The following is a 71,307-nucleotide window of genomic DNA, read 5'->3' on the forward strand; positions in this document are numbered from 1 at the left end:
CTTGTCTCCACCCTGGTGGACTCTGATTTTGTGCATCTGTGATGCAACTTAGCTTCTTAACGGTTTAAACATCCTTCAGGTGACTCTAACGTGCAGTCAGGCGTAAGACACACATGCCGTGCCTGCTAACTGGTAGGGTCTGGCTTTCACCTACTGGCCAGTCCCACTCAGCATCTGGTGTAGCTTGGAAACTTAGGAGAAAGCGCTAGAATCATCAGCATGTGAACCATCAGTGCCTGAGAGTGAAAGAACCAGCATATTGGTTAGAGATTGTCCAGAAAGAAGGATGGCAGGATTTAGGGTGATATGAAAGGGAATGAATTAGCGTAGAGCTATAGACTTAGAGAAAACGGGGAAACCTAGGACCTGGAGGTCAGGAGGAAGTTTCATAGCAGGTGCAACAGAGGAGGAGGAGCAAGGCACAGGGAGAATGGAGAACCACGGCGGGGTGGGGGTGGGGGGTTCTTGGCGCAGTGGTTCAGACACCACTCGAGACTCTCAAATCCCATATCAGAGGGCCTGGGTTCAAGTCCCAGCTCTGCTTCCAATTCCAGCTTCCTGCTAATGTGCACCCTGGGAGGCAGCAGGCGATGGCTCAAGCACTCGGGTCCCTGCTACCCACATGGGGAACCTGGCCCAACCCCAGTTGTCTGTCTCCCTGTCTGTGTCTCTCTGCCTTTTAAACAGATACAAATAAGTAAATAAAAGTTTTAAAGAAAGCCTTGGTGAGAGGGTGATTCATCCTCTCAGCGGCCCCACCTTGAACACTGCCCGGAGCAGGGCGAAGCAGGACCATCACTAATTGCCTTGCCGTCGGACTACCTGGTTCTCAAGGTGAAATTCCTGGCATTGAGGTAACTGCCTGCGGTTTTGCACTGTTCTTCCTGGGTCAGCACAACCCCTGATCCCTACCTAACTGCCTCCTTCACTGGTCAAGGCTCCTGAGTGTGAACGCCAGAGCTGCCACCAGCCCGGTGGTCGTGCCTGGTACACGGCTTGCTTTATAGGACTCTGGGTGAAAAACCGGAGGGTTTTGGTTAGATAAAAATCGTCTCCACCTTGTTCTGTGGCCATCCCTGGGGTTCACCTGTTAGCAGGGCAGACTGAGGAGGCGGGACAAGGGATTGTCGCCCCACTACTCTGGATTTAGCTGGAACGATGGACTTTTCTGCTTTACACACGGGATTCTGGAGCTAAAAAAAAGCTGGAAAACCGTGTATTTGATTATTGCTAAATTTCCTCCCAGTGCCAGGAGTCTGAACTTCCTCTATCGCCCCAGTTGGGCCACAGGTGAATTTAAGACCCCTGGTGCCGCTGGGAGCACTGCTGGCCCCAGGTTCTTCTTCCCCCTCTTCCACCCTCTCCCCCCGCTTCTGCAGGAAATGTGTTTGCAGGTGCTGGGGGCGCTGCCTGAGTCAGGAGTTCCCAGGGCCCGGGAGGTCTGGTCAGCACAACGCCCTGTGCTCCGCTCCCCAGCAGGGGCCTGCCTACTGCCACGTGACACAGACCAAAAGGAAGAGAAGATGGGGCCCCTATGAAGACCTGCAGCCCGAGGAGCAGGGCTGTGGCCTCCACTAAAAACTGCGCTTTGTAAGGGAAGCAGCCCCAGGACTTAAAGTGTCCTCATCCAGAGAAGGTAGGAAGCTTTGTGAGCAGTCTTTCATAAAAGGTGTTGTTATTTCAACTTCCATAGGCAACGGGAAGCTGTGGCGGGCTATGGAATGAAGTCACCTGCTCACACACTGATGCATGGAAAACTGTAAATCCCATTGTCCCGCGCTGTGGATTTGAGAATACAGAAACAGGTGCACAGAGAGGAGAGACTTGCCCCAGGTCCCAGAGCTGGTTAGAGACGGAACATGTGGGTAGCGAGTACCCTGCCTCAGGGCTCACACAAGCCTAGGTCAGGCCCAGATTCTGCTGCATGACCTCGGACCGAGTCATTAATGGCTCAGTTGTTCATCTGAAAATGGGGGTGAGAACAGCTGCCCAGCGTGGTTACCATGAGAACTAAATGAGAAGATGGATGTTGGGGCTGGAGCTCCGGCACAGTAGGCAAGGCCTCCGCATACAGTGCCGGCGTCCCATATAGATGCCAGTTTGAGTCCCAGCTGCTCTACTTCTGATCCAGCTGCCTGCTGATGCACCTGGGAAAGCAATGGAAGATAGCCCAAGGCCTTGGGCCCCTGAACCCACAGAGGAGACCCAGATGAAGCTCCTGGATCTTGGCTTTGGCCTGCCCAACCCCAGCCATTTGGGGAGTGAACCAGCAGAGGAAAAATCTCTCTCTCTCTCTCTCCCTCTTTCTCCCTTTCCTTCTCTCTCTGTATCTCTGCCTTTCAAATAAATAAATATTTTTTTAAGAGAAGAGAGATGTGAAGAGAGATGTAAAACGTCTGACACAGAACAGTGCTCTCTAGCTGGTAGGAATTGTTAGGTTACCGTGTAGATGATCATAGTGTCCGTGTGGTCCCTCTCAGGGGGAGGTGGAAATTCACAAAGGCCGGGCTGTGTGGAGCACTGTGTGGGGGTCACGGGGCTTGATGGGCATCCCCTGGAGGCCGGAGGTCCTCTGGAGCCATCTCAATAGCTCAAGAGAGTTCTTGTCCTTCATGGCGTTTGCCATGATACCTTCTGTCCCAGTTGGGAAGGAACTTCTTGGTATCTTTGGACAAAGAGCAACTGACGAACTTCTGTGGGGCCCCAGTCAGCCACTGAAAGACGGGGACCAGCGACCGTATCACTAATTTCCCATTCCCATTTTTGAGCACCTACCCCATGCCAGTCCCTAGTCCAGGTGTGGCAGGTGTAGCAATGAGAAAATAAAATCCCTGCCTTCGTAGAGCCCACATGCTGGTGGATTCTAACAGTTCTAAGACAAATGGTGAGGGGCAGCTGCTGGCCGGGGCCCCATCTTCAGAAAGCTCCTCCCTGGCCGGCGCCGCGGCTCACTAGGCTAATCCTCCGCCTTGCGGCGCCGGCACACCGGGTTCTAGTCCCGGTCGGGGCGCCGGATTCTGTCCTGGTTGCCCCTCTTCCAGGCCAGCTCTCTGCTGTGGCCAGGGAGTGCAGTGGAGGATGGCCCAGGTGCTTGGGCCCTGCACCCCATGGGAGACCAAGAAAAGCACCTGGCTCCTGGCTCCTGCCATCGGATCAGCGCGGTGCGCCGGCCGCAGCACGCTGGCCGCGGCGGCCATTGGAGGGTGAACCAACGGCAAAGGAAGACCTTTCTCTCTGTCTCTCTCTCTCACTGTCCACTCCGCCTGTCAAAAAAAAAATAAAAAAAAAAGAAAATCTTTAAAAAAAAAAAAAAAGAAAGCTCCTCCCTGAAGCACCCATGGCCCATCTCGCTCCTCTCTCGCTATAGCCACTGTCACTGCTCCTGCCTCCGCTCTCGGGGCTCTCCTTACCTCCACCATCCGTCTTTCACTGGGGTGGCTAAAGGGAAACAGCCACTGTATCTACATGCAGGAGATACGGTCTTAGGAAGAAATGCATCATTTCTCTGATTTGCGCCCCCGCGCTGATCAGTTAGGTGGCTTTTGCCTCGTGTGTGTTGTACGTTGTAGCTGCTGGGTGTCTCTCTGAGCCTGCCCGGGCTGCCGTGGAAGGGCCCCCTGCCTTGGCAAGCCGTGGGTTTTGGGGTGTGTCTTTTACAGCAAACATCGCACCTCTGACCCCACCTCCTTTATCGCTGGACTCTGGCTGTGGAAAGAAAGAGAAGGAAAGGAGGTTTGTTTAGTGGGAGCTCTCGTCTGCAGCCAGCAGGGAGAACCGGCTTTGAAACAAGAGCAGGTTGCAGTGCAGTTCAATGGTTAACCAGCCTGATTAATAAATGCTAGAAGGAGGAAACAGCCAGGAGAAAAGGAGGCGAGAAAAAAAATGTATCCGTGCTGTTCAAAAGCCAACTACAGTTTACCGGGACCGGTGACCTGTTGTGACAATGCCCGCAGAGGCCAGCCCCCTACTCCAACTTGAAGGGCCCTGCCCTCCTGGAGGGCCACCTGGCTCCTCTCTCAGGCCCAGGCACCCGGACACCCTGGGCCCCTACAGATTCACAGAGAACTCAGCAGGACTGCCCTGGCCACGCAAGTCTCAGCCCTCCGACTTCACGGCCCTCTGTAGTGGAGCCGACGTCTGTGCCCTTGTGAATGTCCACCCCCAATACGGCATCTACCCAGAGTCTGGAACCAGAAAGCTTTAGACCGGGGAAGGACCATGGGCACTGACAGCAGGACCCCTGAACTGCCCCAACCTCTGCTTTGACTCACTCTGAGTTTTGGCAAATTCTTTATCTGGTCTGTGCCTCAGTTTCCCTGCTGTTAAAATTATGTAGGAGCCAGTGTTGTGGCATGGAGGGTTAAGCCACCACCTGCAGTGCTGGCATCCCATGTGAGCACCAATTCAAGTCCCGGCTACTCCACTTCTGATCCACTTCCCTGCCAGTGTACCTGGGAAAGCAGTAGAAAATGGCCCAAGTTCAAGAAGCTCCTGGCTCCTGGCTTCGGATAGACCCAGCTCCAGCCGTTGTGGCCATGTGGGGAGAGAACCAGTGGATGGAAGACCTCTCTCTCTCTGCTTCTGCCTCTCTGTTACTCTGCCTTTCAAATAAATAAATATTTTTTAAAAAAAGCCATGGTGATATAAGTCTTGTGCAGTTATTCACAAACTTGCTGCTTGCTGTAAAGGGACAAGTGTCAAATATTTTTGGCTTATGGGCCACATGGTTGGTGTCCCTCTCAACTACTGCAATGTGGAAGCACCCCCACCAGTATGTAAATGGAGGATGTGGTGTGCCCAGTGAACTGTATGTGCAAGCATGGGCAGCCAACAGGGTGGCCACTGGACTGCAGGTTGCCAACTCCTGGACTAAAGCTCTGCAGATGCTTGCAAGTCTCAAATAGCATGCGATCCAGGACTATTTTGCAGAGACTGAAAACTGGGGCCCAGCAATGGTAACTGACAGTCATCAATAACCGATTATATTAGTGACAGGGCTGCACAGGGCGCCGGGTCCCCTGGGTCCAGTCCAGTGTGGCTCTCCGTTCCTCCAGAGGCAGAGCACAGCTGTTTTTGGCGTGCTGGGATAACTAACGCTGGGATCTGCTTTCCTGATGTGGCCTGACAGGAGCCAGGAGGCACTGGGTTGCGGGGTGGCTTTCTGGCTGGTGAGGGTTCCAGACTGAATTAGGTAGGATAAGGGACACTAAAAGAAATGAACAGGAAAGAGAAGAGTGTGCTGTTGTGGTGCAGTGGGTAAAGTTGCCACCTGCAACACAGGAATCCCATGTCAGTGCGCTGGTTCAAGTCCCAGCTGCCCCACTTCCAATCCAGCTCCCTGCCAATGCACTTGGGAAAGCAGTGGAAGAGGATTCAGGTCCTTGGGCCCCTGCCACATGCCTATTGCAAGTATTTGGGGAGTGAACCAGAGGATAGACCCTCTCCCCCTCTGTTGCTCTGCCTTTCACATAAATAAACAAACATAAAGTAAGTAAACAGACCCTTTAAAAAGAGAGACGGAAAGGAAGGAAGGGACATGCATCTCGCAGAACTGGTTCGGGAGAGGACACCCCTGTGTTCCGTGTGGTGACCTCAGGCTTGCAAACCTGCATGTGCTGACCTGCTGTTCCCCCAGTGGCCCAGTGGCCGGTGCAGGCAGGAAGGCCCTGCCACTCCGTGTTCTTCCTGTGTCTCTAAATGTCCCACCCGAGGGGCTCCTCCCAGGAGACAGCCAAAAGTGGCGCGGCCAGCCCAGTGCGGCTCTGTCAATTGTCACCCTTCCGTGACACACTTCCCTTCCAACAACCTCCCGTAAATCTGTGCAGGACTAGCTGTTCCCTGGCTGGAGACCCAGGGAGTTTTATGACATGACTCTGCTTCCCTCTTTGTCCCCAGCCTTTGCTCTCTAGGTGGGAGAGGCCTGGAGAAGGCCCAGTGGGGTGAGCTGACGCCTCCTCTGCTGGGAAGTCCAGAGGTCCTGCCTCTTCTCCCACAGCCCCCTCCGCTCCCTGGCCGTGGCACTCTGGAGCCTTGGCTGCCCCGAGAATGAGACCAGGCACCCATGTGCACTCACGGAGCTCCCCAGGAGCAGTCCCCTCTATGAATGGTGATAGGAGATTGTGGCAAAAACTGCAAGGAAGAAATGCGACTTGGGAACTGGTTTGCTGCAGAGGGATTTTCTTGCTGAGGGAAGAGATGAGATGTTCACACTGGGCTTGCACATGCGCCTGGACTGGGAAGCTAGCTTTGCTCAGGGGAGTTGTCCAGAGACGCCTCCCCCGTGCAGGTACCCGGATTTCACCATCAGCCGGGATCTTCCAGCTACAGGATCCCTCCCTGGACTTAGAGAGCAGCGGGCCAGTGTGCAGGCTTGGTGAAGGTGTGAGCCTGGAGTCCTGCCTACAGCCAGAACATTCTCGCTTCCCGCCCCCCCCCCCACATACCCCAAAATAAACAACAGTGCTTGGAGCCCGACTGAGTTATCTCGCAATCTCTTCCCACCCACACGCCGCGCAGTCCTGCCAATCCAGTCTCAGCAGTGCGCGGGCTGCCCCTGCTTTCTGGCCCCTGTTTTGCTGGAAGCATCAGCCCCTGCCTGGACAGCCTTTGCCTCGTCTGTGCTGCTTCCCTTAGGCCTTTAGCTTCCAAATCTTGTGGCTCTTTCCACCCCTGGCCTCGTATTTCTGTCATTCATGTCGCGGTGCTTTCCAATATTCCCCAGGGCGGGGACCTCATCTAATTTATTACCACGGCCTCAGTTCCTCCTATGATCTTTGTGGTGACGGTTGAAGGGGTGAGTAAGCAACCTCATTAGGACGGGTGGTCCCTGGGATAAGTGAACAGCAGCTGCCCCCGCCTCCTGCCCCTGTGTGTCCAAGGTTAAGACGTCTGTGTCTCGTACTGGAGAACCTGAGTTCAATACCCAGCTGCAGCTCCTGACTCCAGCTTCCTGCTAACGTAGCCCCTGCAGGCAGTGTGAGGGCTCATGTGTGTGGGTTCCTGCCTCTCACGTGGGAGACCAAGGCTGAGTTCATGGCTCCTGAAGGTCTCTCCCATCCCAAATGGTGCTATCTGGGCAGTAAATCAGCAGATCAGAGTCCTCTCTCTCTCTCTCCTCTCTCTCTCTCTTTCACTGTCTGCCTGTCAAATAATAATATTTTGCATATATATTTTTTTTGACAGGCAGAGTTAGACAGTGAGAGAGAGAGACAGAGAGAAAGGTCTTCTTTCTGTTGGTTCACCCCCAAAATGGCAGCTAAGCCAGCATGCTGCACCGATCTGAAGCCAGGAACCAGGTGTCTCCTCCTGGTCTCCCTTGTGGGTGCAGGGCCCAAGCACTTGGGCCATCCTCCACCGCCTTCCTGGGCCACAGCAGAGAGCTGGACTGGAAGAGGAGCAACCAGGACAGTACTGGCGCCCCAACCGGGACTAGAACCCGGTGTGCTGGCACCACAGGCGGAGGATTAGCCTAGTGAGTTGCGGCGCCGGCCATATATATATATTTTTTTTTTTTAAATTAATTAATTTATTTGAAAAGCAGAGTTACAGAAAAGCACAGACAGAGGGGCAGGAGGAGAGAGAGAGACAGAGAGAGAAGGAGAGGGCTTCCATCCTCTGGTTCACTCCAAAGTGGCAGCAACAGTAGGAGTTGAGCCGATCTGCAGCCAGGAGCCAGGAGCTTCTTCCGGGTCTCTCACATGGGTGCAGGGGCCCAAGGGCTTGAGCCATCCTCTGCTGCTTCCCCAGGTGCATTAGCAGGGACTTGGATCTGAAGTGGAGCAACCAGGTCTCGAACCTGCACCCATATGGGATACCAGTGCTGCAGGCCAGGGCTTTAACCCCCTGCGCCACAGCGCCGGCCCCCAAGACTTATTTATTTATTTATTTGAAAGGCAGAGTTATAGATAGCGAGGGAGACAGACAGACGCACATACACACTCATACACACACACATACGCACACACACAGAGAGAGAAAGCGAGCTCACGCTTTACCCACTGGTTCACTCCCCAAATGGCCTCAGTGGCTGGGGCTGGGCTAGGTCAAAGCCAAGAGCTTGGAACTCCATCTGGGTCTACCACGAGGGTGGCAGTGGTCTAAGCACTCAGGCCATCTTCCACTGCTTTCTCAGACGCATTAGCAGGGAGCTAGATTGGAAGGGGGGCAGCTGGGACTCGCACTATAGCTCATATAGGATGTTGAAGTCACAAGCAGGGGCTTAACCTGCTGTGCCACGATGCTGCTCTCTTTGATCCATTTCGAGTTAATTTTTTATGTATGATGTAAGGAATGAGAACACTCATTTCATGCCTCTCTCCTAGCTTTCAGCCATTCTTGACTCTCAAATAAATCATCCCAATGTCTGCTTCTGTCTTCACACGGCTTTCCCTTGTGTGTGTCTCTGTGTCTTCTCTTCTTCTGTCTCTGATAAGCGTTTGGAGCCCACCAAGATAATCTCAAGATGCTTAACTTCATTACATCTGCAAAGACCTTGTTTCTAAGTCCCAACCACAGATACAAGGAGTTAGTACTTGAACATATATTTGTTGGGGCTGGTACTGTGGCGTAGCAGGTAAAGTTGCCACCTGCAGGGCCGGCATCCTATATGGGTGCCGGTTCAAGTCCGGCTGCTCCACTTCCAACCCAGCTCTCTGCCATGGCCTGGAAAAGCAGTAGAAGATGACCCAAACCATCTATGTAACTCTGTCTTTGGAATAAATAAAAATAAATCTTTTTTAAAATCTTAAAAAATCTCTTGTGCTTCAAATGATACTATCAAGAAGGTAAAAAGAAAAACAAAGGAATGGGAGGAATTTTTTACAAATCATATATCCAATCCATGATTTATAAGTGGAAAATGGAAAGAACTCTTGCAATTCAATAATAGAAAGTCAATTAGCACAATTCAAAAATGGACAAATGATTTGGATAGATATTTCTCCAAAGACTAGATACAACAGGCAATAAGCATATAAAAAGATTAATAATTAATGACTGGAGGGCCGGCGCCACGGCTCACTAAGCTAATCCTCTGCCTTGCAGCACCGGCACGCCGGGTTCTAGTCCTGGTCGGGGTGCCGGATTCTGTCCCAGTTGCCCCTCTTCCAGGCCAGCTCTCTGCTGTGGCCAGGGAGTGCAGTGGAGGATGGCCCAAGTGCTTGGGCCCTGCACCCCATGGGAGACCAGGAGAAGCACCTGGCTCCTGCCTTCGGATCAGTGTGGCGTGCCGGCTGCAGTGCGGCGGCCATTGGAGGGTGAACCAACGGCAAAGGAAGACCTTCCTTTCTCTCTGTCTCTCTCTCTCACTGTCCACTCTGCCTGAAAAAAAACAAAAAACAAAAACAAAAACAAAAACAAAAAAAAACACCAGAGTAAAGGGGTTGGTGCTGTGGTATAGCAGGTAAAGTTGCTGCCTGCAGTGCCAACAACCCATATGGGTGTTGGTTCGAATCTCGGCTGCTCCTCTTCTGATCCAGCTCTCTGCTATGGCCTGAGAACTCAAGCAGTGGAAGGTGGCCCAAGTCATTGGGCCCCTGCACCCACATGGGAGACCCAGGGGAAGCTCCTGGCTCCTGGCTTCGGATCAGCACAGCTCCGTCCATTGCAGCCTACTGGGGAGTGAACCAATAGAGGAAAGACCTCTCTGTGCTTCTCCTTCTCTCTCTGTGTAACTCTGACTTTCAAACAAATAAATAAATCTTTAAAAAAATAAAAATAATTATAAAAATAAAAAACACATTGAAATGCCACTTCATACCCACTAGGATGGCAACAATAAGAAAGCTGATAACAAGTGTTGGAGAAGATGAGGAGCAATCGTAATTCCATATCCTGCAGTTGAAACTGTAAAATGGTATAGTTACTTTGCCAAACAGGAAATTCCTCTAAAAGTTAAACATAGAACGATCATAGCCTTAAAATTTTGGGTATGGACCCAAGAGAAATGAAAATACATGGCCACACATAAATCTGTATACAGATGCTCACAGCAGAATTATTTGTAATAACCAAAAGCAGACATAACCCAGAGGTCTATCTACCAGCAAGTGGGTTTTAAGAAAAGGGTGGTGCACTCACACATTGGAACATTACTCAGCAATAAGAATGAAGCATTGGCTCATGTTACAGCATGAATTAACCTTAGAAATAGCATGCTAATTGACAGAAGCTGACAGAGGCAGAAATGGGATGAGTGGTTGCCGCAGGCAGGCTGGGGGCAGAGGACAGGGGAAGCTAGGGCCAGCCGGGGAAGGCTCTGGAGTTCCTCTTGGGCAAGATAGACGTGGTCGAAATTTCATTATGATGACAATTGCACAGTTCTGTGAGTGTACTTTTAAAAACCATTGAGTAGTACAATTTTAACGGGTGGGTTGTATGGTATATTAATTATATTTCAATAAAGCTGTTACCCCCAAATTATATATATATATATATATATATATATATATATATATATAGCTATAGAAAGATGGGAAATCACTCCAATATGTGGCGAGCCGTGGTGTCCTTACACTCTACTTCACACTTTTCCAGAGTAAGCTGATTTTCTTCGCTGCATATGGTTTCATTTTTCTCCTTTATGATCGTAAGAATTAAGATGACATACATTAATAAGCAGGAGACTAGATGGTCCCTTCCTTTCTTTCTCTTTCCTCTTGTTGAGAATCAGCGCCTAATACGGCACCTGACGTGTACTGACAGTCAGTTACGAACGGATCCAACACAAAAGCAGAGGCGCCCGATCCAGAGAAGGCACCCTCTCTGCACAGCTCCAGGGACAAGGACTGCAGTCTCCCTGTGCCCCAGCGGTGACAGGAGGAAGCCCCTTCGTCCCCAGGCCTCCTGTTCCCAAAGACCGGCCCTGCAGGTTCCACCTGGGTTGAGTTGAAAGCGTCCTCCCCAGCGCTGTCCTCACTGGTCTGGGAGTGTCCCCTGAGCCCCACAGGGCTCTGGCACCCCCCACAGCAGCCCTCTGGACATCTGTATGTAAGGAGCAATTCCCTGAGACGTCCTTGCTCCAGAACAAACACTTGCAACTTTTCCATGGGTCCCTTACAGGACACCCGTACCAGTCAAGGTTCTGAGTAGGAAGCAGGAGAAATCCAGACCAGCTGAGTGAAACGTAGAAAAGACATTGTCATCAAGAGAACTGGCAGAGAGGCTGGAAATGCAGCTGGAGAAATGAGGTGAGCAAGGGGATCTCAGAGCGCCAGAAACACACTGAGTCTCGTCCAGAACCGTCCTGGGAGGCTTAGGGACCTAGAGACGCACACTGGACCTCACTTGGAACTGCACCCACAATCTCCCTGTCATGAGAATGGAGGGAGTGGCAGCTACTAGGGGACTTCAAGAAGTTTGTGGAAAAGTGGACTTCAAAAATAAGGGGTCTGGCTCTGTGACATAGTGGTTAGAACTGCTGCCTGCAGCGCCAGCATCCTATATGGGCGCTGGTTTGAGTTCCGGTTGTTCCTCTTCTGATCTCTGCTGTGGCCTGGGAAAGCAGTAGAAGATGGCCTAAGGCCCTTGGGCCCCTGCACCCATTTAGGAGACCTGGAAGAAGCTCTTGGCTCCTGGCTTCTGATTGGCACAGCTCCAGCCATTGTGGCCATCTGGGGGAATGAACCAGCAGATAGAAGACTTCTCTCTCTCTCTCTGCCTCTGGCTCTCTGTAACTCTGCCTCTCAAATAAATAAATAAATCTTTTTTAAAAAAAGGGTATTTTGGTGAAAGAGATTTTGAAATTCACGCGTAGTTTACTACATCATGGTCATTTTCTGTGAACTTTTTGAAGTGCCCTCCTATTTCTCAAGAACTTGCTGGGGAAAACAGGTCATATAATTGATCTAGATGCTGGCACTGTGGTACAGTGGGTGAAGCCACTGTCTGTAGTGCTGGCATCCCATATGGATGTAGGTTCGAGTCCCTGCTGCTCCTCTTCCAGTCCAGCTCCCTGCTTAATGGGACTAGGAAAGCAGTAGAGGATGGCAAAAGTCCTTGGGCCCCTGCACCTATGTGAAGCTCCTGGCTACTAGCTTCTGCCTGGTCCAGCCCTGGCCATTGCAGCCAGGTGGAAGATCTCTCTATATATAACTCTTGACTTTCAAATAAATGAATAAGTAAATAGTTGCTCTGGCTACCTACTGGCCTTGCTACAGCAGCTTGGCCCTCTCTAAAGTGGCACAGCTGGGGCCTCCGAATGATGATGTGTAGCCCCCAAAGTTCTTGTGTGGAAGCCCTCACCCCAAGTGCGACTGGTGGAGGCGGCAGAGCCTGGGAGGAGGTGATAAGGGTAGAATGACTCACAGGGTGGGCCCTCCTCCCACAGGGCCGGAGCTCCTGCAGAAGGAACGAGGGACACCGGGGTTGCCTCTCTCCCCACCATGGGAGGACGTGGTGAGAAAGCTGCCGACCGCAGCCGGGAAGGGAGCCTCCCCAGGTGCCAAACCTTCCAGCAGCTTGGACTAGCTGCGGAACGGTGAGAAATACATGTGTGTTGTTTGAATCACCCAGTCTGTGGGATTTTGTTAGCTCAGCCCAAGCTGACTCATACAGATGGGTTGGTGGTGGTTATGGGAGACCAACCACCCGAAATTTCCACACAACACTGCACCTCTTGAGCGGGTAAAACCACAGTCATGACCCCGGGTTTTCACTGTCAAACACCAGCCTTGTACTCATGGCGGTGTGCTTGTTGTAGTTTGTTCCAGGGAGTGTGAAATGCAGTGTGTGTGGGGGGGTGTCCCTGAAGGAACCCCAGGGTTGTAGGATTTTTGGGACACCCTAGGCAGTGTTGCGAGCCTACTCCTGGGACAAGCACCAGGCAGGCCATGTGCAAGAGGCCTGTGAAGCTGTTTACAAACATAAATTCTAGGCTAGCCTCTGAGGGTTGACTCCCGCTGCCTAGTGCAAGATGCAGCAGTCAGCATTTTGAGCGAGTGCCTGGGAGACAGGGATAAGCAGAGTCAGGATTGGGAACTCTACTCTGGACAAGCCCCTGCACATGGGGAAACTGAGGCCGAGCAGGATGACACGGGCTCAGTGTTGCCTTCTATTTGCAGGTTCCACTTCCACCAGGACCTGTGTTTCTTCACCCTTGGAGGATTGATCTCTCTTCCCAGCACTGGCAAGTCCTGTGGACGGGGAAGAGCCCTGGCCAGCTACGCAAGGTGAGGGGCGGAGACGTCTGTGATGACAGCAAGGAGGTGAGGGGCAGAGATTCCCACGGGGCCCCGATGGTTTTCTGGTTACTTAGAACTAGAGCTTAAGAAAAAGCAGGTAGGAATCCTCAGGCAATGTAGGATGAGAAAGAAAACTCCAGGTGAAGGAAACAGCTTGAGCAAAACCCTGGCTAGGGATGGGAGTTTATAGGCAAACGAGGAAGAAACAGCACCCCCAGGGCTGCGGCTGGCTTGTCCCAGAGCATCGCGGGACTGCACGTGCGCACAGGGGCCACGAACAGCCCTGGGCACATGGAAATAGCCAAAAAATGCCTCAGATAGTCATTTGCTAACTTGCCCCACTTTCAGGCAGCAAAGAAGGAGGTGAGGTTTCTGTAAATCAGCAGAGAGCACTGATCTCGTGCGGCTCACGGGCACCCAGTCTGCACAGAGGGGATGGTGCTCCCCGGGGCGAACAGGTGGGCACTGCCCAACCCTGCAGAGAAAGAGGCTGCCCCTTCCCAGCGTCCCTGCTCGCTCGGCCAGGCTCCCTGGCAGCTATGTTGTTGGGCTCCTGCTGCTTTTAATGCACGTGAGGGAGAGGCCAGGAAAGGAAACCACAGAAGGCAAAGTGGTGCCTCCCTGATGACTCAGCGCCCCGGCTGCAGGTCTGCGGGTGCTGGCAGTCGGGGGAACAGAGCACACCCTGTCTTATCAGCGCTCAGCCATGGAGTCACGGGCCTGCAGTCAGATAAACGCAGCTCCAGGTGAGGCCCCACCCCGGACCTCAGCCGCCTCCTGCACACAGGTCCCCCGTCTTACAAGGGGTCAGGCTTCTTTTCAAAAGCCCTGTTGCACGCAGCATACCCGAGCTGTACACTCGTGAGGATCTCGGAGAGCATCAGAGGTGCTGCTGAGAGATGCCTTAAGGCTCTTTTCATTCGGAAAGGCACGACAGGTTCTGGCATAGGCCAATAGTGTGTGCACTGGGGTTGTTCAGGGTGCAAGCGAGGCAAGGCACCTTGCTAAGAAAGCTCTCAAGTCCCCAAGTGGAAGGGACGCTTTTTAGTGGGGTTCCTGGGGAGGGGTAAGGGCAGGGGAGCTTTGCGCTGGGACTTGAGGTGAGGTTTGGACATATGGGTGGGGAGAACCATGGACAGAGGGAATTGTCTGAACAAAGGCAGGGAGGAGGGCAGCCGAGGCCCGGCCCCCACTTCTTGGCCCAAATCCTTCCTCCCCACAGAGACAAGCAGCAGAGCCTATGAGGGTCTCTGGGCACCCCCTGAGCAGCCTGTTCCAGCCACGGCTCCAGGTGCTGTGATAGGTGACGAGCAGCTAGATGCTGCCTCCCGGGGCTCAGAAACTTCAGTGTCCAGGAAAGCTCTGCCTGGAACACGAAGCGTGAAGGGGTTGTTTCCTAACAACCCTTCTGTCTCCAGCCCCGAACAACCTCTGTCTCCAGCCCCGTCAGGCTCCTCTCTCAAGCTCCTACACAAAGCTCTGCTCACTGCACCCCCCCGCCCCACCCCCGCTGCTTCCCACTGTTGCTCATCCTCACCTGCATCTTCCTCCCAGGGATAAGTGACAGCCCAGACCTGCCCTGAGGCCGGACCCCATGAGTCCTCCAGGCTGCCAAGGTAGTGCTCCTCCTCAGCCAGCCACACCCTAGGCAGGAACCTCACTCCCCTCCCTGAGGTCCCCCATCTGGGGGCCGTAGTTACGTGCCTGCTCTCGGCACTAGACTGTGAGCACCTTGCCAGCTGGGCTGTGTGACCTTGTCACACCCTTGACTTGGTAGATGTTCAGGAAGTGTCTGTCAGCACAGGCTGGCTGGATGTAGGAAAGACAGAAAGGGGTGGAAGCACCTCACTAGGCTGTCAGGGAGAGGAACCGAAGGGCCACCCAGAAGAGGAGCCCAGGCACGTACCATGCATTTGAAACGAAAGGGCCAGCCAGGGATGGCGCTTAGGCAGGTGGGCTCTGGACTGGGAGGATCTAGCAGACTTCCTGGCCCTCCTACCCACCAGGGAGGCCCCTCCCTGACCCCCAACCCAGACACACACCCCAGCTGGATTCTGGACAGACTCAGGGACAGGAAAACACTGCTGGCTCTTGAAAGGATTTCTGGCAGGTGGAAGCTGCATTCTTACAAGAGAACTTGGATCATGTCACTCCTCGGCTTAACATCCTTTTAAACTTACTCATTCCTCCTTGCATACAGAAAGAACTCCTTTATGTGCTCTTCAAAGCCCAGAGGGGCTGAGTCCCCCTGCCTTAGGTAGCTCAACATGCCTGGAGGCAGTCCTTGTGTTCTCCCCCCTCTTCGTCCTCCCTCCACACTCTCTCCCGCCACAGGACACTTGCACAGGCAGTTCCTTCTAACCAGACCACCACTCAGTGTGAAAGTGAAAAGATGCTGCTGGTAGATGTCACTTTGGGACACCAAGCTATAAGAGTGTGCAAAGCTAAAAGGGAAGGAAAGGAAAGGAAAAGGGAACTCATCCTTCCTGGCTTCCTCTTGGACAGAGAGCACTAAGATCTGATGGCTGGGTTCAAGTCTTACACAGCCTTGGGCTGTGTTCTGTGGAGGTCCTGCTACTCACAAGATAGATCCGTTTGCACCAAGCACTTAGAGCAGAGCCGGGCTCCTAGCAAGGAAGCGACAAACGCCAGCCATTATGCATTGCTGTGGTGTAGGTGTGGCTCCACGACCAATGGGCATCTCCCAGCCCTGCTCTGCAGGTGAGGAGCCTGCCCGGTGCCCGCCCGCAGCCACACAAAGCAGCCAGACAGGACACGGACACGCACGCCAATTTCCCACTGCACAGAGCGTCCATGCTAGCCCTGTGTTCTCAGGACTGAGACCGAGGAGCCGAGGCGCCCAGAGAGAAAGCGACAGACCAGCCGCATGCTCCCACGCGTGAATGTGCGGCATTATGCCGCTCGGGGTGCTCCACAGACAGCTGAGGCCGCAGGACCGGGGACGCGGCCAGGGTAGGTGTCGGCTCCTCGGATTTGGTGGCACTCGCAGCTGGATCTGAAGGCCCAGAGCCGTCTGCTCTGGCAGATTCAGTACCCCGGGCTGGTAGTGTGCCCCGGCTGCCGGCTGCCTTGGAGTCCAGGCTGGCGGATCCGCAAGGGGCGTGTCCGGGGCCTTGCTCTCACTGTTTCCCACAACCTCATGTAAGCACCACACAAAGGGGCCGGGCTTGCGTCCAAGAGTGCGGTGGAGACAGAATTAGTAACGCACGCATTTCCCGGCCGGGTTTCGCTACAGGCGGTGACTAACACCACCCCCAGCCCAGCACTCTGAGGGCCCCAAGCCAAAAAGCGAACCTGGGCCGGGGGTCCGCACGGGCTGCCCTGGCCACTGCGAGGGTCCCTCGGTTGAAAATACACGCGCCGGGCTCCTTCCGCGGGATGGTCTGGTAAGCGCATCTGTAAGAACTTGAAGGTGGGTCCCAGTGGCGCAGGCAGTGACCGCAGGGAGGCAGACAGGTGTCAGAAACCCGAGGTGACTGTGGGGAGATTGACGCCCTGTCTTCATAATGGCCCCTTTCATCCGTGCAGCCCGGATTCCAAAACTCCAGTCTAGACAGGAATCGGTGCTACCAGCTGCCCGCTTCCCGCACTCCGCCTGTCTCACCACCCAGCGCTCCTGCGCGCGGAGGGGAGCAGCCCCCAGCCAGGGCTGCTGCTGGGCCTCTACAGGCCACAGGCGCGCCCCTCGTGCGGCCCCAGGGCCCGCTCCCTCCTTCTGGGGGTGGCGCTGGCTTCGGCTCCCTCTCCCCGGCGAAGACAAGCCCCAGCACGCCCACCCGCGTTTAGCCGCACACCTCCTCTTCCGCCTTCCCGCGTGTGTGTGCCTGGCCCTGGTTTCGGCTCTCACCGCAGCCTGAAACCACCACCACCCCCGCCCCTCACCCCCGGCGGCGCAGGCAGCCCCAGCAGTCTGGGCCACAGCCAGCCCCGGCTCTGCCTGACCAGGCCCCTCCCTCCTGGGGCAGGGGAGGGGGAGGAGCAAAGCCTGCACCCGGAGCCCCCCGCTGCAGGAACCCAGTCCGAGTGACTTGGCTTCTGGGAGCGCCCTTTTCCCAGCGGGGGCTTGCAGTGGGCCCAGCGAAGGCAGCCTGCAAAGAGAGAGCAGGAAGGGGCTGGGAGCGTCTGTGGTGCGGAGTGCGAGGCTGGGGAGTGGCTGAGCCGTGTGCCACAGCTAGAGAAGATGAAAGATGAAGAGATCTGGGGAACACAGACAAAATGTACACGTGGTCAAAACCAAACAAAAGGCACAGGGCTCCGAAACCTGCTTGTGTTTCTTTGTGAACGTCTGGGGAGCCCTGACTCAGGCGCTGGCCCCCTGTTCTTTCTGCTGCAGGAGCCAGGGAGAGGTCAGATTCCCTAGGACCAGCAGAGGGCTAATCCAAGGCCACCCTTTCCCGGCTGTGTGACCCTGGGCAAGTTAGCGGGTGTCTCCGAGCCACAGCTTCCTGCTTTGCAAATGGAGTCATACCTACCTGTGGGATTGTTGTACAGGTTTAATGATGACTCAGTTTATCTTCTGCCTGGTGCCCGGTAGGTATTCAATGGTTGCAATTATGATCTCTGATAAAACATGGCTTAGGCAAAGCCTACCCTCAGAAACCGACTTTTCGTGTCGACTTGCTCCATCTCACCACAGCCTCAGATTGAGTGTGTGTGTGTGTGTGTGTGTGTGTGTGTATAGCACCAGCACAGCCAAAGAAAAGTGAAAGCCATCTTCCCTATCCTACAGCATACGTGTAGGTGCATGCTTGCGTCCATGCACACAGACACACGCACACACACACACACACAGCCTTGCATGTGGGGCAGGCAGAGTGGGGCTCGGTTTCTCCTCCTTGTAAAGGGGCCAAGGCTGAGCCCCCAGGAAGGTTGAGTGACCTGAGCAAAGTCACGCAGCCAGTGGCCATCTCCAAAAGAAAGGGGCAGGAGTTGGCGTTTCCTTAAAGCGTTTCTCTACAAAAGCAGACAACAAACCCTGCATGCTGGAATCATTCCACAGGGGTGCTTAGGAGAGTCCTCTTCTGGGATGTTTTTGAGGGGCAGATATTGTGGCACAGTAAGCTTAACTGCTTGGAGGGGGCACCCGCACCCCGCACCCCGCATCCTGCATCCACGTGCTGGTTCAAGTCCCGGCTACTCTGTGCTTCTGGTTTGGCTTCCTGTGAAGGCACCTGGGAGGCAGCAGAGGATGGCTCAAGTCCTTGGGTTCCTGACCCCTTCATGGGAGACCTGGATGGAGTTCCTGGTCCTTGGCTTTGGCCTGGCCTGGCCCTGGCTGCTATATGTGTATAATGTATGTATAGGAGGCTTCTGGGTCTTCCCCATGAAGGAGTTGTGCTTCCATCCACCTGGTGAGGACCTGGTGCTCCCACAGCCAAATGCTCTGGATTCTCCTAGGGCAGTCGGGTCACAGGAAAGAACAGCTGGCCGCTCTGGGGAGAAAAGTCGTGTTCTGAAGACACCAGTGGGGTTCCTCCTGCGCCATGTCACCCCACCGCACGTGTGACCTGAGTCACTCACCACGGTGGCCAAGCCAGTGGCAGCAGCCTGCACTTACTCACGGCATCTTCCTTTCCATTATCCGATTCATCAGCTCAGTCCGAGGGCCCTGAGAAGTAGGCAGAGCCAGGAGCTCCGGTTACACGGCAGCGTCAAGGCTCAGAGGCACGCAGCTTCTTGTCCAGGTGTGTCACGGTCACTGCCTGCTGCTCCTCTCATGGCCCTGGGAGGAGAAATGTGGCTTTCCTTTAGCTGATGCTGGCTTGTATGACCGAACTGTTCGTTCCTAAACAGATTTAGGAATTTTGAATTTTCCTTTCTGTCCCTTGGAGAAAAGGGACATGCTTTGAAGAAAGAATTGGAACACGAACAGTCAGGTTTTGTAGGCATGGGTGTTTATTTCCCGGTGATATTGCAGCTTCCTCTGGAAAAATCCAACCAACACATCCGCTTCAAGCCCTAAGAAACTCCCCAGTGTTGACCATGTGTCTGATTCTTGTGTGGTCAAAAGAGTGATGTTTCTCAGTGTCCACAGTTTATTTCCGTGTTAACATAATTCCACGCTTGGTTAAACCCCACTTACACACAAACGTGCACCTGTTAAAATAGGTCATTTTTCACTGTTCATCTTCCAGATTCCATGGTATGTGTGGGAACCCCAGAGCAAGGCAACCTGAAAGTCACCAGGGGCATTCTTCCTTGCTGAGTGAGTCCGGTTGGCTCAGACCCCTTGGATCCCTTGCTGCTGCAGATCTGTGGGACTGAGGAAGATCATTTCTGCAGAGAGAACCAAATCTTAGCGCAAGAAGCCTTGCGTGAAATTGTGCGGGCTTTTGTCTTCGGACTGTGCTATGTTTTAAATAGGCTTCTGTAGAAACTTTGATATACGACAGCATAAAATGCAGAAACTTTCCTCAGTGCCACGCATCAAGCTGGGGGGGGGGGGATGGAAGGAAGGAAGGAAGAGAGGGCAGGAGGGAGGGATATGGGGAGGCTGGGAGGCAGAGAGGGGGAGAAAAGTTTTCGGAGGCGGAAGCCCTGGGGTCTTGGCACAAGCGTCAAGGCAGAAGAGTAAATGCAGCCGAGCACGTTTCTGGCCCTGACGTCTTCTTGGTAATGAGACTGCTTTTCCTTCTCCACACTGCAGTGCTTCTTGGGTGCCAGCCGTCAGTCGATGGCAGGGGACTGCTTCCCACTCCCAGAGCCCCCAGAGCTCACCGTGGACACGCCGCCTGGGTTCCAGAGGTCACCAGGGAAGCGCGGGCTCTGTGAATGGCCCTTAGTTCCAAGGTCCCTGCAGGGACAGCCTCCCCTCACCGCCCAGATTTGTGAGGGCCTTTGAAAGATTGCTCATCTTCCAGGCTGTTTATTCTTTGTTTTTTTCTTTTTTCATTAAAAATGTATGATTTATTTTAGAGGTAGAGAGAGAGCATGCTCCCATTTGCTGCTTCATTCCCCAGATACCCAAAACCAGCTGGGGCTGGGCCAGGCCAAGAAGCGATGGGAACTCCTGCTGGGTCTCCCACGTGGGCAGCAGGGACCCCGCTGCCTGAGCTGCCTCTCAGGGTGCATGTCAGCAGGACGCTGGATCTGGGTGCGGAGCTCGGACTCGAACCCAGGCACTGTGGCTACACCAGACACCTGCCTTCTTCCTGGCAGTTTATTGAAGGGAAAGTCAAGGTGCAGGGCCAGGGTGGGGGGCTGTGGCCTGCAGGCCACACCAGACTGCCACAGAGCTTCTGGGAAGTACCCGCCCCCTCGGGAGGCAGAGGCCGACTTTCGGCAGGTCCTTGATACCCGTGGGAATTTGAAACCCAAGAACGGGCTCTCCACATTGATGGATTTCAACACTTTCTTTCTGAGACTTGTTTTTCAAGAAAGAGCTAACGAGAGCAAGGTTTGGGGCCAGTTTGTAGCGCATGACCCAAGGCCCAGAAGCCAGTGACAGGCACTGCTGCTATGCAAATCGGGAGATGGGGATGGAGGGAGCTGCGGTGGAGGAAGTCACTCTGGGCACACACCGAGGGCCTTATCATCATCCCAGATACTTGGGGAGCAGCGGAGTGACATGGGTTGATGGGGAGAGATTTTCCTGCTTGTATCAAAGATATCATATACAAGGGGACATCATATACAAGAGCCAGTGTCAAAGAAACAAGTCAAATTCTCCTGTTAGAGTTTAGTTGAGACATGGGAAGGGTCTGAACCCGTGCAAGTGCTGTAGAACGGGAAAGAGGGGACCACAGGAGAAATAGCTCAGATGTAAAAGTCAGCAAGACTGGAGCTGGGGTTTGACTGGGCAGTTAAGGTGCTGGTTAGGACTGTGGGTCCCACATTGGATAAGGTCCTTGGGTCCCATATTGGATAAGACCCTTGGGTCCCATGTTGGATAAGACCCTTGGGTCCCACATTGGAGTGCCTATTTTTGAGACCTGCTGTGACCTTCCTGATAGTGCAGACCCTCGGAGGCAGAAGAGAAGGCTGAAGTAGTTGGGTCTCTGCCATCCACTTGGGAGATCTATAATTGAATTCCGGCTCCTCAGTTCAACCCAGCCTACCCTCAACCATTGCAGGATTTGGAGAGTGACCCAGCAGAGGGGAGCTCTCGCTCCCTTGCTCGCTCTTCCTCTCTTTCAAATAAATAAATAAATGAATGTTAAAAATCGACAAGACTGTCCAACAATGAAAAATACAAAGACCAATGATCCAGTAAAACAAGAGAGAAAGACTTGAGCAGACACTTTACAAAAGATAATGCCCAATAAGCATGAGGCAGAGTGTTCAGCAACATTAGTAGTCAAAAAATGCAAATCCTTTCACACTGACTGAAATGGCTAGACTCAAAATGGCTGACTACAGGAACGTTGGTTAAGAGCATGGAGAAATTGGAACATCACGAAACTGCTGGTGCGAGTTAAATGGCAGAACTCTTTGACAGTTTCTTAGAAGTAATTATACATAACCAAGTCATTCCACTTCCAGGTCTTTGCCCAATAAAAATATGTTCCCAAAAACTCATGCAAGAAAAACATGTTCCCAATAAAATAGTAAAGAATGTTTATAGCAACCTTATTTGAATGTTAAAGAACTGGAAGCAATCCAAGTGTCCACCAACAGCAGAATGCATTAAAAAACCCTACGGTGTATCCCAACAATAACGTGCCACTCAGCAATAAAAAAACAACAGACTATTTATACACTCAATGAAACACGTGTGAGTAATGAAAATATGTTAAGAGATAGCTCAAGCTGTGTGATTACACTTACATGAAATACAAATACAGGTAAAACTAACGCACAATGTTAGAAATCAGATAGTGGAGGGCCATCATTGTGGTGTGGTGGGTAAAGCCGCCGCCTGCAGTGCCGGCATCCCATGTGGGCACTGGTTTGTGTCCCAGCTGCTCCACTTCCAATCCAGCTCCCTGCTGATGGCCTGGGAAAAGTAGCAGAAGGTGGCCCAAGTGGGAGACTGGATGAAGCTCCTGATTCCTGGCTTTGGTCTGGCTTAGCCTGGCTGTTTCCATCATCTGGGGAGTGAACCAACAGATGGAAGATCTCTCTCTCTCTCTCTCTCTCTCTCTCTCTCTCTCTCCCCCTCTACCTGTTACTCTGCCTTTCAAATAACTAAATAAATCATTTAAAAAAGAGAAATCAGCTAGTGTGTATATGTTAGTGTTTTGGGGTGGAATAAGTGGGGTGTTGACTGGGAAAAGATCTGAGAGAACTTTCTCAAAGGCGAGAAAAATGTTCTCTGCTTTGGGTGATGATTAAGCAAGTGTATACCATTGTCAAAGTTTATCAGATTGAACATCTGAACGTTCTCTGTACAGGAACCGTATCGAAACAAATAAACAAGCAAAAACCAGGTCTGGAGATTGCTTTACATTTGACCCTCACTTTTGGAGCTCAAATGTGAGACTAAGATGGATACAGGATAAGAGAGGCAGAGCAGGTGGAGGGGTGGAAAGTGAGTAAACTATTGTATATGTGTATATGTGGGGTGTGGGGGGTCCATTATTACAGGCACCAACAGGTGGCACTCCCCCAAAGAGAAGAAAAGCTACAAAACACAGGGAACCCAATGAATGCGTCTGCTCAGAGTGGGGACTCCTGCCAGGAAATGGCTTTGAGAGCAGCTTGTTCCTGTGTCGTTGAAGCCACAAGAGGAGTCAGAGGTGCGGAGAGGGGGACTGGGAATCAGAACGCAATGTCCAAGCGCGACCTTGAGTGACAGAGCGGTTACTGCTGCTGGGTCACAGAGCGGTCCAGGAGGGAGCCTGGGACCCAGCACGGAGGTGTGAGGAGACCCCAGAGAGGGCAGAAGCAAGTTGTCCAAAGCAGACAGCTGGAGGTGGCCTTTTTATTTGTTTTTTCGAGTAGATAATTCTAATACATTAAAGGTTATTTTTAGCAACTTATCATTATATAAATTACGTACTATCAAATCCACTTATTTTAAATGTATGGTTCAACGAGCTTTTGCACATCTGTAGTTGTGAAACTACTAGCACCCCCCAGTTTGGGAACGTTTTCAGCACCACCAGAGCTGCCCCGGGGCCCCTACCCGGCCCCTAACCTCCACACTCAGCCGCAGGCAGCGCAGGAGTGTTTCCTGCATCACAGGTGTGCCGTCGGTAGGCATTTCACCCGGGCACCAGCACGCAGCGTCTTTGTGTCTGGCCTCTTTCTCGGAGTGTTTGGAGACTTCTGCGTGGTGTCATGTGTTTGTAACTTGTTCCTTCCCTGGGTGACTGGTTTGAACGGGCCGTGTTTTGTTTATGCATTCACCGGCTGATGGACATTTGCATTGTTTCCAGCTCTGTGCTCGGATGAATATCCCGCAATGGGCACGTGAGGACGTAGATCTTCATTTCATTTCTAAATACGCATACCCAAGAGGGAAATTGTTGGTTGCATGGCAAGCAAGCAGGTGCTTACTCTCAGCAGAAACTGCCAGACTCTCTTACAGAGAGGCTAGTCCATTTCCAGTTCCACCAGCCACTTAGCAGAGTCCTGGGTTCCCCACATCCTTGTCCACACTGGCTGTTGCCGGGATTTTGTTGTTGTTTTGACTTTCCTTATGGGCATACGGTGCTATGCTGCGGTGGTTTTCATTTGTATTTCCTTAATGATCAGTGGTGTGAACATTGCTTCATGATACTTGCAAACTATTCATAGATCTTCTTTGGCGAAATATTTGTCCAAATATTTTGCCAGGTTGTTTTTTAGTTGAGTAGTCTGTCTTACTATTGAATTAACTTTTTATGTATTCTCAATACAAACCAGGTCATCTGCAAATACTCTCTTGCAGTCTGTGGTCTCCCTTTTCATTTTCTTGTGCTGCAAAAGTATTTAAGTTTTGATGTAGTCCAGTGAATCAGTGTTTTTCTTTCCCAATTTGTATTTTCCGTGTCCTATATAAGAAATAGTTGCCTAGCCCAAGGTCACAACCATTTTTCCATGTTTTCTTCTAGAGATATTATAGCTTTAGCTCTGAAATTATTTTGAATTAATTTTTGTATCTGATGTGAGAAAAGGGTCTTGGTTAATATCTTTTATAAATATTCAGTTATTTTAAGGTAATTTATTTTAAAAAGTTAATTTTTCCTGTTGAATTATCCTGGTATCTTTATCAAAATCAGTTGGCCAGGGGCAAGTGTTTGGCCTGTTGGTTAAGTCACTGGTTGGGATGCTTACGTCACGCATCAGAATGCCTGGATTTGAGTCCTAGTTCTGTCCTGAATCCAGCTTCCTGCTAATGCAGACCCTTGGGAGTGGTAGCAGTGGCTCAAGTAGTTGGGTTCCTGTCACCCATACGGGAGATCTTAATTGCATTCCCGGCTCGTGGCTTCTACCCTAACTGTTGTAGACATTTGGGGGGTGAACCAGCAGGTAGGAGTTTCCTCCCTCTCTCCTCTCTCTCTCTTTCTCTTTCCCTCTTTCCCTCTCTCCCTCTCTCTCTCTCCCTCTCCCTCTCCCCCCACCCCGCCGCCGTGTGTCTGCCTCTCAAATAAATCAGTTAACCACATAATGAAGATCTATTTCTGAACTCTCACTTTTGGTCCATAGATCCATATGAAAATTGTTACCTAATGCCACACTGTGTTAATTACTATAGTTTCATAACTAGTCTTTCAATCAGATAATATGTGTCCTCTAAATTTGTTCTTTTAAAAAATTGTCCTGTGTAAAAAGACTTAAATATATGTTTTCTCAAGAAGATTTGCAAATGGCCAATATGTGCATATAGAGATAGTCACATCATTCATCATTAAAGAAGTGCAAAGCAGAACCACAATGAGACAGCACCCATACCATTAGGACTGTTACCTAAAACAATGATATGTGTTAGGGAGAGTGTGAAGAAGTTAGACCCTTTGTACACCAAGTAAATGGTGCAGTGACACTGGAAAATAGCATGGTAGTTCCTTAAAAATTAAAAACCAGAATTACCATATGATCCAGAATTTCCACTTCTGGGTTACACCCCAAATAACCGAAAGCAGGTCTTGAAGAGGTATTTGCACACTCATGTTTATAGAACCATTGTTCACAATAGCCAACAGGTGTAAGCAATCCAAGTGTCCACTGACACACAAATGGATAAACACACACACACACACACACACACATATGGCATTTCAACAAGTCCCTGGAAAAGTGGAATGTAAAGATGTTTATTGTAGTGCAAAAAAAATTGAAATCCATTCCTTTTTTCATAGCATGCATTTTCCATGAACTTTTGAAGACCCTGTGTGTGTGTGTTTGCATGTGCCTGTGTGCACACATGCACACAATGGAACATTACTCAGCCTAAAAAAAGAAAGGCAGGTCCCAGCAATGCAATCACATGGGTGAATCTTGAGGACATTATGTTAAGTTCAATGAATGAGTCACAAAAAGATAAATACTGTATAATTCCATTTATACGAGCTAACTAAAGTCAAATTCATTGACACAGAAAGTCCAGCGCTGGCTGCTCGAGCTGGGAGGAGAGGAACACCAGGAGCTGCCGTTTAATGGGTACAGGGTTTCAGCTGGGAAGGCGAAAAGGTCCTGGACATTGGTTGCATAGCAACGTGACTATATTTAGGATGACTGAACCATGCGCGTTAAAATGGTTAAGATGGTGAATTTGATGTGCATTTGACCGCAGTTAGAATTTTTACATTGTTCTGTTTACCATTGTTTCGTTTTTGAGAAACAGTGTAAAGTGTTTTTGCTTCATGGAGGTTGCTTGTATCCCAGAAACCGTCAGCATCAGCCTGTCCGTTCCCACGCTTGGGTTTTCCTGGGATCGCCCCGCATTGCAGACAGTTCAGAGAGAGCTGCCGCTCACAGGGGCCACAGGAGAGCCTCGGAACCGCAGCACGGTGTCCCCCTCTGCTTACTCAGGACTTGAACTTCTCAGCAACGTTTGGTAGTTTTCACTGTGCAAGTCTGAAACCTATTTTGTTAAATTCATTCCTAAATATTTGTATGCTACTGTCAATGAAATACTTGAAGTTTTAATTTGTGAATGTTTCTTTGCTAGCAGATAGCAATACAACTGATTTCTGTACACTGATCTTATGTCTGTTGCTGTTGAATTCACTTCTTTGTTCTAACAATTTTATGGAAGATTCCTTCAGATTTTTTATAAAAGTGATCACATCATTCAAAAAAAAAAAAAAAGCAAACTTTACTCTTTTTTTTTCCCCAGTTTATACACTATTTTTAGTACTTGTAGTGAATTGGCTAAGGCCTCAAGCATAATGTTGAATACAATCAGTGAGAGATTTTTTTTTTAAGATTTATTTATTTATTTGAAAGGCAGAACTACAGAGGCGGGGGGAGGGGAGGGAGAGAGAGGTCTTCCATCTGCTGGTTCACTCCCTAGAGGGCCACAATGACCAGGGCTGCACCAATCCAAAGCCATTGCAGAGCTGGATCAGAAGTGAAGCAGCTGGGACTCGAACCAGCGCCCATATGGGATGCCGGCACTGCAGGAGGAGGCTTTTCCCACTATGCTACAGCGCTAGCCCAGAGACAGATTTTATGATGAAGTTACTTTACCACATGAGGTAACCTGGTGGCCCCCGGCAGAGCAGGGACAGAAGCCAGAGCCAACTGCAAGAGCAGATATACCAGTGAGTAGTGGGACAAATACAGCTCGTGACTGCTGTGGAAGAATTTGGACTGGAAAGGGAAGGCGAATGTTTAAAACACAGAATGTAAACACATGATTGTAAGGACAGCCTTGCAGGGGTGGGTTCACTGCCCCAGGCTGCTCAAGCATCCCAGCAGGGCTGCAGTGTCACTCCTTACCTGCAGGGGCAGTGCGGAGAGCAGACCCACTGCTTGGATGGCTCTGTGGTCTCCAGCATTTAGGTTGATTGGGTGAGTGTGGCTCAAAGGCTCTCTACAGCCTTGCACCTGAAAGTGTGGTCAGGGGACTGGCAGTGTCATCACCACCGGATGCCTGTTAGAAATGAAAAATCCTCCTGTGCAAGAAACTTTTGAAATATATTTATTATCTTAAAATAATTCCATCAAGGTTTTGACATATATTAGCATCTATGTTGCATTGGCAACTACATCTCCTCTAAGGTGAATTCTATATGTACTATATAACTCCTGCATTATTTTTAGCTGTATTAACTTAAAACATAACTGGTTTAAGCAATAAGAAGGTCAGCCTGTTGCACTTCCAGGCCACTATGAAACATCAGAGTCATCAGAGACCGGGTTCTCTTTTTGTCCTGCTTTCCTTGTATTGGCTTCCACCATCGTGATTCAGGGTGACTGAATCCTGTATGGGCACTGGTTCGAGTCCCAGCTGCTTCATTTCTGAACTGGCTTCCTGCTAATGGCCTAGGAAAGCTGCAGCAGATGATCCAAGTGTTTGGGTCCCTGAATTCATATGAGAGACCTGAAAGAAGCTCCTGGCTCCTGGCTTCAGATCGACCCATCTCTGGCCATTGCAGACATTTGGGGAGTGACCCAGCAGATGGAATCAATCTCTCTCTCTCTCTCTCTCTCTCTGCCTTTCAAATAAAGAAAGAAATATTTAAAAAATACTGCTGTTGGGGCTGGTGCTGTGGCATAGTGGGTAAAGCCACTGCCTGTAGTGCCAGCATCCCGTATGGGCACCAGTTCAAGTTCCAGCTGCTCCACTTCTGATCCAGCTTTCTGTTATGGCCTGGGAAATCAGCAGAAGACGGCACAGGTGCTTGGCCCTGAAGAAGCTCCTGGCTCCTGGTTCTGCATTGGCCCAGCTCTGGCTGTTGCAGACATTTGGGGAGTGAACCAGCAGTTGGAAGACTTCTCTCTGCCTCTGCCTCTCTGTAATTCTGCCTTTTGAATAAATAAATAAATCTTAAAAAAAATAAAGAAATGAAAAATCCCAGGTCCTGCCCCAGAGGTGTGGAGGCAGAATCTACATCTTAATACAATACACCAACAAGGCCCATTTTTAGAGCAGAGGCTAAGATGTGGCTTGGGAGGCTCACATCCCATTACTGGAGTGCCTGAGTTTGAGTCCTGGCTCTACTCCAGTTTCCTGCTAACATACACCTTGGGAGGCAGTGTGTTGATGGCTCCAGGACGTGGGTGTCTGCCACACATGTAGGGGACCCAGATTAAGTTCCCAGCTCCTGGCTTCAGCCTGGCCCAGTCTTGGCTATTGTAGACCTTTGGAGAGTGAACCAGTGGATGGAAGATCTCTTTTAGTCTCTCTGTGTGTCTCTCTTGCCTTTCAAATAAATTAAAAAAAATACATTTTAATAAAAAGCTCCACTCTTTTGAAGTGGGACTCATGTCTCTCAGGCAAAGACTTTTAACTTTGTGTTTTATGTGTCAAGGAATGAAAATTGTAAAACCTGGTAAGGGAAGATAGAAGGGCTTATAGATACGACTGGTAACTGGACACATGGGAATACAGTCTGGTTAAAGCGAGGGAAGAAAGAGACTGAGCTCCTGGGAAGCAATCCAGAAGCTGAGACGCTGAGATCGCCAGGCAGGCACCAGGGTCACTGAGAGGCAGACGGTCTACCTTTGCCCCCTGATCGCCAGCTCTTGGCCTTGGAATGCGGACTGCTGAGGGGAAGCTCCTGGCTGTGCACACACAAGTCAGCAAGCTCAGCAAAACACCCCAGAGTGGGGCGCTCTGCAGCCTTGCACCTGCAAGCCGGCCCACACGTCGCAAGCTGCACGGAGGCCGTGGCAGGTAGCTCACACCCTGGTTCTCCCTTTGGGACTCCATGAGCAGCCCACAGGCCGCCAGTGAGCGGAAGGCGCTGGACGTGGGAGGGTGTGGGCCCACGCACCTGCCCTGGCCTCGGTGATTCTGTGTCGGTGGCTTCACCGCCATGCTGGCCCCTGGAGCCCAGCAGGGCTGCACTGACCACCTGCTCTGACGGTACTCAGGAAGCAGAGCCCTGTGCAACGACAGGGGTTTCAGACTCCGTGCCTTAGGTGTTCAGCTAACACTGTGCAGGAAGAGCTCCGACCTAAAGCAAAAAAATCGCACTTCTCAAAGTCTGTTCCTGCAAACAATGCCAGCCTGGGAATGGCCAAGCAGAGAGGAGTCACATGAACTCAAACAGGCCTTCATCCTCAATCAGCTCCCGGCAGGAGGCCAAAACGTGGCCAAGCACTCCCGGTTCTGGTATCAGATGCCTGGCTCTGATCTTGGCTTAAATGCTGACTTGTCTGGTCCTGCTCTCATCACCTGGACGACGCGAAAAATGGCAGCACTCGCTTCCTGGGATTGTTGGAAGGCTTAATAAAACCACCAGCCCATGGCACTTAAGAGAATGTGGTGCACACTCCATCAAGGGTAGCTACTGGCGATGTTGAAGCTGCTTCCGGTGCGGAGTCCCAGTAAGGGGAAGCTCTGAGCTCCCTGGGGGGGGGGGGGGGCGTCACGCAGCCTGGAGGAAGGCAGGGGTCCCAAGGCGCTTCAGGGTTGTCCAGAAAACCAGTAAGAACAAGGGACCTCGGGAGCGCCCTCTTACTTTTTCCTCTGCCTCCTTTAGCTCCTCCGCGCCTGCACTCACCCCGGACGCGCAACGCGCCGGGAGGTTGGCGGCTGTCTGCAGACAACTGCCAGCAGCTGGGATCCCAGCGCCAGCGCTCCCAGGGCTGCTCCGGCTCCAGCTGTGAGGGCGGAGGAAGGCTGGAGCCAAAAGTCAGGCTCCTCCCGCCCCTGAGAAAATCTCCCCAGATTAGGCAGCTGCCTGCTCTCCCTCTTCCCAGCCCCCGGGCTGTCGGCGGGAGGAGGGGGAGCTGGCTGGGGAGGCGAGAGGCTGGGAGGCCAGGAAATTGGCTCTGTGCATCCCCATCTTCCTGGAGCGTGCGCAGGGGACCCGCGCCGGGGCGCTGCGTCTAGCCTTGCCCGCAGCTGTCCCGCTCTGCATCCAAGCATCTGTCCAGCTCCATCGTTTCCCAGGCGGTGAGAGGCGCTGGGGAGGGGCTACCGGCCAACCCTAGCAGCGGTTCTCAGCCCCGGCAGCAGCAGAGTTTCCTTGCGAGCCAGGCCTGGGCCCCACCCCGAACAATGGCATCAGAAACTGTGGGCGGGGGACTCCGGGGGTGAGGGGAGGACCTGGCACTGGGAGTTTTTCAAGTTTCCTAGGAGATTTTAATGAGTACCCAAGGTTGAGAGCGATTGACAGATAAGGAAAAATGCAGCTCTCCAACGTCATAAACCACAGACCCTCCTATCTGAATGGGACTTTGGAAACCTTTCAGCCCAATATCCTGGTTTTATTGGGGGAGCGGAGAACCCTGGGAGGGAACGCGGTAAGTCTAGGGCGAGAGTAAGTGGCGGCCGTGTCCCGAGCGCAGTCCTGTGCACTTTGGATACTTCGGCTCTGAAGGACGGCAGGGCTTGTGCTTCCAAGATCAGGGCCACCACAAGACAAGATGCCTGCCATTAGACAACTAGACAGAGGGGCAGACCATCCAGATGTCACAGTTATGGCCTGGGGCGGACGGCATGGTGTTAGCCAAAGGTTCACGTTTACTGGCGTGTTGGCCCCATCCGCCCAGTTCTGGAACTCAACCCCAGTGGCCATACCAAGGCAGTCATCTCACCCTGCAGCCTGTGCAGGACCAGGCCTATCTCCCAGGCAAGGAGCACAAGAGGTCAAGGGCACATGGCTTCCTAGCCTAGATCTTGCCTTGGCTACCTGGGGCCCCAGATTCCCTGCCTGCAATTTGCACGGGCCTTTCTTCAGATCTCTTAAGTGCAGGCTGCACTACAAGTGTGTGTACCCTCAAGTCCAGGGGCCAACGGGGGATAGTAGTATCCCAGGGATTTGGAAGAGAACTTGGACATCGCCTTGGAGGTCCAGATGCGTCCACATGTGGGTGTGGGAGGCTCCTGGTGACAAGCTATTGCTAGGGAAGGGAGGAAAAGACGGCTGGGGCTAAGCTCTGTTTGTGCTGCTCAGTTCTAAGGCAAAACTCCAAGAACTTGAGATTTCTAAATTAGAACTTGCCCGTCAGCTTGTTGTAAAGGTGTATTAATTAAGGCAGCAGGATTGACTATAGTCTAGTTAATAGGACTAAGCTTCTGTTCCATACAGGCAGACTGCTTTACACTGTGTCCCAGGCCCTACAAATATTAGGGCAGGCCTATAGCTCCCCTGTCACCGGGATGCAGAGTGGAAAAGTGTGTTCCTTTGGCGGGATGAGTGAGGCCTCACTGGAGCACACAGAGCAGGAAGTGGAGCGTGGCTGGATTTCATCCCCTTCTGCCTTGCACAGCTTACCTGGCTATTGTGGAAGAAAATCACCATAGCATAGAGCAAATGTGGGGACAAGGACGGGGCTGGCTGTGGTGGGACCTTCTCAGGCCTTTAGGGTCCAACGCTGTCCATGCCTACAGCTGCCCTCCATGGAGAGCAGACTCCTGGACCAGTACCGCCCTGTCTTGTCCATCTCCACATGTGATCTGGACACATCAGGAAGTGGTGTACCCAGAGCCCCTTCCGCTTGCAAGGTGGCTGTCCCCAGAGCGGCGGAGCCTGCTGGCTGGCGGGGGCTAAGCCTGGGCTCTGTTGGCCCCACTGCAGGCACAAAAGCTTCCCTCTGAGAGCTGCAACCACCGTTCTCCAGTCACACACTGGAGCGAGACTAACCCCGGCCAGGGGCTTAGGGAAGGCTCCTTAGGCGGGGACTGTTGCGCGCAGCAGAGGCCATGCAGGCAGAGAGCTCGAGGTCATCACGAACCACACCGAGAAGGTGGGGAGACACAGGGTGCATGAGCAGAGTATGACGAGGTCCGAGGAGCACGAGCAGCAGTGGGAGCGAGTGTGGTGGCTTCTGCGTCACAGCGGGACGAGGCAGCCAGCGTGTGGCCTGGAGCACTTCAGAGGCTGATGCTCACAGCTGCCCTCGCTGAGACCAAACCCAGCTGGTTTTGTGCTATGGACTGTTTTCAACAGCAGAGAAGGATGCGCTCAGGAAGGTGAGTCACATTTCCCCCAGCTCAGGAGGCTGCACCTTTGCCCCAGAGCGGGACTTGCTCTGAGTAGAGCCCACATAGTACTCGGCAGCAGGGGCCAGCAGGTGCTTCCCTCTGCAGCAGGGCCGGGATCCTGTGTGCCATTCGCTCATTCCTGGGGTCACGCGTGGTCCACCTCAGCGCTAGGTGGCCAGCAGAGCTAAGGACACACCGAGGAGGCAGCAGACAAGGGCCAGGCCTGCAGAAGCCCCACCGGCTGCTTGTGAGAAGAGGAACAGAGGCATGGCTGTGTTCTGCTCACCTCCCAAGCAGGTGCTGGCTTGTGTTCCCTTCCAGCCTCAGGCTCCTTGCCGCTAAGCGCCTGGGATGTCTTTAAAAGCCTGAGGCTAGGAATGTGAGGCCAGTGCTGCCTGGACAGAAACTCCTTTCTGAACTTCTCTTTGCCTGCTTGTATTCACTTTGCCTCCCTCCAGCAACCCTGTTTCTTGGAGCCCAAACCCATAGTGGCCTGTGTCTAGCACCTGGCTAGGCACAAAGTAGGTGATAAGCCAGTGACTTATTGAACTAAGTAATGAATAACCCTGTTTTCCCTGCTGAGGGGTAATGCGCAGTATAAAGTCCCGCTCACCTCCCCCAAACACACATTCTGACACTCCCGCCCCTGCCTTCAGGGGGCAGCTGGAAGAGATCTGAAGTAGCCTGGGGAGGGAGGATGGGGCCTCACATCAGAAAGCAAAGTCTTGAATTTCATTCAAACCTCAGCTCGTGAAGCACAACAGTCTCGGCTCATGGGAGGCCAGGCAGGCGCTTGCACACACAGGCTTCCTCCCCGTCCACAAGGCTGATCCACACTCAAGCAGTGTCCATGTCAGGGCGCGGCAGCTTCCAGGGGTCCCCACAAAAGCTGCATGCATGGACAGACTCTCTGCTTTGCAAACTGTGGCCTGCATTTGCCTAATCCATTATGTAAAGGATCCCCAAGGTAGCAGGAAGCAAGTCCTCTCCTCCCCCTCCACCAGGGCCCCCTGTGTGCACCTGAACTGGAGAAGAGGAAGGTGGTTGATGCACACTGCTTCTCAGCTGAGGAGGCACTAACACTGCCCTGGCCTCGCCCTCCATGCCCTCACTACTGCATCCTCCCCACCTCCCCCATGGTAGCCCTCCGCATCCCCGCTTTGCAGATGAGGAGACTGAGAGAGGCACAGTAACCCCTACAGCTCCGCTAGCAAGTGGGTGGCAGAGCCAGGACCCACACTCAGTCACACAGCGCGTTCGGCCCCGTGCTCTCTCCACCACGAAACCCGCAAGCATGGGCAGACCCGAGACACAATTGGGTCTTCCCACCAAAACCAGTCCTCCCACATCCCCCACCCCTCCACCTGGCATCAACAGTTACCGCTCTGCGGGACATGTGGACGAGGTTCAGCTGTGCCTGTTGCAGCTGTAGCCAAGCTCACTGCGGACGGGTCTCTTCCCCTCTGGCTTGAGGGACAAGGAAGTTAGAAGCACCCCCCTCTTAAGCAGGGGCCAGATTTCCGGGAGCAATGCTCCCAAGGCTTGGCTGTCTTAAGTGAGAGGCGTCAGATGCCCGTTTGGCCATCCCTTCTTCTTCCAGTGAGCCGTGACGGCGGCTGTCAGCCAGGGCTTTCTCGTGCTGTCTTTGGGGTGTGGCATCTTCAACTCAGAGCTGGCCTTCCGGATCTTGTGACCAAAAGAGAAAACTAAGCCCTAGCAAGGGGAAGTGGTTTGTCCGAAGCCATGACCAGAAATACAACCACAAACTCCTGAGTCCAGCGTTGGTGTTTCCTGCGCAGGCCACGGGGCTGGGCTGGTAGAACACGTGCTGTCACCACCTGGCGCCTTCCTGGCAGTCCTGTGTCCCAGCTTCTCCAGCATCGGTGATGAAATGGGTCAGGCAGCGGGTGAGGGGCCCGTCAGAACGGCTCTGCCCCCGCGGTTACTCTGTCCCTCTAATGTTCCACCTTCTCCCTGCAAACACCATCCACGTTGGAGTTTGAGTTGTTTGTTAATTCACAAACAACTGAGAATCTACTGCGCTCTTCCGACCTCAAGCACGCACAGCCTGCCGGGAACCTGGGTTTGCTGTCCCGAGCGTCACCCCCGGCTGCTCCATCTTCCTGCACCCGTCTCCTTAACAGCAGCGTGTTTGGCAGGGAGCTCCTGTCTCTTCCTCGGCCCTGCTCCTGTCCCCGTGGCTCCTACAGGAGTCCTGCTGGCTGCCACTGCCTCAAGCTCCAGGGCCCCAGTCAGAAGCGTGAGGTCCTCCACAGAGGGGCTGCCGCCAACCACACCTTCCCGCCCATTCCAGTCCTCGCGCCTCCTCCCCTGGACTTCCGGTATTCCCTCGGGGTGTGCTTTACTATTTTGTGGGAGCCGCTGCCATAACATCCTCATGAGCCTCTTCACCTGCACTTCAGCACCGTCATGACCCTAACCCCCACACTCCTACCCTCCCCAAATCTGCCCTCCACACGCCTCCAAGAGCGGTCCTTACGACGCATGGGTGTTCCCACCGCCTCTGTGCCTGTGTAACACCCCCACTGGCTCCTGATTGCCTTCAGCATGAATTCTCAATCTTGTAGCAGTGACTATTGTGTTCTCATTGTCCATCTCCTGCCTCACAGGTTGGGAGGTGAGCTCCACGGGGGCAGGCACTGAGGCTGGCACAGAAGAAATATTCAGTAAACAACGAAGGGCACAGGAGTGGGTGCACAGTTCACCACCAGGCTGGGAGCCCCATGTCCCACAGGAGAGGCAAGCAAGAGCCCCGGAGGGTAAAAGGAAATATTAGGCGGGAAAGGCACGTGAGTGCTTTATAACCTTGAGGGTGGTATTAGGATTTAGTCAAGCAGTGAGAGAGAGAAGCAAGGAGGCAGAAGGAAGAGAGGGAGGAAAGGGAACTCCAAGCAAAGGAGAAGCACGCCATGCCATGAAAGCATTCAGTCAACCAGGTGAGGTGGGAGAAAGGGCGCAGAGGCAGGTGGGGGCAGGTGGGGGCAGGTGGCAGCCGAAGCCAGATTGCAGAATGTGGACTTCCATTGATCACAGCGTTAGGGCTTTCACTGGGGGACTGGAGGAGGGGGATAGCTGAAGAGAAATGGTGAGAGAAGCAGCTCCCGTGAGCCCAGGAGCCTGGTGTTTAATTTGAATCAAGACAGAGAGAGAGAGAGAGAGAGAGAGAGAGAGAGAGAGAGAGATGTCTCATGCACTGGTTCACTCTTCAAACGCCTGCAACAGGCTGGGCCAGGCTGCAACCAGGAGCCGGGAGCTCTATCTGGATCTCCCTTGTGGGAAGCAGAGACCCAGGTACTTGAGCCATCACCTGCTGTTGCCTTCCCAGGGTGCACCTTGGCAGGAAGCTGGACCTGGAAGCAGAACCAGGATGCCAAGAGGGGATGTGGCTATCCCAGGTGGCGTCTTAGCTGCTATCCCAGATGCCTCCCTGTTCATTTTTGTTTTCATGAAACAAAATGAACTGACCTATTTTGAGTTTTGCAATCAAAACTGAACCCCATTTTTATTTCTATAATGCTACATGAGATGTGATCTCCAGTAATAGCAACGTGTTGATGGCCACAGCCCTGGACAGCAAACATTGCCTCCTCTGTGTCCTGTGCGGAAGTCCCTTAGAATGAGGGTCACCACCTATTTGAAGAAGTTGTGCTCTTTTAAGTGAGCAGAGGCAGGGGAGGGCTCATAATTTGTTCTGCCAACAAACGTCAATCAAACCTTAACCCCCTCCCATCCTGGGAGATGTAGATGAGATGTAGATGAGGCTTCGGGGAAGAGCCCTTGTCTGGGGTTAGGGAGCTGAGCTGTCCCTTCCTTGCTTGCCAGTTTTTTGCCTGGTCTGAAGTGAACCCTCATCTGATCCCAGGCCTTAGTTCCTCCACCGTGGAAAGAAGGGATGGGACCAGACCCTCCTCTGTCTCGCGGGAACTTCAGAGCTCAGAGATCTGAAACGCCACTGACATCTCTCTTCTGACCTCTCTCTTGCTCCGCTTGCCAGAGAGAGAGAGTCAGAGGAGCCGCAGCCGCAGATGGAGCAAGGGAAGGACCTACTTTAAGGAGACAGATGACGAAGAAGGAAACCGCCAGCCAGGAGACAAAGACGCCCAAAGAGGCCTGGCCTCTGCATGGACCTGACACTTTAATGGGCCTTTGCTGGTCTTGGACCACAAGCTGCCCACACACACAGGGACACCCTCCCCACACACCAGCAGCCACTGAATGCTGCATTGTATCACTGGACCCCTCTGGCCAGGAGTCCCTGTTTGCAGTCTCCTATAGAGCAGGCTGGGGGTGCCAGCAGCCCAACTTGTCAGCTCTTACCAGGCTTGGATCTGAGTCCAGCCCCCGGGCCTCCCAGGGAGACTGGGAACAGAGGACATCAGGTTGGAAATTCACTGACAGCCCACACTTGACCCCATGGAAAGTGCTGGCTTGGGCTAAAAGGAATGGTATGATTTAGCATGGCCAGACTGTCCTCTCCTGGCCAGAGCCAGGAGAAGCCACAGAGCAGCGAGGGCAGCCTCCTGTCAAGTGCTCACCCACAAGGGCAGCTGGGTGCTCACTGTGTGGCAGTCAGAGGATGCCAAGGTCAAGGTGCACGGTCTGCGCACACACAGAGCTCGCAGTCTTATGGAACGAGCAGGCACCTTGCTAAATGTCATAGAGGAATTTGGGCAGCTCCAAAAACCCAGAGTCTGATTCTCAGAGTTGGTAGGAGGGGGGAAAGGCTTCCAGGAAACAGAAATGTCCCCTGAGTTTTGAGGGTTAGTAGGTTCCCCAGCTGGAAGACAGAGGAGTGGGAGCCAGGCGCACATGCAGCCGTGCAGGTGTGAGAAAATCGCGAGGCTCAAGAAGTGCACACAGATCTCAGAGACTGGACAACAGACAGGATAGCGGGGGGGGGGGGGGGGTGCTTGGAAATTTTCCAAGTTGAACTGTGTCCCCCAAATGATATGTCAAAGCCCCAGCACTTGACACGTGTGTGTGATGACCTCATTTGAAAATAGGATCTTTGCAGATGAAAGGAAGGTGGTGGGAGGAAGGCACTTCCTAATCCAGTGACCGCTGCCTTTGCTAGAAGAAGGAAAATGGGACCCAGAGATACACAGGGACAAAACACCACATGAAGACAGAAGGGGATGGAGCCAGATGTCTACAGCCAAGAATGCCAAGCATTGGCAGTGACCACCAGAAGCTAGGGGAGAGGGAAGGTTCACATTCCTCCTCCAAGACCCCTGGAGAGCACCAGCCCTGCCAACAGCCTCTGGGCTCCAGAGGGTGAGATGGCAAAGTTCTCACCCAGGCTTCACGATGCTTCTTCATGTCCTCCTACTCGGATATCCAAGTTACTGCTCCTTCAGATTCCCTTTTATACCTCGGACCTGCCCATGACCTTCAGGCAGACTGGGAATCCTGATTTTTGTGTCTTTTTTTTTTATTCAGAAAGATATTCTCCATGGTTACCAACTCATGTTGGTAAGTTTGGATGAATCACCCAACCAACAAGTTGTGCCAAGTGTCCTCCTCAGTGTCTCTGGTTTGCCATCCTTTCATTGAGATTTAGATTATTTAGCACACATTTAGATTATTTGCCAATTTAAAAATGATCTTTAGCTCTTTTCCGACCTGGATGAAACATATCTGTCTTGTTTTCAGACCTACACCTCCAATGCCATTTCTGTAGACAAACCTCCCCATGAAAATGTCTAGGACGGGGCCGGCACTGTGGCACAGTGGGTTAATGCCTTGGCCTGAAGCGCCAGTGTCCCATATGGGTGCCAGTTTGAGACCCAGCTGCTCCACTTCCAATCCAGCTCTCTGCGGGCGCAGGGCCCAAGGACTTGGGCCATCTTCTACTGGGAAAGTAGTAGAAGATGGCCCCCATCTTCTATTGGGAAAGTAGTAGAAGATGGTCCAAGTCCTTGGGCCCTGCGCCCGCGTGAGAGACCTGGAAGAAGCTCCTGACTCCTGGCTTCGGATTGGCGCAGCCCCAGCCGTTGCGGCCAATTGGGGAGTGAACTATTGCTTGGAAGATCTCACTCTCTCTGACTCTACCTCTCTCTGTGTAACTCTGACTTTCAAATAAATAAATAAATCTTTAAAAAGAACTTCCCGTGTTTCCCCCCGATCCTGCAGAATGAAGCTCCTTTCTATGATGTTTGTTGCGTGCTGGTTAATGGGGACATTAGATTAAATAAAATATCCTCAAGAAGTCTGGGCTCAGGAAAGTCTTAAAGACCGCCTTGTTTTAAGGCATTATGGCCATTGACCCATTAAATGGATGCCCACAATGCCTTAGAGCCCAGAAGAGGAGCACTTAGACTGTAATAATGGTTTCCACCTCCTGAGCACCTACTATGTGCCAGAAGCATGGTAGAAGCTTTCCATGTATGATCATCAATCCTCACAGGGCCGGTGCACATTACCATCCTCATTTTATAAAAGAAACAACAGAGATTCCGGAGGCTGATTAAATCACTTACTCACTGTCACTCACGTAACAAGTGACAGTGTCAGGATTTGAATTTAGTTCTGCCTCAAATCAGACATGGCTTCTTGGCATTAGCATGCTGACTCACGCTCAGGACTTATTCCATCAAAGGAGGAACTTAAACTATGCACTGATGTTTCCATATTGTTCTTGTGCTATAGAAAGCATCTAGCTGAAAGGTAAAGATTAATGAGAGCTCACCAAGGCTGCCAGCAACCCACTCATTGCTCTTCTTATCTTGCTTGACCTTTCTGAAGTTGATCTTGCTGCCTTCTGGAAAATTCTTCCTCCCTTGGCTTCCATGATATCATACTTGGCCACTGTTCCTACTTCTTCTTTGCATGTTCATTTCAGTGTACTCTTTCTCTATCTCCTTTAAGGTCCTGACCTCCAACCACTTTTATGCATCACTCTGCAGGCCCTTGTCAGGAAAACTCCATGTATCCCAATTATTTCAACTGCTTTCATGCTCAGGGTTTGCTCATTTGTTTCTTGTTGGTTCTCAAACCTCTGTTCCAGGTATCAACCCCTTTTCTGAGCCCCAGAACTAGATATCCCATACTCCTGTGAGCATCTCCACCTGAAGCTCCCACGAGCACCCCAAGGTCCCCATGTCCACATCAGATCTCACTATCCTGCCTCCAGACCTCTCCTCTCCCATTCTCTTTTCCAGGGACTGGTACCCCCTGTTGGCTGAAACATTCCTCTCCTTCCACCACCCTGGTTCAGTCAATCCCTGACTCCTCTTCATTCTGTCTCCTAAACATCCCTCGAATATGCCTACCTCAGTCACTACCTTGAATGGATGCCGTCTTTCCTATCTTGAATGATTACTTAAAACATTTTTAGAAATCATTTTAAATTCATAGAAAAGTTGCAAAGATAGAACAAAGAGTTCATGTATGTTCTTCCTAGAGCTTCCCTAATGTTAGCATCTTACAGAACCATGGTACAGATTTCCACTCTAAGAAATTAACATGGTGGACTGAACAGTTTTAATAGCTTCTGTGACAGATACACTTGATTGCCTGGCTGCTGTCCCAGAAGGTGTATTTTTCCTTCTGAAATGGAAATGTGTCTATCCCTGGAGGGTGCACCTAAGTAGGTCTCTCTCCATCACTGTGACTAACTTCCACGTATCATCAGCATCAGCTGACTCCCCAAAGCTGGGTGGGAACTCCTCCCAGGTACCCCCTACCATTCTGCTGTTTGCATGTAATCACTGGGTTCTAACTGTGTACTTGTCGGTCATCCTTGTTGGACTTATATGCAGAAGTAACTGCTTTATTTTCGATAGGCACTCAGTCAATATGTACGCTAGAAATGAGTGAAATCAGGATGGCTGAAGCTGTAGGTTTGCAGTTGATAAGAGGAGGTTGTCTATGAATTGAAAGATTCAAATCACTATTGGTGACAAAGTCCTTGATAACCCAGAGACCCTGTCCCAGAGCAGATGGCCCCAGTGCCATTTCCATCCCCTCTCGGAGCATTCTTTGTCATGAAGGGCAGAGACCAGCCTGGCCTCCCCGGCTCCTTGAACGTCACGTCTCAGGGAGTGTCTTGAGTGCAGGGGTTCCCAAACCGGCTTGGCTGACTCAGAACCTCCCGGGATGGGGCCTGGCAGTCTGCCTGGTAATGAGCTTGAGAGGTGATGCAATGCACTGCAGGAACCTGGCTCTAGCCCAAGACTTGGCTTTTGGAAACCCCTGGTGTAGGCAAGCCACACAGTGCTGGACAGTCTGATCGTGAAGGCCCCCCGGCTCTGGCTCTTCTGAGAGATTATTCTTTTTCTTTAATTTCAAAAGAAGCTGGGGAATACAAATGTAATATACATCATGGATATACGTATTATACTCTTAAGAATGTGCCATTTAGAAATTCAAATACAGCAGAAAATAGCTCCAGTTTCTTAATCTTTCAAATGTTCACCCTAAGCCTCATCTTGTATAATGTAACACAAGAGATTTCTATTTTATAAACCCCACAGTAGTGTTTCTTTGGGATCTGGTGGGTAAACAATACACCAGTGATCCCTGATTTAACTTGCAATCAGTCAATTTCCACATTACCTTTTGGGCACACACTGGCCTGTATTTCTCTTTATAGAGTTTACTGATTATTATCACTGAAATATAATACAATCCAAAATAGGCCAGCCCTAATGTCCACAGTTTTCCAGAATTACATATCTCTGCCTAAAGAACCCAAAATGCAGATTTCCCACTCTTTAAAATACCTAATGTTATAGAATGGTTTGAATGGTTGCATACTATGTTGATCAAAAACACCAGATGCCGAAGCCTAACCTGATCCTGGTCCTTCTGCCCATTCTAGGCAAAGTGAACAGAGTGACGGTCAGAAGCGACCAGGGCAGCACCCCCGTCGGTCTGCATAGCTATCGCTGGTTCGGGTGGGGAAGCAAATGTCCACCTCAGTGTTGATCTGCCCCTGGTGAATAGGATGCAACTTCCATCCCTGCATCTCTTCAACCCAGAGGCCCCTTCCTGAGTGCAACCTGGTCAAGCAGCTGCTTGACGGAGACAGGTGGGTCAGCCGTTGGAGACAAGTGGCTCGCAGGCCTGTGCGGAAGAGGTTCTGAGAGTTTCAACAAACTCAGTACTGCATACGACAACGAGAAAACAAATCCCAGGTTAACGTGAGCTCTTCAAGGGAAAGAACACTGGATGTTCAGCAGTCGGCGTGGAAATGATTTCATGGTCTGTGCTGCACATTCTCCACTCCTTCTTCTTCACTCAAGTATTCGTTTCCAGCAAACATTTAAGAAACAATTAAGCCTTCACGGCTAATCAGATGAGCATGACATTGCTTTGGTCACCATTTTCCCAGGCAACTGTGATGACATCTGGGAAAAGAAACCATGACTTTCTGAGCTCACTTCTGCCTCCTCTGCTTCCTGTGCCAGGGATGGGGTTGGTGCAGGGGAGGGGGAGCGAAACAGAGCATCTGCTGCAGAATTGAGGCTCCTCTGACTTCTCCAAGTAACAAAAGGACAAGAAGATCCTTTCTGAAATTTCAGCTCTGGGGCCTCAGATTTGCAATTTGTGGCCAGTGCTTTCAGTTCTGGGGCTGTGACAAGTTCCTTCCTGTTGACCTAGCTCCTTTCTTTCTACTAATATCCAAAGGTAGTCCCAAAGTCTCATGGAAAAATGGAATTAAGAAATAAGGTCATTTTGATGCAAAACATGTTTGAAATCCATGCATTTGGCTGGCGCCGTGGCTCACTAGGCTAATCCTCTGCCTTGCGGCGCCGGCACACCGGGTTCTAGTCCCGGTCGGGGCGCCGGATTCTGTCCCGGTTGCCCCCCTTCCAGGCCAGCTCTCTGCTGTGGCCAGGGAGTGCAGTGGAGGATGGCCCAAGTGCTTGGGCCCTGCACCCCATGGGAGACCAGGATAAGTACCTACCTGGCTTCTGCCATTGGATCAGCGTGGTGCGCTGGCCGCAGCGCGCTGGCCGCGGTGGCCATTGGAGGGTGAACCAACGGCAAAGGAAGACCTTTCTCTCTGTCTCTCTCTCACTGTCCACTCTGCCTGTCAAAAAAAAAAAAAGAAATCCATGCATTTTTCTTCATAATACTCATTTCCATGATATGTGTGAAGATTGCTGGTGTATAGAACATATACTGTATACAAGACTCTGTGTCACACTCTGGTTTTGTTGATTGAGAAGAGAGACACAGAAAAGTGCCCAATGGCAGAGGTGTGCCCAGAGCATTCTGAAAGCACCAGGGCCATTCACAGTTTTGTCCAGTAAGTATGTACTGAGCGACTGTTAGGCTGTGTCAAAGAAACTGAGATAAAGTAGAACGAGTTCCTGTTTTTAAAGACCTCACAGTCCAGACATAACACCCGGCGGGAAACAACCGTGATACAAGACAAATAATGCTGAATGGCCTAAAATTCCAATAGTCCATCTATCGATCCCTCCATCCACTAGGCCAGGCATCTCACAAATATTTACCAAGCATCTGCTGTAAACCAGCTCTATTCTCAGCTTTGGGAATGCAGCATTCAATGAAATCAAAATACAAAACATAAAATGAAAGGGATTAATTCTAACAACAAGAAGTCCCACAAAAGGAGTAAATCAGGCTAGTAGAATAAAGGATTTTCCAGATAGAGAAGAAGCAGCAGGCCTCCCTGGGGCAATGACATCTGGGTGAAGACAAAAGGGGCATGAAGGAGGCAACTCTGCAATCAACTAGATGAAGATACAACCCAGGCAAAGGAATTATGAACAGCAAATGCAAAAGTCCTGGGAGAGGAAAAGCTTTTGTGGGTGCCGGGAACAGGAAATGGGCCAGAGTGACTGGCTGGCAGAGTGCAGGGCAGGGAGGGGCAGGGAAGGAGGCTGAAGAGAGCAGGAAGCCAAGACCAGCAGGAAGGGCATGGGCTGGACCAGACAGCCTCCTCTGGGTCAGGGCTGGAACCCTGGATTTTATTCTAAGTGCACGAGGAAGCCTTTGAGGAATTTACCCTGGAAAGGATATATTCTGGTTTATGTGTTAAAGAATGAACTCTGAACTCCCCTTAGTAATGACTATAAGAAGTACACAAAAAAGCAAACAGTAAAGATACAGATCCAAACAATCCTTAACTTAACTGACATTTATAGACCATTCCACACCCAATAAGTTTAAAATACACATCCTTTTCAGCTACAAATAGAACATTCACCAAGATCAAACATTTGCTGAGCTATAAAATAAATCTCAGTACATTTCGGACAATTGAAATCTTAAGGAATGGTCTCCTAAACCAACAAAACTAAACTAGAAATCAATCACAATAAGATATCTAGAAAATCCTGCTAAACAGTTGGAAGCTAACTAACAGTCTTCACACTTTGAAATGGTCAAAGAGGAATTCACAAGGAAAATTAGAAATATTTTGAACTGATGAGTAATGACTATACTCGTATAATATGTCAACATTTTTTATATACTCCTAAAACAGTGCTTAGAGGGAAATTCAGTTTTAAATGCCTGAATTGAAAACAAAGAAAAATTCAAAATCAATTATCTAGGTTTCCACCATAAAAAGCTAGAAAAAGAACTGAATAAATCTGAAGAAAAGAAATAATAGCCGGCGCCGTGGCTCAATAGGCTAATCCTCCACCTTGCGGCGCCGGCACACCGGGTTCTAGTCCCGGTTGGGGTGCCGGATTCTGTCCCGGTTGCCCCTCTTCCAGGCCAGCTCTCTGCTATGGCCAGGGAGTGCAGTGGAGGATGGCCCAGGTGCTTGGGCCCTGCACCCCATGGGAGACCAGGAAAAGCACCTGGATCCTGGCTCCTGCCAGGATCAGCGCGGTGCGCCGGCTGCAGCGGCGGCCATTGGAGGGTGAACCAGCGGCAAAGGAAGACCTTTCTCTCTCTGTCTCTCTCTCTCACTGTCCACTCTGCCTGTCAAAAAAAAAAAAAAAAAAAAAAAAAAAAAAAAAAAAAGAAAAGAAATAATAAAAATAACAGCAGAAAGCAAAGAAATAAAAAGCATAGTCAAAGTGGAGGTTCTCTCCTCCCTTCAGAGAAAGGTACCTCCTTCTTTGAAGACCTGTTCTTTCCACTGGGATCTCACTCACAGAGATCTTTCATTTAGGTGTTTTTTGTTGTTGTTTTTTTTTTTTTTTTTTTTTTTTTTTTTTTGCCAGAGTGTCTTGGCTTTCCATGCCTGAAATACTTTCATGGGCTTTTCAGCCAGATCAGAATGCCTTTAGGGCTGATTCTGAGGCCAGAGTGCTGTTTAGGACATCCGCCATTCTATGAGTCTGCTGAGTATCTCGCTTCCCATGTTGGATCACTGTCCCCTTTATTTATTCTATCGGTTAGTATTAGCAGGTACTAGACTTGTTTATGTGCTCCCTTTGACTCTTAGTCCTTTCATTATGATGAATTGTGAACTGAAATTGATCACTTGGACTAATGAGATGGCATTGGTACATGCCACCTTGATGGGATTAAATTGGAGACCCCTGGTATGTTTCTTAACTCTACCATTTGGAGGAGAGAACCTCCACTTTGACTATGACTTTGTCTAAACAAGATAAGAGTCGGAGAACTCAAGGGGCTTCCATAGCCTTGGAAACTCATGACTGGTGCATAGGGAGATTACTGATGTCATAAACAGGAGTGTCAATTTGTAAAGTCAACAACAGGAGTCACTGTGCACTTACTCCTCATGTAGGATCTCTGCCCTTAATGTGCTGTACATTGAGACTTAATGCTATAACGAGTACTCAAACAGTATATTTCACTTTGTGCTTCCATGGGGGTGCAAACTGTTGAAATCTTTACTTAATATATACTAAACTGATCTTCTGTAAAAAAAAAAAAAAAAAAAAAAAAAAGAAGAAGAAGAAGAAATTATCAATTCCCAACTTGATTCTCACTGGGATTAAACATGACAATAGGTCTGATCTGATTTCATCATCATTTAAAAAATCATCTATTATTTTTCACTTTATGTTTCTGTGTGGGAGCAAACTGTTGAAATTTTTACTTAATGTATGCTAAACTGATCTTCTGTATATAAAGAGAATCGAAAATGAATCCTCATGTGAATGGAAGGGGAGAGGGAGTGGGAAAGGGGAGGGTTGCGGGGGCGAGGGACGTTATGGAGGGGAAGCCATTGTAATCCATAAGCTGTACTTTGGAAATTTATATTCATTAAATAAAAGTTAAAAAAAAAAAGAAATAAAAAGCATAAACCAGACAGAGAAAATCAGCAAAGCGAGAAGTTGGTTCTTTGAAAAGATCTATAAAATATGCAATTCCTTATTAAGATTAGTCAAGAAAAAAAGGGAAAACACAAATGACTAATTTCAAGAATGTAATCCTATAGATTCTACTGACATGAAAAGGGTGATAAGGAATATTATGAACTCTGTGTCAATAAAGTCAGCAATTTGTTTCAAGGAACAAATTCCTTGAAAATTGTGACAGACCAAAGCTGACTCAAATAGAAACAGAAAGTATAAATAGCCCACTTTTTATTAGAAGAAAATTCAACTCATTAGCTTACTCCTAAACATTTACACAAAGAAAACTCCAGGCCCAGATGTTTTCACTGGTGAATGCTATCTACAGTTTTGGAATTAATAATACCAAATTTACACAAACTCTTAGAAAAATAGAGGAAAAACAACTGTTTTCCAGCTCACATTCTGAGGCCAACATAATCTTAACAGAGGGGCCAGCGCTGTGGCGCAGCGGGTTAACTCCCTGGCCTGAAGTGCCGGCATCCCTTATGGGTGCCGGTTCTGGTCCTGGCTGCTCCACTTCCGATCCAGCTCTCTGCCATGGCCTGGGAAAGCAGTGGAAGATGGCCCAAGTCCTTCGGCCCCTGCACCCACATGGGAGGAAGAAGCTCTTGGCTCCTGGCTTCAGATAGGTGCAGTTCCGGCCCTTGTGGCCATCTGGGGAGTGAACCAGCAGATGGAAGACCTCTGTCTCTCTCTCTGCCTCTTCTCCCTCTGTGCAACTCTGACTTTCAAATAAATAAATAAATCTTTAAAAAAAATAATCTTAACAGAAAAAAACCTGACAAAGACTTTCTTTAAAAGAACTATTTATTTACCTGGTTTTCTTTTTTGTTTGTTTTGTTTTTGTTTTTGTTTCTTGAAAGGCAGAGTGACATAATAGGAAACAGAAAGATCTATCCTCTGTCTGTTGGTTTACTCCCCAAGTGCCTGCAACAACCAGAGCTGACAAATCCAAAGCCAGGAGCCAGAAAATTCATCCAGTTCTCCCCTATGGGGGTCAGGACACAAGTACTTGAGCCATTATCTTCGGCATTCCAGATGCAGTAACAGCCAGCTGGATCAGACGTGGAGCAACTGGAGCTTGAACCAGCATTCCCATAGGAGGTGCCAGTGTGGCAGGTGGCATCCTAACCCTCCGTCCCACAACACCAGTCCCTGACAAAGACACTTTAAGAAGAGCAATATATCATTCCCACTCCCTGGATGGAGATACTGAGACTGAGAGTGATGACACATTGTGCAAATCCCAGCGTTTGGATGTGGCTGTGAGGCCCAGGAGCCCAGGTTTCCAACCCCAGAATCTTTCTCCAGCAGGTTCTCCTCAAAAGCCTCCCTTTCACAAGCTGCAAATCTCATCCTGTAGAAAAAGTTTAAAGCTTCTGGGGCCAGAGGTATGCTTCCTATCCAAACGGGGATGTGAATGGTGGGTTATGTACCCTGTATCACCCAGGGTGTAGGCCTTGGTGTGAATCTTCCCATTTATAACAAACAGCTGTGTGAGGCCAAAAGTCTATGTGTGGCTTTAGGAAAAAAAAAACTCCTCCATATCACATCTGGTTTTGTCATCTGGGCCAATAATCCTGTCTAGTGCATTATGTATTGCTTTGTGTAACAGATACGGCACATAAGCAATGCTGGAAAGCTTTAGCAGGAAAGCAAATCACTGCCAGAGGATGATAATGGCAGAGCAGCGTGATAATAGCAAAGCCCTCAGTTGTTACTTATGCAGGGAGCCAAGTATGTAAATCGAAGCTTGCATTCGAATCTGTAACATGTCTTGTCTTCTATCATTGTCAGAACTTGAAATTCCACTACCTCAGGTCCTCGGTGATGCTGTAGTTTTGATGTCTTGGGCCTGATTACAGACATGGGCTGTGGCTGGAACGAGGGAACATTTCGCAGTGTCTTTTTGATGGGTTGTGAGTCCGCATGGCCTCGTCCTGCTGAGAAACATGGTCTGGGCTGTCCTTCATCTCCCACCCTGGACATCTCATCCTCAATATCTCCCAGCTCCACTTCCTGTCCCTGCCAGGGCCTCCTCACTGATTTGATGGCCGTGGCCTCCCACGGTGTCCCCTGCCCTTGGCCTCTCCTGTAGCCAGTGCTCACAGTGTCACGAGCAGCTGTATCTGTGTGCTGTTTTGAGTTAAACCAAAAGCTTACTAGTATGCTTCTGTGAATTGTAGCCTCAGCAAGTGCCCCCGACTGCTCAGATTCAGATTCCCCAACTTTGCTCCCCAAGGTCCTGTCCTGGCCTGCACAGTCTTCCACACCTGCATTAAAGACGGTTCCACTCAGCCAGCCACCCAGACCAAAACCTGGGAGTCCTCATGAGTCATCAGGGCCAACCCAACCAGCAGGCCCTGAACCCCCCCAGCCCCACCCCGCCCATCTCCCTGCCCCAGAGGAGACAGGGTGTCCTCCCTGCTCACAGCCTCTGCTGCTGATCTCTCACCTGGATTACTGCAGAGCCTGCTGAGCAGTCTCACTGTGTCCTCCCCTGCCTACTATTATTTTCCAGAGACAGCTAGAATGCTCCAGCTAAAGCCCACACATCAGACCATAAAACCCTGCGTGCAGAATCCATAATTGCCACCGTGCTCAGAGTGAGTGTGTGATTCATTCCAGTGGCCTACAAGGTCCTACACTATCTGCCTCTTCTCCGTCTCTGCTCTTTTGCCCCCTGTTTCCCCCACTGCAGCCAACCTGGGCCCTTGCGTGTTCCAGACTGGCTCTGACCTTAGAGCCTTCGCATCTGCCCTGCCCTCTGCCTGGGAGTGCTCCTCGCACACCTGTCGCCAGGCCCACTTCCTTGCTTGTTTTAGGCTCCTTTGCACCAAGGCCTTCCCTGACTGTCCAACATAGAACAGCACCTTCTGTCCGGGCCCTCGCTACTTCATTTACTTTGTTGTTGTTGTTTTCAACAGAGCACATTGCTTTGGTCTGAGTGTGTCAAGTTGGATCTCTGGGAGCTGATGAGGATTTCATGGGGTGATCAGGACAGAATCCTCATGACTAAACACTGCTGGCTTTGTAAGGAGAGAGACCAGAGGGGACACACACACATGCTCTCTGTCTTGCCACGTGGAGCCCCAGGCAGCCTTAGGTCCCCGCCAACAAGGAGGTTTCCACCATATATGGGCCATTGAGCCTGGATTGTAAGCCAAAACAAACCCCTTGATGACTTACCCAGCGTGTGGTGTTGTGTTATTGGCAACAGAAATTTAGGCTAACACACCTAACAGTCTGGTTTACTACTCACTTATCTGACAATTTAATTATAATCTATCTTCCATGGGGCCAGCATCACAGTTCAGCAGGTTAAGTTGCTGCCTGTGATGCTGGCACCTCACATCAGAGCACTGGTTCAAGTCCTGGCTGCTCAGCTTCTGATCAGCTTCCTGCTAATGTGCCTAGGAAAGCAGCAGACGATGGCCCAAATACTGGGATCTCTGTAGCCCAAGTGGGAGACCTGAATGGAGTTCCAGGCCCCTGGGTTTGGCCTGACCCAGTCCCAGCCATTGCAGCCATTTAGGGGTAGGGGTGAACCAGTCAATGGAAGATCTTTCTGTCTCTACACCCTCCTCTCTCTGTCGTTCTACTTTTCAAATAAATAAATAATCTCTAAACAAATAATTAGTCAGCTCTAGTGGTACATAAACTTCATGAGAACTGGAACTTGATTAATTTTATTCACTGCTATATGCCAATGCCCAGCACATACTAGGTGCTCAGTAAATATTTGTTAAATGAACAAATAAATTAGCATGCTTCTCTAGTTTCATCTTCCAGGGAGCTCTCCCATCAAATTCAAGCTTGTGATGATGATGATGGTAAGCATTGCTTGAAAAAAACCTTGGCATATCCAAAAAGATATGCAAAACAGAGATAGCTATTATCAACATATAACACGTTGATTAAAACAAGCAAACACAAAAGGAATATGGTCAAAGCGTGTATAAAATACACCAGTGCCGAGTAAGGAAAGAGTTAATTGGACTCCACATGCTATGGATTTACAGCAGTGCCTCCGTGGTTTCAACAGCATCCCTGTGGTAATGACACAGACGAGAAACCAGATGTTGGGTTTATTGTGCAGAACTTCGTGGTGATAGGGGTGGAGTCGCATGCGCACACCCCCTCCAGATCCTACCTACTAGGCATTCGGATGATTTGGCGAGGAGAGAAAGGCCCCTGGGAGCTGCACCGCGCCCTTGTGCAGCCCCTGCTATGAGCAGGATCTCTCAGGCGCAAATGGACCCCTTGTGCTCAGGAGGTTTCCGGGGGAAGGAAGCAGCGAGGTCTCTTCAGTGCTGTTTGCCTCTCCCTGTGTCTGCGCTCACCAGATGTTTCAGGACACAGGTGCACGCCATGGTCCCATTTCCCAGGGCTTCGTCCTGTTTCAAGCTGTGCTGGGACATCTCGTGAAATCAGAGCGTGAGTTTCTCCCTGATTATAACTTCCTACACGTCCCTCATAAAAGGGAGTTTTCTGCCCGTAGATGATCTAAGCAGGGCCCCTCCTCCGCACCCTCATCCCCTACAGACAGCCCCGACCAGTTAAGGAGTCGGTACCGTTAGGAGGCAGGCAAGGCGAGCTCTCCAGTGGATCCAGCTGGCTTCATTGGCCTTTTAGCACCTCCACTGCCCTCAGCATTTCCTCCTCCCTCCCCCTCAGCCTCCACTCCAGCGGTCCTCACACTGGAGCTTACACCAAGTCTCTTCTTAGAGCACCGTGTCCTGGGTCCCTCCCTGGTAGTGTCTAGCTCAGTAGCTCCGGGGTTGCCTGGAAATCTAACGTTCCCAACAAGAGTCCAGGTGAGGCTGAGGCTGCTGGTCCTGGGACCACACTTAGAGAACAGCTGGTCTCAGCCTGCACATCTCTCTCATGCATCTCCACTCCATTCTCACTGCCACTGGCTTAGTTGTTACCCTCACAGATTTCTTTCTTTTTTTTCTTTTTAAAGCTCTATTTATTAATATGAAAGAGTTACAGAAGGAGAGCTTCCACCCACTTGGGCCATTGTCTGCTGCTTTCCCAGGTGCATTAGTAGGGAGCTGGACTGGAAGTGGAGCAGCTGGAACTCGAACCGGTGCCCAAATGGGATGCAGGTGTTGCAGGCAGCAGTTTTACCTGCTACACCACAGTGGCAGCCCCTCTCGCAGATTTCTAAACTTTGAGAACTTGGGGAGACTTTAAATATACCAATATTTCATAGAAGTAATGCAGCATGCCCAAGGTCATCGCTGGAAAGTGGTGGGGCTAGGATTCAACTTCAGGCCTTCAGACCCCAGGCAGCACTGCACAGCGGCTCAAGTCTGCAGAAAACAGCATGCCCAGCGAAGAGGCACCGAGCAAGTCAGTAGAGGGCCAGAGACTAGGACCCCTCGCTCCTGACTCCCGGCATTGTCTTCTGCCCACTTGCAGTCAGCTGCTCTCATAGCACCCACCATGGTCAAACAGGAGGTCTCCCCTTCCTGTTGTCAGAATCTATGTGGGCCGGCACTGTGGCTCACTAGGCTAATCCTCCACCTGCGGCGCTGGCACCCCGGGTTCTAGTCCCGGTTGGGGCGCCGGATTCTGCCCCGGTTGCTCCTCTTCCAGTCCAGCTCTCTGCTGTGGCCCGGGAGTGCAGTGGAGGGTGGCCCAAGTCCTTGGACCCTGCACTCGCATGGGAGACCAGGAGGAAGCACATGGCTCATGGCTTCGGATTGGCGCGGTGTGCTGGCCACAGCGCGCCGCTGGAGCAGCCACTGTGGGGTGAACCAACGGAAAAGGAAGACCTTTCTCTCTCTCTCTCTCTCTCTCTCTCACTGTCCACTCTGTCCAAAAAAAAAAAAAAAAAAAAAAGAATATATGTGAAGGTAGATGGGTGCTTGAGACACCCTCATCCCTCATCGGAGTGCTTGGGATCAAGTCCTGCCTCTGCTTCCCATCCAGTTTCCTCCTGCTATGCACCCTGGGAGGCAGCAGGTGATGACTCAAGGAGTTGAGTCCCTACCACCCACATGGGAGACCCAGATTGAGTTTCAGGATCCTGGCTATGGCCTGACCCATCCTTGGCTTTTGCAATCAGTGGGGGAGTGAACCAGCACATGGAAGATTCTCTCTCTCTCTCTCTCTCTCTCTCTCTCTCTCTCTCTCTCTCCCCCTCTCTCCTTCTTGCTCTGCCTTTCAAATAAATAAAAAATTAATAAAATTTAAAGCATATTTGAGTATCACTACTGTGTGACACAGCCAATTTTCCTAATTTCTTAAGTTCTCAGTCGAAGGGAGGTTTTAGGCATTAATGAAATAACTACATACAAAATGCAAAAGCAGTTGAACTGTCTCTAAGGCCACAAAGGAGACATGCGTGGATTTCTAAATACATGTAAATAAGGAATTTAGCATAGACAGAGGTGTGGAGGAAGCTTTTCCTGGGAGAATGACAAGTAAGTGGATACCTAAAAATTAAGGAAGTGCTAGCCAAGTTGAGAGGGGAGAGAAAGGCAAGAACAGCATGCACAAAGGCCCTGTGTTAGGAGGGACCCTGGCGAGAATGTGAGGACGGAAGGAGAGCAGCATGATAGATGCCAAAATAGTCAGGGTTCGGGAGGCAGGGGACGCCAGGCCTTGCAGGGCCTAACAGGAAGCTGCTGTGAGGCTTAAAGTAGGGAGTGGCGGTGCAAGGAGATTTGCTTTCCTGAAAGACCCAGGTGGCTGCCGCGGGGGGGGGGGGGGGGGGGGGACCCAGGGCAGACACAGACACCCTTGAGGAAGCTGAAGTAGGGGCAGGCGTGGTGGCTCAGCCTTCAGTGCTGGTGGCAGAGACGAAGATGGGGCCATCATCCCTGACAGGGCTCCCTGGGTTGCTGCCAGGAGGAAAGGGCCATGCTGGGGCCAATCCCTGGTTTCTGCCCCACGTGTCTCATGGAAATAGACCAGGGTGTCCTATGTCAAGGAATACTGCATCTGCGGCTTTGCTTCCAGCATTTCCTCTACCCTCAAGTGTGTGACAAGAAGTGATTTCAGAAGCCTAGTCATGCCAGGAAGCACTTCTCACTTTCCAGACTCTGAGTTGGAAGCACTACTAGCTCCTCAGTAGAACTACCCTAATTTTGGTCACCTTCCAACCCATGAGGCTCATCTGACTTCCTGGCTTACAGCTGGTGATTAATAAATGTTTGTGGAGGTGGATGTTGTGGTGCAAGGGGTTAAGCTGCTGCTTGGGGCATCTGCTTTCTATATCGGAGTGCCAGTCCGAGTCCTAGCTCCTCTGCTCTGGTCTGGCTCCCTGCTAACGCACCTGGGAAGCAGTAGATGATGGTCCAGCCCCTGCCACTCATGTGGGAAACCAAGATGGGAGTCCTAGCTCCTGGCTTCCATCTGGCCCAATGCCACCTGTTGCGACCATGTGGGGAGTAAGCCAACAGATAGAAGATCTCTCTGCCTCTCCCTCTTTCTCTCTGTGTATGTATGTGTGTGTGCACCACTCTGCCTTTCAAATAAATAAATAAATCTTTTAAAAAAGAAATCGATGTTTATGTCATGAGGGGGTTAGGAAAGGAATCCTTCGGGAGTGGTGTCTGGGTTCACACCACATAGAGTTGGGTCTCAAACCAACAGTGGGAACTGTGCAATTGTGTCTGGTCCACCTACTTCTAGCTGTAACTTAGGCATGACCACTAAGCTCCCTGAGCTGGAGTCAGAGCCTGCTAACTTCGTGGGAAGAAGGCAGGGCCAAGACGGCACCTCAAATCTCAGATCAAAGTGGAAGCTCGAGAGCTGGTGTTCTATTAAATTTTGAAAGCTTCCCACAACAGAGAAGATAACCGTGAGACGTTATCAAATGAGGCCTCTCCAGCTTGTCCAGAGGAAAACAGATGACTGCGCACCTAAACCCATGGATCCGAACCTTTGTAGCCCTCTGCGGGTGGGGAACACAGCTCAGCTAAGCACCCTTGTTCAGCGTCTCACAACCCCGAAGGCCGTGCATAATTCCCTCTGTTTAGAAAACCCAGACTCGGCCGGCGCCGTGGCTCAATAGGCTAATCCTCCGCCTAGCGGCGCCGGCACACCGGGTTCTAGTCCCGGTCGGGGCGCTGGATTCTGTCCCGGTTGCCCCTCTTCCAGGCCAGCCCTCTGCTGTGGCCAGGGAGTGCAGTGGAGGATGGCCCAGGTGCTTGGGCCCTGCACCCCATGGGAGACCAGGAAAAGCACCTGGATCCTGGCTCCTGCCATCGGATCAGCGCGGTGCGCCAGCTGCAGCGGCGGCCATTGGAGGGTGAACCAACGGCAAGGGAGGACCTTTCTCTCTGTCTCTCTCTCTCACTGTCCACTCTGCCTGTCAAAAAATAAAAAAAAATAAAATAAAATAAAAAAAATAAAAAAAATAAAAAAGAAAACCCAGACTCACCCATGCACTGCGTTGCCAGACAGGAGATGCTCCTCTGATACCCACTCCCATCCCCCACCCCCTTCGGTGACAAGCAACTTCCTCAGCGACCCCCGGCGACCGCGTCTTCCCGCCTCCTGCATGAAGTGCCTGTGTGATGCGTCCTCTGTGTTTTGCTTCAGCCTGAATTCTGGGAAGTGCTGCCATTTCCCTTCCTGAACCTCGGCTTTGAAGATAAAGAGAGGATGTGCAACCCCCCACCCCAACACTCCTAGGAGCCTCCCAGGGTGTGGCTGCTTGTCAGTCTTCCCCCTGCCCGGGAAAATTCCATCAGAGGAGCCGGAGCTGGAGCTGGAGCGGGGACTCTCCAGGTGAGCCACAGAGGAGGGGCGGCCAAGTGCACAACCCCTTTGCTCCGACGCCAGGCCGTGATCTCGGGAAGGTGGCCTGTTTTCACTCACACCCCTACAGCAACTCAGCAGGCTTCTAAATGGGGCTCAAGAACGCCGAGACGCAGCCGAAAACTCAGTGGCCTGGAGACCCAGGGTTCTGGCTCTGGCTTTGCCACTCCGCCGCTGAGCAACTCCGTGAGCTGAGTCCGGTTTCTTGGCCTCTCCTGTCTCTGGTCCTCAGCTGCAAAATGAGCCCGTTGGCCTGAAGCAGTGGTTCCCAACGTTTTCAATTATATTTTCAATCCTTTTTTTATTATATCCTTAACTGCTGTATGCCCTGCATTTGAAAGAATTTTGACTCCTAAACACACTGAACTGATTAAGCAGCAGCCTTTATTTTACTTCTCTTTTTTGATTCATCAAAGCACACCCCAGAGCCTCTGATCAACATGACTGGTTGATATTATTGCAGCCAAATAAAACCTTATTGCAAGGACACGTGGTTTCTTATAGAATATTTGAAATTTGGAAAATGGGTTGCAAATCCTGACTGCAACACTCACAGACCCTTGAGCATCTCAAGGATCCCCAGTGGAGGAGGAAATGGGCTACCTCGCCTTTACAGACGCCTTCTGCATCCTGAGATCCCGCTAAGACAGTAGAACCCCAAAGTCCCTGTGCTGGGAAGACAAGTACTGCCGAGGGGAGACCAGGCTGGGAGATCTCAGGCCTCCATCTTCTTGACTACAGGAGAGCCATAAAGTGTCTCTGGATGACGTCTGTTTGTGCCTCTTCCCCGCACCCCCAACACACACACACACACACACACAGCCATTTAATCTTGCCAGTAGCTGTGCCTGGTGGACAGCTCACATCTCAACATCAACCTCTACCCAAAATGATGAATAACAAACAACTCATCTATCTTCTGGATGGCTCCATTTACTATCTTCCCTAATACTTGTGGACGATTCTCGACTGCAAAGGCAGGCGCTGTGAATTCATTTTCTGTCCCTGCTTTATTTGTTAGTGCGCTGAGTGCCGACTACTTCGCAGGCACAGGAGGCCCATCACGTATGCCTCTGAGTGTTTGAATCAATGAACCCACAGCTGTAGGAACGAATGCCATGCAGAATTCCCACACATTCTTGGTCATTTAATTCTCAACAACCTATCACGTGAGGAGTGTTCTTCCCATTTTACAATGGAGGAACTCGAGTCTCAGAGGAGGTGCCATGGCTTGGTTGGGGTCACACAGCTTAGTTAAGTGGTGCGACCAACTTCACCCCAGGTCTTTTGTCTGCATATCACTGCTTGGACCCCAGGTGTTCCGAACCAGCTGTCCCTCTCCCCTTCCCCTCCACCACCAGCCCAACCCAGCTCGTCAGCCCAGAGCTCAGCTGGCTTCTGTCCGGGGTACGCTATTCGTTGGCCTTTCTTGGCACCAGCACATGGTCCTGCTGGAGCTTCTTTTATGGAACTGGATTCTTGCTGTCCCAGCAGTGTTGACCTTGGAGCTGTTTTCCCCAAAACTGGACCCCAAGTCCTCTGCAGTGTTCTAATGGAACTATGTTGCATACTGGTTTCCAGGGACCTCTGCAGTCTTGCAGCCCACCCCACCCTGTGCCGGCCACTCTCCCCCTGCTTTGGAGACAGGGGTCTCCTGCTCACTCTCACCCACATGTGCCCTGGTGAGGGACTTGACCACCCCTCCTCCCCTCAGGGACCTTCTCCAGTGCCATCTGGTCTTCCCCTCACTCCCGTCTCAACACCGCCATTATTATGCCAAGGGCTCATCCTAAGAGAAAACTTTGCCACCAGTGTCCTGGGTGCTGTCGGGCTTCCTTTAGCTGTGCAGAAGCATTTCGTGGGAGAGCCTTGGTAGCTTCGATGTGTGGCTCTGTTGAAGACCCCCTCCTCCCCTCCCTTTCTCATGGCCACTCCATCCTTGACCCAGTCCTCCCTCATCCCAGGCACCAGAGCACTCTCTCTCTCCTCCCCACGTCAGCTCTGCAGCTTCCTGAACCGCGGGGCCTATGGAGACATTCTCAGCCTCTTGGTTAGTATCTCTCACCCTGAGAACATGAGCCCCCAGAGACACGCTGTACCCCAGGCCCATCTAGGCTTCCCCCATCCTTGGAATCTGGATGTGGGTGAGTCCATCCCTCCCCCCCGCCTGCAGTCACTCCTGTTCATTCTGAAAGCACGAGTGACATGGTATCTCCCCCAACCCCCACCCATCACTGTCTTTTAAGCCTGGGCCAGTCTTTGACAACAGATTCAACCCTGCACAACTACCCCCTGCACCTCGGCCTGTTCTATCAATGCAGAAACCTAGATCCCTAAGTCCGTGGTTAAAAAGTTACAACAGAGAATGCAAGGAGAGTGGAGATATATTGGTGCTTGATGATGGCTGTGCCCTTCCTCTCACCTGGGCTGCACTAGCTAAAAGCCCATGGGACAACACCTGTCAGTCTCAGTGCCATCTGCAGCAGCTTTCTGGCCCTACGGGCACACTGTTCCACTGCCCAAACAATGTGGTGTTGGGGGAGCCCTGCAGCTCTGCACCGTGGGGCTGACTTCCCGACAAGGGCCTTGTCTGTTCTTCTGGAAGAGAAACCAGAAGAAAATGCACCTGTTAGCCATGCACTCCAGCTCCAAATAAAGATATGCCCATGGGCTTGTGCGTGCTCTTTGAGAAAACCAATTTGTTCGGTCTTGGGCAAGTCCTCGTTAGGAGTCTATTTGCGGATGCCCCGTGGTGTTGCGGGCATTTGAAGAAGAGATGTGAAAGCTCTTTGCAAAGCTGAAAGGCTGCCCGGACGGGAGTCAGGAATATCAGACCCGTGCTCTACTCCAGGGAAAGCCTCTGGGAGTAAGGGGCGTGTCTGCACCCCATCCAGCACACTTGGAAAGGCATCCTGCCACAGTGCTGCTGGGGGAGGCTGGCAGGGAGGTGGGGGCATGGCCGGCTCTGGCGCACCCTCTGAGAGAGTCCACGACTGCCCCGGGGTGAGGGGCGGGACTGCCTCTTTCGGTAGTGAGCTCTTGGTCTTGGTATTATTTCAGCCTTCGACAAGAAACCACTTAGCACGGAGGCAAGGCAGGACATCTAAGCATCAGCTATGTGTTGGCATTAACTACCTTCAAGGTTTGCACAACCTTCTCTGCTTTCACAGAAAGGAAAACCAGAGCTCCCCTCGGCAGGGCACATGGTGTGGATTCTGCCAGAGTCACTCACTGTGTGTCTGTGTGATTCAACACAAGCCACTGCTGGTCTGTCCAGGTCCCTGGGTTCCCAGTAGGAGGACGGGGGAGAATGCACAGAGCAGGGCCTCGTGTGACCACAGCACAGAGACACCCGGGCGATCCCGGTCATGTGCTTCATGGTCATGTATATGCCCACCCTGCACCCACTGCTGCCACCCACCTTTCTCAAGGGCAGCTACACCCACGCGACTTGCGCCCCCCCCCCCAAAAGCCAATGCAGCTTCTCCATGCCCTGATGCCAAACTCCCAACTCATCACCCCTGCTGAGCCGAGCGCACAGTCACTGCCCTGCGCCCCCACCGCTTTCGTCCCTGCTTGCCTTCCCTCCTGAGAACGCCCTTCCCCAGCCCCCAGTCTCTGCATGTCAGAGGCCTGCCCAGCTTTCTAAGGACATCGTACGGCCATCACGTTGAGGAATTCTTCCCTCATTTCTCCCCCACCTATTCTTATAAAACAAAAACAAAAAAACCCTTTTTATCATTTATTAGAAAGTCAGAGTTACAGAGACTAGAGATTCCATCTGCTGGTTCAGTGCCCAAATGTACGCAATGGCCAAGGCTGGACCAGGCCGAAGCCAGGAGCAAGGAGCCAGGAGCTTCTTCTGGGTCTCCCATGTGGGTGGCAGGGGCACAAGTACTCAGGCCATGTTCCACTGCTTTCCCAGGTCATTAGCAGGGAGCTGCATTAGAGGTGGAACAGCCGGGACTCAACCTTGCACCCATATGGGATCTTGGCAACCACTTTACCTGCTATACCCCAACAGCAGCCCCACCCCAACCTGTTCTTGACAGAAGTGGGTTCCTCTCCCTGGAGCTCACCTCACCTATACTTCTATCCTGGGGTTTGTTCTCCATATTAGAACTGATTATGGGTAACTTCGACTCTTTTTACCAGAGTTTGGAATCTTCAAGACCAAGTGTCTGTCCCTCTATCCTGCACCCCGGTTCCAGTACCTTGCACAAGCCCCAGCAGCAGCAAGCATCAGAATGAGTGCATAAGAAATGCACTCCTACCTGCTAGCCCAGACATCACCAGCAAAAGGAACCGGGAATTCATTCTTTGCTCCCCCAGTGCCATCTGACAAAGAATGCCTGGTCCGAATCACAAACAGGAGACCCAAGAAGTGTCAGCAAACGGAGATCTCTGGGGAATGGGTCACACAGAGATGGAGAGCCCATTGATAACATGCAGTCACGTAATACATGGGTCAGCAATCAGTCAATTAACCACAAAGCCCAGGACACATTTGAAAAAGGTCGTTGAAGTTATTGGGCCTAATAAAAATCATAGCAAGCATGAAATGGTTTAATGTTTTCAGTTGCTTCCTACCTGCTCTTGTGGGATATTTGAGCAAACATCTGACCTCAAAGGGGGCAGCTGGGAGTGGTGGTGTGATGGTGTTGAAAACATCTCCGGCAGGGAAACAGAACATGTGGCTCCGCTCCCAGCTCTGCAACCAACTGGGCCTGTAGACGTGTTAGACGGACGGCCCTTCTCTGCCCTTCCAGCTGCCCATAAATCTCGGTGGGACTAGGTGCTTCCTGCAATTTAAAAGGAATCCACTTTTTCCCATCCGCCTCCCCAATGCCTTTGGCATACCCCCACTGATTTCTAACAAAAGCCCCCTCCCCTCCCCGGGCTAAACACTGGCCAGCTAAACAATAGCACGTTGTTGGCCACAGCAAGGTCCACTGCTGACAACCGGGAAGTGGGAACTCCGAGAGACAGAGGCTCCCCTGGGCTCACGATCCAGAACCCTCCAGTTCTGGTGTCACAGTCCCTGGGGTGTCATAAAGTAGGCTCAGCCAAGTCCATGGCCCTCAGTTGGGGTTCCTCGCTCTGCCTTTTTTGTCTTTTGGAGCCTTGGCATTCCCACGGATGAGATGAGCCCATGCCTTCTGGCCTCCTGGGATTGTGTGTTAGCTAAGCTGGTTGCCAATGTGTCTTGGCCTGCCCCCAGAAGCCAGCTGCAAGGGGGTGCAGGGCAGCACGTAGAGGGAGTGGGAGGAAACCAGGAAAGGCCCCCGCCTTCCGCAATGCAAACACGGGGCTCATCCCTGGAAGCAAGTAACCAGATATTCCCAGCGTGGCTTGTAAATTCCTAGGTTCTCTCTCCGGCAGGTAGGAAGGAAAAGAATCGCTACTGACTGCTTCTCTAGTTTTCTACCTGAGGGTGAGTGCATATTGAGAGAGAGCCTGCACATGAGTGTAAGTGCGCCCCTGCCCAGTCCCGTGTCTTGCACAACTAGGTATTTACACACCAGATGATCCCTGCAGGGAAAGGCAAGTCCCCAGCTGCCGTGGAATTTTAAGAGATCTCCCTGGAATGCCCTTATGGGATGTCTGGTTCTAATTGCCTCCGTCAGCCAGGGCTGGCGAGCTGGCAGGAACAATGAGAGGTGAAATTGAACAGATTCCAGCTCGCATCAGACCCCCAGCCCTGCCAGAGTCCCCCAGGGACCGGAAAAGAAAACAAACGTGGCCAAGGCGGTGGAGTGGAGAAAGGAGTGGGGAGGTGCGGAGTTTTGCTCCTGCACAGCGCTGCTGCGGACTTGTCCCTGGCTTTCTCAGTCTGCCAGGTTCCCCATCTGCTGGAGGAGTGGGGAGGCTGCGCTGGCCCCCAGACCCCTTCCTGTTCTAAGACTTGGGGACAGCAAGGTCCAGCCTTCACTGCAGTGGCGCGCTGGGAGGGGCACTGTCTGCCGAACATCAACATCAGCTCTTGTGCATTTTTAGATCTTGAAGAGCAGAAAGGGAAAAGGATTTTATTCCCATTCATATGACCTAGTCCCTTGTCCCAGCCCCATTCCTTCGTCCCTCCTTGGCCCCTGGGTGGCTGGAGGTCTGAGCCAGGCCAGAGCGGAGACAAGATCCCATAGTTCGTTAGTGCCCCCTATGGGTCTCAGGAGTGCTCACTCGGAACAGGAGGCGCCAGGGAACGGCCTCCTGCCCAGCACTTCCAGGCTGCTTCTAGTGCCAAACGTCTGATCTTAGAGGCAGATGGCTCAGGTTGGTCCTTAATTTATGGTGCATGTTGTCTTAAGGCCCAGACTAAAACCATTTAACTAATCACCCCCAAAGGCATGGGCTTGAACACCTTGTAGAATGCCTATGAGGCGTGCACAGTGCAGCACGGGTCTCAGACAGCAGACACTGGAGAGCTGTAACTCAGCAGCCACCCTGCCCGTCACCCTCCCCACCCCCACTGCGATGCGCACACATCAACAGCCACTAGGAGCTCGCTGCTTTCCTAGGCAGCCTGAATGAGCGAGGAAATCTGGCTGGCAGTGACAGCATCCTGGTCACAGGGCCGGTCCAGGTCCAGCTGAGGGGTTACACGCTCATCGGAAAGACATGCACATGTAGGATGCAGTCCAGAGTCCGCCACTGCCCCCAGGGCACAAGCTGCTCGTGGGCCAAGCCCACCATGCAAAGTCTAACCGCCACAGAGCCTTCCAGGGAGCTAGAAGGGCAAGGGCCAGGGCCCCGTTGAAGATCACTGACTTTTGCTCGCGTCCCATGGACCACCGCAGCTGTGTGGATGGCTGGGAATGTCGTCTCATCGCCACTCTCTGTAACTCCGTCCCTGCTAGTAAGGAAGACGGGGGTGGATACTTGGTCAGTGGTGAGCAGGCTGCTTCTCTGCCCACGAGTCAGTCTTTTTTTTTTTTTTTTTTTTTTTTTTTTTGACAGGCAGAGTAGACAGTGAGAGAGAGAGACAGAGAGAAAGGTCTTCCTTTTGCCATTGGTTCACTCTCCAATGGCTGCCACGGCCGGCGCACCGCGCTGATCCGAAGGCAGGAGCCAGGTACTTATCCTGGTCTTCCATGGGGTGCAGGGCCCAAGCACTTGGGCCATCCTCCACTGCACTCCCTGGCCACAGCAGAGAGCTGGCCTGGAAGGGGGGCAACCGGGACAGAATCCAGCACCCCAACCGGGACTAGAACCCTGGTGTGCCGGCGCCGCAAGGCGGAGGATTAGCCTATTGAGCCATGGCGCCGGCCACGAGTCAGTCTTGACAAGGGCAATACGCGGGATGCACCTTTGGAGTTGGGTCTTGGGGTCGCTTGTTCTTCTCCATCTTCAGGGCAGACAAGGAACTTCTGCATGCTGCTCACCTGACCCAAGAGAACGCCCTGCCTCCCACGCAGCCCCAGACTCCTGCCAAGCAGCTGGGGCGAGATGGCATCTGCTGGATCCCTCTCTCCTGCAGGTGATGCCAGGCAAGTGAAACTCTCAAGTCCCCCTGAGCCGGGCCCCTCTGGAGCTTTCCCTGCAGAGAGGCGTGCCAGCTCCCCTAAAAAACCCAAGGCCATGCCCAGGCACGCTCCCGGGTGCTCACCGCCAGGTCTGGGACCAGCGAACCACTGCCTTCCTACAGCCTCCACTGGCTTTGCTCCCCGCCCCAGCCCCGAGGGGCCTCTCGGCCCAGACCAGGGAGGAAGTTCCCTGTCTCCCTCTAATGGTTCTGCGGGGAGCCCAGCTTGAAGAGCACGTGCTTCGATGTTTAACTTGATACTGCAAACCGTAGACAGGGGTGCGAGCCTCACCAACGTGGCTACTGCCAGGGCCCAGCTAACGGCTTCTAAAGTGCTCCTGGCTTTCTGGAGTTACGCTTGTGCTGGGGGGAGGGGAGATGTGGGCTGCTGCAAAGCCACTTAGCACAGGCAACTGAGGCACAGAGAGGCTGTGCCTTGCCGTGGACAGAGGTGTGCAAGGAGACGAAGCCGGGGGGCTGTGAGTGCCACGTGGGCAGCTGATTCCTCAGTCTGCAGGGACTGCTTGGCAGGATGAGTCCACTGTCGCTTTTAAAAAAAATCTCACCGACACCTGTGCAGTCCACAAGCCGCACGCACTGCCTGTCACCCTCAACAGCACCCTTTTGCCAGAGCCTCGTGCCGAGCAGGCTCCCGTGCTGGCCCCCTTTGTTGGGGGAGCGGGGTGGAGTCTGAAAAGGCCTCTGTGCCTCGCTTTCTGGCCCCCGAGTTCTCTCGGGAGACAAACGCACTTTCATCAGAGGAGGGGTTCTCTCTGAGGGAGCTTCCAGGAAGCAGCCGTGCTTCACAGCAGAGGCCTCCTCCCGGGATCGTGAGGGAGACACGGGTCAGCTTGAATGTGCTAAGAAGCATTTGTCAGGAGCGCTCTGCCCGGAGTCTGCGGTTGCACGCCTCTCCCCCAGGACTCCAGGGCTCGGCAGGCAGCCCCCAGAGGCCGGCGCTGCCATTTCTCACGGCACACTTAGGCAGAGACAGAGTGTCCTTTTTAGCACTTTGCTAGTTGGTGGTTTTTTAATATATATTTTTGGTACTGTTTAATGCTAGGTATTTAATACCGTGGAGCACTTAAAAATCTAATAGCAAGTTGATTTATTGCTGCTTTGCAGCCAGGGAAGCTAAAATGAAAGGTAAAAAAAAAATGATTTGGTGCATGTTCCATATTCAATTCAAGGTGGAAGGAGGAATTTGAGTCCTCTCGTATGGACAGCATGTCTGCTGCCCGCCCAGCCATGGCTACTGAAACCGTTACCTAGAAAACTCAGCCAAATCTCTCTTTTCTCCAAAGCTCAACTCAGGGCCTCCAATGCACAAAGTCAGAGCAGCTGAAAGGAAGCTGCAACTTTGCATAAATCAATGTTAGTCTCTGGATGATTACTGTTCTTATCCAGTAGGGGTTACACTCCCCAGAAGACCAGCGGACAGTCTCTCCAAGCCCTAGAAAATGTACATGGGAAATGCAAAGATGCATCAGTAGTCATCTCCTGGGTCTTCCCGGGGATCATGTGTCCACTAAGTGTTGACTGGATGTTTCCTCTGCATTGTGCTTTGTCCTGGGTACATAGGATGGGGTTCAGGTTGGTCTACTGGTGTTATGGTGCAGAGGGAGGAAGTTTAAGCCCCAATCATGAACTTGAAGGTACGTATACAAAATAAAGAAGGGGTGGCAAAGAGCGGATATAATGTACTGACATTGTATAAGAAAAAGGGCCAGGATACACACACACATGTTAACAGGTTCACATTCATGATGAATATATCCAAAGGGATGCACCGGAAGCTGAGAACCTGGGTTAGTAGGAGGAGGTGTTGAGGCGGGAGGAAGGAGTAAGAGAGTTTCTACATCATACCTTTGGACCTTTAAGTTTTAAGCCATGAGACTGCATTCTCCATTAGCAAAAGAGCAAGTGCAATTTAATTAAAAATAGAATGCAGCCTACTCCGAGTATCAGGCTCAGTGGCTCAGAAGCCTGGAGTAGGAGAGCAGTAGCAGGAAGGGGGTGCTGCTTTGAAATCTCTGATGGTCACAGTGCCCTTTGACCTCACACTGAGTTCCTCCTGCTGCCCAGAGCCCGCCGGGAGCCAGGACTCACAAGCTCACATCATGTCTTCCAGGCAAAGATGAAGTGCATCAGTGGCAGCTGGCGTGCAGCACTGTGCAAGAGGACCGCAGCAGTGCCACATCCCCGCCCAGGCCCCCACTGCAGAAAGCCCCAGACCCACTGGAGGGCATCACAGGTGCCGGCCAGGATGGGCTGGAGAGCACGGGCTGGCAGTCGTCTGAAGGGGAAAAGGCAGGCTGGGGGAGAGCTGAGAGCAAGCTGAGGGCCTCCCTGGGCCCCCTGTGCTCAGGACTGCAACGTGTGGACAGTAGCACCAATAATAGCACAGTGTCCTTAAGGGGTTCTTGTTCACCACAGGATGCATGCAGCATGCCCAACTGGAACACGCTCGGCAGAGCTTTCTGAGCCCCTTCCCTACTGCCCTCATTTCCCGTCAAAGCGTGGCCCCGGGGGCTGAAACCTGCAGGGAAATAGACCTGAGCTGCTCTTAGGAAACACCTGCTCATGGACAGAACCACACAAGCGCGCTGCCGTTCTCCCTCAGCCGGCACAGCTGACTCGGCCACAGTCTGGGGCAAGAAACCAAGGGCTCTGCCTTGGGGGTCTCGAAGTTCACCAGAAAGGCGGGGGTTCCAGCGCCCCAGCCTTGAGCTCAGCCGTTAACCCTCGGGGCGCTCCCACCCCTCTGTCCTCCCTGGAGCTAGCCCTCCTCCAGCCTGCTCCCAGAAAGACTCTCCAGGCCTCTCTGCGGCTGGCACCGCCACATTTTTTGCATTCCCTGCCTCCCCTGCTCTTGGAGCCAGGAGGTGTGTGTGTGTGTGTGTGTGTCCGTCCTGTCTACCTCACAGCAACCAGCCTTGTGGCCTCACAGATGCAGCTGGCCAGGGGGTTTTCTCTACCCTAGCTAGCCGTCCAGGAGAGGGTCTGGTTAGGGAGGTGCCCTGGGCTGTGTTTGCATTCCCCAGGCCCTCTGAACAGAGGTTGTTTTGGGGCCTTGGGGAATTCCAGGAGAAGCAGGGTCTGATCCCTGCTCCCAAAGCAACTACAGTTCAGTGGAGGTGGCACACACTTGTGTCAGTCACTCTGACATTGGGCAAGAGCAGTGAAACACGCCACTGGGAGCTGGGCCCTGTGAGGGTCCAGGCTGAGGTTACAAGGACATGATCCTGGCCGGTGATGATGTCACATGGAAAACCATCCTTAGCTGGCCTACGTGCATTGGATGCCTAGGTTGTTTAAAAATACTCCAGGGGGAACAAGTCTTCTGGAGCATTTGGGGCTGAGTTAATATGATGTCTGGGGTTTGCTATAAAATATTTCACAAAATGTTGGGGACTAGATGAGCAATTTGGCAAAACCTGAGCCATTCCAATCACTGAAGCTGACAGTGGATTGCTTCTGATACTCTCTATTGTTGTACATGATTGGGAAAGTCCAGAATAAAAGCATTTTTTAAAAGATGTATTTATTTTTTGATAGAGTTACACAGAGTAAGAAAGAGAGGCAGAGAGAAAGTCTTCCATCCACTGGTTCACTCCGCAATTGGCCACAACAGCTGGAGCTGCGCTGATCCGAAGCCAGGAGCCAGGAGCTTCTTCCAGGTCTCCCACGCGGGCGCCAGGCCCAAGGACTTGGGCCATCTTCTACTACTTTCCCAGGCTACAGCAGAGAGCTGGATTGGAAGAGGAGCAGCTGGACTTAAACTGGCACCCATATGAGATGCCAGCACTGCAGGTGGTGGCTTTACCTCCTATGCCACAGCGCTGGCCCCTAAAAGCATTTTTTTTAAAATGAACTTTGTGATTAGTCCTGGCATGAGGTGTAGGGTCGGGGATGGCTCTGCCTGGTAGGGGAGACTGGAACCGAAGCTGGAAGCCGAGAGGAAGATGAGGGTGGGAAGAAGGACAGGATTTGGACTCTGTCCTTGGCTTCGGCTTGTGTCTGTGCATCCTTGTGCCCTCCTGGGCTTTGATTGCAGGAAAGCCTTTCCCCTTCCAGGGTGTGACCTGCCCAGGCCTTGGCCCTCCGAGGGTGGTGTCTCACAGGGAAGGGCTTCTCTGCCTTGCCAGGCCTGGAGCTGTGGTGCAGCCGACCTGGCCCCGGGACTCTGCTCCCTGCCCCCTCCTCCTTCCTTTCCCTGCTCCAGTGCCCTGTCTGGGGAAAATTATCCAAGCTCCAAGTAGTAAATTTAAGGCCTTGGCAGCCCTCCCACAGATGCCTCCCAAATTACCCCATTCCAAGGGTGGGTGTGGGGGAGGCCAGAAGTTCAGGTCTGAGGCTCAGCCGGGTCGTCCGAGAGCTCCGGGTGCCATCTGCTGGTGGAGTCGAGTAGCCAGCTCGAACTGGGGGCAGAGATGCACCAGAATTTAGGTAGCTAGAAGGCCAGCCTCAGATCATGGAGAATGAAGGGACTGTGCTGTTAACAGATACCAGACACCAGACACCAGACAGGAACACGGGGAAAAAGAGCACATATTTGCATGAATAGGTGCACACCTGAGTCTTCGCCTGTGAACTTGTAAGTGTGCACCACAGTCTGTGCCTGTGAACTTGGATGTGAGTGCGCGCAGGTGTGCACCTGAGTCTGTGTGGAGTTTATGTGGCTACTGACACATACTGGGCTGTGATTCTGTGGGAGGGTTGGGATGGTGTGTGTGCTTTGAGTGAGCAGGTGGACCTGCCTCCAGAGTGAAAAGACAGCAGGTGGGGCTGGTGCTGTGGTGTAGCGGGTAAAGCCACTGCCTGCAGTGCCTGCAGTGCCCGCATCCCATATGGGTGCCAGTTCAAGTCCCAGCTGCTCCACTTCCGATCCAGCTCTCTGCCATGGCCTGGGAAAGCAGTGGAAGATGGTCCAAGTCCTTGGGCCCCTGCACCTGTGTGGGAGACCCGGAAGAAGCTCCTGGCCCCTGGCTTCAGATTGGTGCAGCTCTGGCAGTTGTGGCCAATTGGGGAGTGAACCAGCGGATTGGAAGACCTCTCTCTCTCTCTCTCTCTGCCTCTCTGTGTAACTCTTTCAAATAAGTAAACAAATCTTTAAAAAAAAAAAAAAAAGACAGCAGGTAGGAAGGGAATCAGGTGCCGCCGTATCCCTCCACGGGAAGTTTCCAGATGTCCTCTCATCCTTAATCCTCAGTGCGATCAATCGATCGCGGGTGATGTGTGAGACTCTGTGGGTTACAGTTTCAGTTGAGGAAAGGGAGGCACACAGCAAGCTCGGTGCCCACAGGGAAAACACCGGTTTCACTGCAGGCATCAGATGGCCCGGGGATAAAGCCTTGGAGGTCATTTCATTGGCCTCATTCCTTTGCAGAGAGGCAACTGTGAGTGCAATGAAGAAAGAGCCCAGGGGAAATCCTGGGAGATTATATTCAAAGCCTTCTCTGTCACGAGTTCTGATGGGCACACTCGGCCCCCACCAAACCCAGTATCTCGCCAGGAGGGCCCGGAGCAGCTGCTGCCCTGCCCTGCCCCACCTCTGCCTTGCGTCCCTGTTTTCTCTCCTGAAAGAATTTCCTGACCCATAAATCTTGAGAGATTTATTTCCAGACGCATCCCTCAGTTGGAAAACGTGGCTTTGCAGGCCCAGATGGAGAAGCAGCCTCGGGTCATGGCTCTTGGGGGGAGGGCGGTGACGGGGACACCAGCTCCCCATCAGCACCCTGAGGGACTTCCGGACACTCGGGACTTCTGACTTTCAACTGAAGCTGCAGCAAGGAGCGGCTAGGAAGCCTCTGTGACTCAGAGCAGCCACCAGGCCTGAGGGGGCCGGAAGGGGCCGGCTCCTCTGCTCACCACTGCAAGGAGGGCTGCCGACCTCCTGATTGTTCTCACCAAAGCCACCGCTTCTGAGTCTAGTGAGAGGAAAATGTAAAACACAGCTCACATCAAGATCCTACAGGTGGGGCTGGCACTGTGGCATAGCAGGTAAAGCCACTGCCTGCAGTGCCAGCATCCCATATGGGCGCTGGTTCGAGTCCTGGCTGCTCCACTTCTGATCCAGCTCTCTGCTATGGCCTGGGATAGCAGTAGAGGATGGTTCAAATCCTTGGGCCACTGCACCTGTGTGGGAGACCTGGAGGAGGCTCCTGGCTCCTGGCTTTGGATTGGCACAGCTCTGGCTGTTGCAGCCATCTAGGGTCGGAGCAAGGCCCATTGGATGGAAGACCTCTCTCTCTCTACCTCTGCTTCTCTATAATTCTGCCTTTCAAATAAATAAATATATCTTTAAAAAAAAAAAAAAAAGCTCCTACAGACAACACTATTGCTGCCTAGAGGGTGAGATCACACGCCTTTGTAGGGTCTCTGCAGGTTCTTGGGGGCTGCTTCATTCCACAGCTCTTGGTTCCCATTGGTGATTCCCCCTCGCAGGCTCCGAGCCCCTGGTGGGCTGGGGCAATGTCTGCGGCATCTTTCTTCTTCCAGGCCTCAATCCCCCACCACCAGCGCCTAGCACTGCCGCGGCTTTGAGAGCACGCAGGGAGTCGGGTGGAGCGGACTCTCTGAGGGGCTTGCAAGGGCTCTCCACACTGTGCGTTACTTTGACTTTTCCAGAGGACAGATTAACCCGGAAGAGCGATGTGCTTCAGAGGCGGAAAACTTCTCGCTGCCTGCGTGCCTGCTCTGGTCTCTGGGAGCAGCTGTGCTGGGGACTCCCCAACTCCCCCCAGGCCTGCTCCACACTCAGATCTGCAGGCCGAGGGCCATGTTGGCCCCCAGGGAGACAGCATTCCAGAGTGAGAAAAAAGCAACCTGAGCCCTCCCGATTCCTGCCTGGAAAGTTCTACTGCCCCCTCCACAGGTGCGTGGAGCGGGCGGGGGCCTCACAGCCTTGGCGCAGAGATGGAATCCTGCTCCTGGGGTGGCTGTAACCTGCTCTCGGACCAGACCAGAGCAAGGCCCTTCCTTTGTGTGGATGGTGGGGATGGCCTGGGCAGCTGGGAAAGCCTCTGCAAGACCGACAGAGGACCCTAAGGGCACGGGTCAGGCAGGTGGGCTCCTTCCTTCAAAGAGCGGCACGTGTGTTGTCTGTCACCCAGAGCTGCATGTTTGGCAAGCTGCTTTGGTCACCCAAAGTTTTAGTGAGGACCTCTGGTCAAAAATCATTTACTTTCTAACTCTCTGAGATGACTAACAGTTGCCATATCATGTGGGTGAAGAATAACGTGAGAAGAACACAGAAGCAGGACCTCAATTTGGATTCTTAAAAATAACTTCAAAAAGTTTTTTTCTAATTCTGAGAGTGATGCACATTTTAAGCAAACACTGGAAACGCAGCTCCCTGCCCAGCAAGCTGCTCCACACTCCAGTGCCTCCCCTCAAGCCGGGACCCTGAATCCCAGGGGCTCAGGCAGACTTCGCAGGTTGAAGCATATGCATGCCAAACCCGGGTCTTCCCTGAGCTGGCTGAGTGCCTGCAGGAAATAGAATCCGAATCAAGGACAGCCGACAGCCGCTGCTGCCCGCATTCCCCGCAAACACAGGAGTCGCCTCCTTGGACTGAGGTTGTGTTTGGTTGTTTGGGAGGTGGGATTGAGATGCTGGACAACAAGCAGCCCTGGCTGGGCTTCCTGTGCAATGGACTTTTGGGGGAGACTGGTGTGAAGGGTGGAAGAGTTTTCATCAACATGAAAGACAGCTCCCAGGTGGGAACCTCCCGGGGTGGGAGGGCAACCCCCCATCACAGCTGTGGCTGCCGTGGCTCGGGAGCCCAGTAATCCGTGTGTGTCCTAGGAAAGTCCCCCACAGCTCCAGAGAAAGCCTTCCATGGGGAAGGGAGTGGGCTGGGAAGGGCCTGCTTATGCTAACGAGGCACTAAATTAGTGCATTACATGCCTCATTGAGCACGACTGTGCAAAATCTAAAAGTACTAATAAATTTTCCTTCTGGGGTCAAGAATCATAAAAGGATAGATGATCAACCATTAATTAGCAGAGAGATTAAACCTTGACGGCTTCTGTTCTATCCCCGGCTTCTCTCAAATGGCACAATTTGTTCCAAACGCTTTTCGCAAGGCAGTCTTTCTTAGACAGAAAAAAGAAAAGTGGCATCGGCCAGGAGAGGGGCTTCCCCTGCACTGTGGCTCTCAGGGTGACAGGGCTCGCACAAAGGTGACTGCTGTTCAAGATCGGCTCTGGCCATCTGATCTTGGTGTCTTCCTTTAGCGATTTGTTTTCATGGTAGTTTTAGTGTAAGGCGTATGTCTTATCCTGGGTGCAACTTGTAGGAAAGCACACTCCATCCCTCTGGAGGGGCTCGGTGACACCTGAGTTTTGTCAGAGGCTGCAGAACAGAGACTTCTGGCGTGAGGGCAAATCTGTCTTTGGCTTGAGTTTGTCTGCCGAGAAGAAGCCTCTGCTTCCCCTTCATTTTCTCTTAAGATTTTTTTTACCTTTTCATTTATTTATTTATTTTTATTTATTTGCAGAGTTAGAGAGAGAGAGAGAGAGAGAGAGATCTTCCATACAGAGGTTTACTCCCCAAATGGCCTCAACAGCCAGAGCTGGGCCAATCTGGAACCAGGAGCCAGAGCTTCCTCTGGGTCTACCATGTGGGTGCAGGGGCCCAAGCACTTGGGCCATTCCCCTTCCTTTTTTTTAAAAAAAAATATTTATTTATCATTTTGCAAGGCAGACTTACAAAGAGGCAGAGGTCTTCCATCTGCTGGTTCACTCCCCAAACGGCTGCAATAGCTGGAGCTGGGTTGGTCCAAAGCCAAGAGCTTCTTCCAAGTCTCCCACACGAGTGCAGGGGCCCAAGCACCTGGGCCATCCCCCACTTGGGCCGTAGTAGAACACTGGATCAGAAGTGGAGCAGTAGGAACTTGAACAGGCGCCCATACGGAATTCTAGCTCTGCAGGCTGCGGCTCTACACAGGCAGCACCACAGTGTAGAACTCCCCCCCCTTCCTTTTTAAGAAAACCTATTTAGGTGCTACAGAAAGATGAGTGTGGGTTTTATTATAATTCTTAGCTTGGGAGTGGGCATTTTGTAGCATCAGTTTAAGCCTCTGCTTGGAACACCCACACCCCATATCGGAGTGTATGGTTCCAGTCCTGGCTACCCCAGGCATCTGAGCCAGCTTCCTGTTGATATGCCTGCACATCAGTGGGTGACAGCTCAAGTACTTGGCTCCCTGCCACCCATGTGGGAGACCCAGATGGGGTTCTCGGCGTCTGGTTTCAGCTTGGCCTGGTCCTGGCTTCACTTGGCAAGTGAACCAGAGGCTGGAAGATCCCCCTCCAACTCCACTTTTCATATAAACAAATATTTTAAAAAGCCAAAAATCTTAAGCCTGCTAGAGACTTCTGTTGGTTATTGCTACCCCAGCTTAGGTGGCCTCAGTGGGCCTAATGAGTATGGACGGGACAGGAGCGGGTTAAGTCATCATTTGTGATGCTGGCATCCCATATTGGAGAGCTGATCTGAGTCCCAGCTGCCCCACTCTGGTTCAGCTCCCTGCTAACACACCTGGGAAAGAGC

The sequence above is a fragment of the Oryctolagus cuniculus genome, chromosome 4 (genome assembly GCF_964237555.1).
Source record: "Oryctolagus cuniculus chromosome 4, mOryCun1.1, whole genome shotgun sequence".
Lineage (NCBI taxonomy): Eukaryota > Metazoa > Chordata > Mammalia > Lagomorpha > Leporidae > Oryctolagus > Oryctolagus cuniculus.